At 41.6% G+C, this 61093-nt stretch overlaps 1 protein-coding gene and 2 long non-coding RNA genes across 12 annotated transcripts; 1 reads left to right on the plus strand and 2 right to left on the minus strand.

Moving 5' to 3' along the window:
• Nucleotides 1–1774: 1774 nt before the first annotated feature.
• On the minus strand, nucleotides 1775–7760 carry LOC148125564 (uncharacterized). 2 transcript variants are annotated; one of them, XR_015743799.1, is made up of 2 exons: nucleotides 7556–7760; nucleotides 1775–3302 (listed from the first exon to the last, which is right to left on the minus strand). It is a non-coding gene; the product is annotated as an uncharacterized LOC148125564 (long non-coding RNA). The 2 variants fall into 2 exon arrangements; XR_015743798.1 differs by having other exon boundaries at nucleotides 1775–3824.
• On the plus strand, nucleotides 1822–58561 carry LOC113436599 (platelet glycoprotein 4-like). Of its 9 annotated transcripts, none has more exons than XM_087934381.1 (16): nucleotides 1877–2241; nucleotides 2465–2492; nucleotides 15453–15552; nucleotides 17141–17374; nucleotides 30636–30796; nucleotides 33650–33794; nucleotides 36538–36720; nucleotides 40656–40747; nucleotides 42029–42075; nucleotides 43313–43382; nucleotides 45940–46127; nucleotides 51072–51190; nucleotides 52044–52117; nucleotides 54836–54890; nucleotides 56462–56626; nucleotides 57992–58561. In XM_087934381.1, exons 4-15 carry the CDS (start codon nucleotides 17255–17257, stop codon nucleotides 56624–56626), a joined length of 1419 nt encoding a protein of 472 aa, XP_087790507.1. In that variant the 5' UTR covers nucleotides 1877–2241; nucleotides 2465–2492; nucleotides 15453–15552; nucleotides 17141–17254; the 3' UTR covers nucleotides 57992–58561. The 9 variants fall into 9 exon arrangements, with proteins under 9 accessions (XP_087790506.1, XP_087790507.1, XP_026556873.2 ...); XM_026701088.2 differs by lacking the exons at nucleotides 1877–2241; nucleotides 2465–2492 and adding exons at nucleotides 8591–8687; nucleotides 8915–9021; XM_087934379.1 differs by lacking the exons at nucleotides 1877–2241; nucleotides 2465–2492 and adding exons at nucleotides 8598–8687; nucleotides 8912–9021.
• On the minus strand, nucleotides 12923–13727 carry LOC148125565 (uncharacterized). The gene is made up of 2 exons (XR_015743800.1): nucleotides 13587–13727; nucleotides 12923–13250 (listed from the first exon to the last, which is right to left on the minus strand). It is a non-coding gene; the product is annotated as an uncharacterized LOC148125565 (long non-coding RNA).
• Nucleotides 58562–61093: the final 2532 nt, after the last annotated feature.

Consider the following 61093-nt stretch of genomic DNA (forward strand, 5'->3'; position numbering starts at 1 on the left):
TCATGTGCTCAGTGTGAACCTGCTTTCATCTATGAAGAGCACAGGGCAAATTTGCCAGTCTTGGTGTTCTCTGGCAAATGCCAAATGTCCTGCATGGTGTTGGGCTGTAAGCTCAACTCCCACCTGTGGATGTTGGGCCCTCATAACACCCTCATGGAATCTGTTTCTGACCGTTTGAGCAGCCCACATGCACATTTGTGGCCTGCTGAAGGTCATTTTGCAGGGCTCTAGCAGGGCTCCTCCTGTCCCTCCTTGCACAAAGGCGGAAGTAGCAGTCCTGATGCTGGGTTGTTGCCCTCCTATGGCCTCCTCTACATCTCCTGCTGTACTGGCCTGTCTCCTGGTAGCGCCTCCATGCTCTGGACACTACGCTGACAGACACAGCAAACCTTCTTGCCACAGCTCGCATTGATGTGCCATCCTGGATGAGCTGCACTACCTGAGCCATGTGTGGGTTGTAGACTCCGTCTCATGCTACCACTAGAGTGAAAGCACCGCCAGCATTCAAAAGTGTCCAAACCATCAGCCAGAAAGCATAGGAACTGAGAAGTGGTCTGTGGCCACCACCTGCAGAACCACTCCGTTTTTGGGGATGTCTTGCTAACTGCCTCTGCTTTCCACCTGTTGTATATTCCATTTGCACAACAGCAGGTGAAATTGATTGTCAATCAGTGTTGCTACCTAAGTGGACTGTTTGATTTCACAGAAGTGTGATTAACTTGGAGTTACATTGTGTTGTTTAAGTGTTCCCTTTATTTTTTTGAGCAGTGTTATTTGTTACTTATTTAAACCATGTATACAGCGGCTTTTATAACAAACTCTTGGGTGGCAGCCAACCAGGAATTAAAGCAACATAAAAACTCCATTTAAAACTATGAAAACCACAAACAATGAAAACAAAAATTTGCATTTTGAATTGGACGGATTAGGATTATCGGAAGCCAAAGTTGCATAGCCTGGAAGAATGAAGTAATTTGTTTCTGTTAGTAAGTGGATGTAAATTATCCCCAGAAAACTTTAAAGGTGCTATCAAGGCCACTCCTTGCTTCCCTCTCTCCCCCGCCCCCATCATGGTAGTTTAATGAAAAGGAATAGAAGCGAATGTGAAAAGCACACTGGGATGGCCTATGCAAATATGAAGGTGGCATACTTATCAAATCTTTCTCAGGAAGTGAGACTGGGGCCTATAGGTTTGCCTCGAGGGATCTGGAGTTCCTGTTGTTACTTTTTCCTTTCCCTTTCTCTTCTTTCTTCCCTCCCTCCCCCTCCCTTTCTCTTCCCTTTCTCATTCTTCTTCCTCCCGCCACCTTCGCTTCCTCATCCCCTTCTTCCCTTTTGTTCCTCATTCTGTCTTCCTTCCTTCCGCCTTACTTCTCCTTCCCTTCACCTTCCTCAATCTCCTTTCTTCTTCTCTTCCCCATCCCCTTCTTCCCTCCTCTTCCTCGATCTCTTCTTCTTCCCTCCCTTCCTCCACCTTTCCTTCCTCATTCCCTCCTTCCCTTTCCTTCCTCATTCTGGCTTCCTTCCTTCCACCTTACCTCTCCTTTACCTCCCCTTCCTCAATCTCCTTTTTTCTTCCCTTCCCCTTCCCTTCCTCATCCCCTCCTTCCCTCCTCTTCCTCAATCTCTTCTTCTTCCCTCCCTCCACCTTTCCTTCCTCATTCTGTCTTCCTTCCTTCCTTCCACCTTACCTCTTCCTTCCCCTTCCCTTCTTTTCCCTTCCCTTCCCTTCCCTTCCCCTTCCCTTCCCTTCAGAAGCCACCGAAGCCTAACAAAGATTAACAGAAAGTTTATTGGGTAAAAAGTTCCTGGATTTGCCTTGGCAAACGTCCCTCCTGTCTCGAAGCTTCAGAGCTACCGGCAGCCAGCTTGTTCTCTTCACTCTTCCGCCTTGACTTCCTACCTGTAATCAGTGGCTGCCGTTTGATGTTCTGTTGTCACACCTGCCAAGGGCCTTCTCTTTTGGTTAGCCTCCCACATATAGGCGGAAAATTGCCAATGTGCGTGGGAGGCTTGCATACAGTGAGCTTAATTAGATGGGATTGGCTAACTTCTTCCCGTATTCAAACCTGTTTCCCTGGAATGACCGATATATGGTCAGGAGCGTCTATTCAGAAGTTCAGAAGAGCTACAGCGCACACCTAATGCAGAGCAACCTTGCAGCTTCCCAACTTTGAAAGTTAAGGGAGAAACTTAGGAGTTCTTCCTAATCTCCCGAGACAGTTTACTATAGTCACTGAGGTAATTTAAAAAAAAAAAAATCTCTGCTGAGACTGATGAAAGAGCAACGGACTCTTGAACCACTGGGCAGTCTTAATGTTATCCTGAGCTTCTGCAGAGTTGCTACAGCAACCTCTTCTCTCTGTGAGTAAGGATTCAACCGAAGCTAATTTTTTCTTCTTCTTTTCTTTCTTTTTATTTTTTGCTTATTTGGCTTTAACCATCCTGCGAATCCCGTTGGCAGAAGTTATCGAGTCCCTCCCTCCATTCAGGTTGGTTTGCATCTTCTTCGGAGCACATAGTCGGTGCAGGGGAACTGTGGAAACTCTGTAGGTTTGGTGCTTGTCCTAAACTGGGATGCAAAGCGATTCGCTAAAGCGAATCCTGCTTGTAACGTAAACGTGCCTTCCCTTTTCGCCATAACCTGATGGTACCTGGGGTTGCATCCAAACAAGAACAGTGTAGATGAGCAGAGTTCTAAAACTGAGCTTATTGCTTACAAAGGTAAGGGAGGCTCGTATTGTAGCTAAGTGAGGAGAGAAGCAACCTAGAACTAAGGTGAAATCTCTTAAAAGTGAGAACCAGTGGAACAGCTTGCTACCAGAGGTTGTGGATGCTCCAATCACCAGAGGCTTTTAAGAAGAGCCATTTGTCAGAAACAGTGTAGGGTCTCCTGCTTGGGCTGGAGGGGGTTGGACTACATGACCTACAAGTCCCTTCCAACTCTGCCAATCTGTAAAAAAAAAGAAAAAAGTGAACCGGCATAGTTGTAATATGATCATAACATTATGGCAGGAGTTTGATAAGGACTGGAGAGTCCTTTATTCCTTAAATACATGATTTCACATTTCAGTGAAATCATGTAGGTCCTCCTGCAGGAGCAGGAGGGGGTTGGGCTAGATGACCTCCGAAGGTCCTTTCCAACTCTGTTAATCTGTATCTGAACAGCTTGCTTTCACAAGGTGTGGGAGGCTTTCAAGAAGAGGCTGGACTGCCACCTGTCAGCAATGGTGTAGGATCTCCTGCTTGGGTGGAGGGGGTTAGACTGGACGACCTACAAGGTCCCTTCCAACTCTGTTAATCTGAAAAAAGCAAAAGTGAGTCAGCTTTTGTTGTAATTGTAATTGTTGCAGTTGTAATATGAGCATAACATTGTGGCAGGATTTTGATAAGGACCGGGAAGCCCTTTATTCCATCAATACATTAGTTCTTATTCGGTGCGTGTTTCAGTGAAATAATGTAGGCCCTCCTGCAGGAGCGGGGGTGGACTAGATGCCCTCTGACGGTCCCTTTCCAGCTCGGTTACTGCGATTTTCACCTATTGACTGTATTTCAGGTCTGCCTTTGACTTCTCAAATGCCTTGAGAACAGGGAACGCTGCCCTCAGCTTGGTTTGTTTAAAAATAAATAAATTGGAAAGCGAAGCATGCATAGTAACAGTTGGGATGATTGCTTTCATGTGTCTTTTTAAGTGGAAGTGTGCAGAATCCATGGCAGGCCTTGGGGAGTGGCAGAAAACTAGGCGCAAACCCTTCTCAAAATGTAACATGAGTAACAGGAATGGGATTTCACCAGGCTAGAGGCTTTTTTTGATTCTTTTGTACCTGAGATAGGCAATAAATAAAAACAGAGACAATTAGCCCTCGAGCATAGGAACCCATGTAGACGGAATAGAAGCATTTTAATTGGTGCCTGCCTCTTGAATTTGCATCCGTTGATTTCCTGCATTGTTTGAAGAAAGTAAAAGTGACTCTCTATTTTCTTGTCTGCTTGTCTGTTTGTTTGTCTGTCTATGTCTGTCTGCCTGCCTGCCTGCTTGCCTTTCTTTCTCTCTCTCCCTCCCTCCCTCCCTCTCTCTCTGTCTCTCCCTCTCTTCCTCTCCTCTTTCTCTCTGTCTCTCCCCCATCTCTCGCTAGAAGATTTTTTTAAATTAAAGTGTTTTGAGAAAGTTAGACAATCCAATGCACCACAGAAAATAGTTTTTGCCAGGGCCGCATTAATGCAAAAATACTTCAAATAGACTAATATCTATATTTGATTCCTATTAAGCAACTTCAGGTTGTGCAAGTTTAAAAGACTTTCCAGTAAACTGAAACCAGCAATGAAAGCATTTTATAGATAGAGAGATAGAGAGACAGAGACAGAGACAGAGAGAGAGAGAGAGACAGAGAAACATAGAGAGAGAAAGAGAGAGAGACAGACACACACAGAGAGACAGAGAGATAAAGAGGCAAAGACAGACAGAGACAGAGGAAGATAGATAGATAGATAGATAGATAGATAGATAGATAGATAGATAGATAGATAGATAGACAGACAGACAGACAGACAGACAGACAGACAGACACATACGCTCGTGGTTGCTGCTTTGGCTTACTTGAAAGTCTTTTAAAGTCGTATGTATGTATGTATGTATGTATGGTATTCAGTTAAGAAGACATATATATATATATATATATATATATATATATATATATATATATATATATATATATATATATATATATATTTTCTTAAGTTTTCGTGGGTACTTACATGTATGGCATTCAGCTTTGTTTGGGTATTTTGCCACATCATTGTAGTTGTGCTTTTAAAGTTGTAGCAACGTTTCGGCAGAATCTCATCTGCCATCATCAGGCTTCTGTATAGATGAACAGACAAACACAATACAGAAGCCTGATGATGGCAGATGAGATTCTGCCAAAACGTTGCTACAACTTTAAAAGCACAACTATAATGACATGGGAAAATACCCAAACAAAGCTGAATATATGTATATGTATATGTATATGTATATTTAATAATGTGAATAAGAATGTTCACATATGTGTGTGTGTGTGTGTGTATTCATATTGTGGTTACGTTATCAGTCCTTCTGTAAGAGTGAAGGATATTTTCAAACAAGCAGGTGGTAAAACATCGAAGGCTATGTTGGGAAAGCAAACTTGAAACTGAAGCGTTTCTGATAAACAGGATCAAAAAAACCAAAAATATTTCCAGGTGGCTGAAAATATCAGTTTTTATGACCAGCTGGTATCTTGGGTGGGAGAAAAAAAAAATTGCGACCTTGTGAATCGTTACCACAGATGTGACAAGCCGAGGCAGTTTACCAACCTTGAGAAAGGAAAATAACCTGAGGCTTTCTTGCCTCTTTTTTTTTTTGCTCTATCTGACGTCTTCCAGTGATGATTGCCTGGATTTGAGATCTGTCCACTTTCTCTTGATTTCAAAATCCACTTTCCCCCAATCATAATCCAATAAGTCTAATTCTTCTAAGGCAGCCAGTCCTTAGAATGCACAATAGTTCTTTTAGCAACCGAAAAAGGGACTCATACGACTGGGTTTCACATGTGTGATCATTCCCCCGTGAATGCCATTCGGGATGCTTGACAAAGGACTCATATTTATGATGGTTGCGGCATCCCTGGAGACCACGGGATCTCCTTTGCCTACCTTCTGATGGGTGTGGGGAAGCCGGATTCACTTAATGACCATGTTGCTAATTGAAGAAACCACAGCGATTCCCTTCCCCAATGGGGCAAGAAAAGTGGTAAAATGGGGCGAAACTCAGTTAACAAAGGTCTCACTTAGCAACATACACTCTGGGCTCAATTGTGGTCATCTGTGATCACCCAGGGTGGGATACAAAACAAACACCGTCACAGAAAACAAGTGAATCTCCTTTTACTCCTTCACTTTGCTTCCAAACTCTGAAGATTCTTGACGGAAGACAAAAAACTCCCACACAAACAGTTACAAGAAGGAGGAAAAAAGCAACACAAACCAGGCAAGAAAGGCTGGAGGACGTCCACAGATAACACACACTGGGAAGGACACCAAACTCAGAGAGGAACCATAAAGTAGAGATATTTCCATGCTTTGTTTCCAGCGTTCACTCGTACGCATTTCCATTCTCTTATTCAGTTTTTACATCTGCAGCCCATGAAGAGGACCAAGGCCCACTCCGCCCCAGTAGAGCACATCTCTCCCTTATCCTCTCCTCCCTGCATGCCCTAGGATGGAGAGGGGATGGGCCTGGGTCCTCCTCTGACTGCCCAGCTGGCCCTTCCCCAGCCGCCTCCACAACCTTCGGAGCCACACTTCTACTCCCTGTCAGCTGTTCCTCTTCTCCCTCGGAGTCAGTCTCCACCAGGGGCCTGACATCATCAGTTGAGGACTACTTGTTGTCAAGTCATAAAACATTCCTATGCCTGTTTTAGTAGTTGCCATTAAAAAAAAAGTAGGTGGAAGGAAGGATATCTGGAAGAGCAGTGCAGCAGTTTGAAAGCGAAAGTACATTCCAAGTCTTATCTTTAAAAGATTGTAACTAAACTACCAGAGCTTTTGCCCATGACTTTATTTAATTGGAGAATCTGATTTATGAGACACCCAGGGGGAAGCGGAGGAAACAGGGTTACAGGTGACTGTAAATTACGTATGCCAGAGTTGGCTTCATCCGGGGCAGTGCCAGTATGTCGCCTCTAATAAATCCTTTGAAGTTTTTTGACGTTTGACTTGAGGATCATGATTTAATTAGGGCGATGGCTGGAATCCTGACACCTGTAATCTTACATTTTTTTAATGCAAACCTCTATGTAAATTATGCCTATTAACTACTCTTAACTCTTCTTCCCTTAACGACCAAGGAGCAAACTGTCTTCGTGAAAAACTATGCAAAATTGTTTCCCAACTCAGATTCCCTTCCTGGATTAAGTTACAGGTGATCCTCAACTTAAACAACAGTTCATTTAGTGACTGCTCAAAGTCACTGTGTCACTGGAAAAAAAAAGATGACTTACAACCGTGTTTCACTCTTATGACCATGGCAGCCTGCCCACCTGGGCACACGATCCTAGTTCAGATGCTTGATAGCCAACTCATCTTTATGATAGTTGCAGTGTCCCGGGGGAGTCACACGACCCCCGTTTGGGTGATCTTCCCATGAAGCAAAGTCAACGATGAAGCCAGATTCACTTAACGACCATGTTAGTCACTTATAACGACTGCAGTGATTCAGTTCAGGATCAGTTTATTTTATCGATTCACCGGGGGCCATATATCAAAGGGCAAAGTTCTAGACATGAATTATTACTAAAATATGATTAAAAAAAAATATAAAATGGAATTGGAATAAAATATATGATTTGAAATGAAATTGGAATAAAACACAGTTTAAAATGAAATTGAATTTTTTTTAAAAAGCAATAATTTAATATATAGATAAAGTAGGATAAAATGATACTTCGGTATCAAACTGCAGTAATTCTACTTAACAGCTGTGGCCAGAAAGTTCACCAAATGGGTCAAAAGGTCACTTAACCAATGACTCACTTACCTAGGGAGATTCGGGGCTTGACTGTGGTCGTAAGTTCAAGGACTGCAAGTAAGTTGCATCTTCCCCCTTAAATTTTTGCATCCATCTGAAGCGGGACCAAAAGGGCATATAAAATAATAGCACTGTTAATCATATCATCACCCTATATATGTCATAAGTCATAACCAAAGGAAGGTTAGAGTGCCTCTGCTTTAGCTTGCTCAGATATTAAGCAATCTATAACTTTAAGGAACTAACAACGTACCTGTCACTATAAATGAGAGTGGGCATGGAAAGTATCCGGTGGTGTAAGATAACAAAGTAAGCAAAATATGTTTATCATATCCTCTTTCTAGTCCTTTCTTGGAAAAAGATGTTTTGCAAGTTTTCTGTATTATCTTGTAAGCACAGTTATGTCAAAGATGAACGCCCAGACTTCGGCTGAAGTCACAATAGGTATAAAGGAACTGCCCTGAATGGGAGACGGGAGTTCAGAATTTGTCATGCTAATGCTCTGAACGCTTTGCGCAAATAAACCTGTGTTCTTCTACCTTTCGTGGTCTCGTGTCCTGTTTTGGAAACACGATTTGCTGCTACGCATCAAACATTTTATCAAAGCCAAGGCTTCCCTTTTATGAATGAAATCTTATCTTTGCTTGTTGGACAAAAGCCTATTTTTTAAAAAGATAGAGAGAGGAGAGAGAGAGAATGAGAGAGAGAGAATGAGAGAGAGGATGAGAGAGGAGAGAGAGAAAAAGAGAGAGAAAGAGAGAGAGAAAGAATGTGTGAAAGAAAATGAGAGAGAGAGAGAATGTGAGAGAGAAGGAGAGAGAGAGAAAGAATGAGAGAGAGAATGAGAGAGGAATGAGAGAGGATGAGAGAGAATGAGAGAGAAAGAGAATGAGGGATTTTTTTTTTCCTTTTCCCTTTCTGAAAGCTTTTCAACTTTGACTCTATTTGCACAGTGAGCCAGGCAAACATTTGAGTCACCTTGGGCAGGACCCAAACAGTGTCCTGACTGCTTGAGTGTTTTATGTGTAAGCAATTCGTCTGGGAGCCTTTCTGTTGTGAGAATGAAGGCTGATTCAACATGCAGGAGAGGGCTGGATAACAGGATCCTTCCCTACTAGCTGGGATGGCCCTTGACACAGTTGTAAGGCAACCTCTTCTCGTCCTATTCTCCCCCCCAAAGCAGTTGTGAATCAGAAAGGGAGTGTGTGTGTGTGTGTGTGTGTGTGTGTGTGTGTGAAAGCAGAAGGTTATAAATTGTTATAAATAGCTATGCAATGTGTGTTTGGGTCATGTTCTGGCAAAGCGAGTGGGAAGTTCAATTGAAGAAGTAACTGACCCGTCCCATGACTTTGGGATTTATTAAAGCAGGAGGATACACACTTGAGTTGCAGAAGGAAACTTTGGATCAGAGTGACAAGCAATCTCATTTTTTAAAACGCCTGGGGCGTAGAGATCCTTCATGGGCTTTTGGAAAGGTAAGCTCTTGTTTTTGTATTTAGAAGCAGTCCAGTAATGAGTGTTAAGTCATGTGAAATGAAAACCCATTTTTTTGTCCCCCTCTCCTCCACTGGTATTCTAAACAAAGTGGATGGCTTTAGAGATGGATTAGGGAGTGAGAATTTTTTTTAATTGCTCTTTTTTATTTTTTTATTTAGAATTCTGGCAGTTGGAAAAAGAATAACATGTTGCCTTCTGCATTTGGCTTGTTGCACAGAATATATATATATATATATATATATATATATATATATATATATATATATATATATATATATATATATATATATATATTCTCCATCTGTAATATTTTGTGATATTGAGAATCTGTATTGAATAATGGATGGATGGATGGATAGATGGATATGTGTGTGTGTGTGTGTATGCATATGCATATATATGCATGTGCATATGTATATGCATACGTGTACGTATACACACATACACATACATGCTTACATACATACATACATACTATGTGGTATACATCCATATTGTATCCGGTAAAGATATATAGTACAGATATACTATACATCCATCAACCATGAAAGACTGTTGAAGGAACTGGGCATGGCTAGTCTAGAGAAGAGAAGGACTAGGGATTATGTGATAGCATTCCAGTATTTGGGATTGCCACAAAGAAGAAGCTAAGACAAAAAAAAACCCCAATGGTTGGAAACTAATCAAGGAGAGAAGCAACCTAAAATTAAGGAGAAACTTCCTAACAATTAAGCAGTGGAACAACTTGCCACCAGAAGTTGTGGCTGCTCCAACACTGGAGGATTTTAAGAAGATACTGGACAAAGTATCTTCAGAATGGAATGGAATTAGAATTAGAATTAGAAATAGAATAGAATAGAATAGAATGTAGAGTAGAGAGAATAGAATAGAATAGAATAGAATAGAATAGAATAGAATAGAATAGAATAGAATAGAATAGAAAACGGAACGGAACAGAACAGAACAGAACAGAACAGAAATTCTTTATTGGCCAAGTGTGATTGGACACATGAGGAATTTGTCTTGGTGCATGTGCTCTCAGTGTACATAAAAGAAATAGTATAGGGTCTCTTTCTTGAGCTAGGGGGGTTGGACTAGAAGACCTCCAAGGTCCCTTCCAGCTCTATTCTGCTTAAACTATTCAGTACAAATATACTTGATAATATATATTCAACAACTATTCAGCACAGCTATACTGTGTAGTGCAAGTCCATAAACTACTCAGCACAGATCTCAATATCGTGAAATGCCGCAGTTCAATAATTTTTGGAAAATCTTTTATTTGGGCAGACAATATATGCAGTGTATATTGTCTGTCTGGCTATTAGGTGCTTCTAAATCTAGAACATTTGAAATGCTTCATTCAAAATGGGAATGGCACAATTAGATTGCTTTTTGTTTTTGTAACGGTCTTCTTCTTGTCATTTCACTGAGAAAGTAGGGCTCTAAAATGCCCAGGCCTTAATTCTCCATAAATAGAACACCCCCAAAATCGTTCATAGGCATGACTGCTACCATCTTCTGTGGAATACAGGTGAACTTTTGTGATACAGTGAAAGACAAGGTAGGTCTACTGAGGTGCTCCCTATTTTAGTGCTAAAGAATGTAAAGAGAGCCTCCCAAGATCACATAGGAAGGTTCTTCATGATCAACATTCTGTTCTCATGGAGAGCACATCAACATCAAAGGAATAGCTTGCTCATGTTTTCCAGTCTGATTCTGCCTTTGGTGCTGAAGGTAATATATAGCTCTCTTGATCAGGAGCTATTGATAGATTTATCCTGCGTGAATTTTGCAATCTTCTTCTGAAAACTTTAGAAGAGCGATTAATAGAATAGAATACAGAATAGAATTCTTTATTGGCCAAGTATGATCAGACACAAAAGGAATTTGTCTTGGTGCAAATGCTCTCAGTGTACATAAAAGAAAAGATACAGTCGAGAGTCGAAAATCATAAGGTGCAACACTTAATGGTAGTCATAGGGTACAATAAGCAATCAAATCATAAGAGGAAATCAATAAAAATTGTTAGGGTACAAACAACAAGGTTACAGTCATATAGTCATAAAGTGGGAGGGGATGGGCAATAAGGAGTGATGAGTGGATTAACAGTAATAGTTGTGCAGATTTTGTAAATAGTTGGACAGTGTTGAGGGAATTAGTTGTTTAGCAGAGTGATGGCCTTTGGGGTAAAAATGTCCTTGTGTCTAGTTGTTCTGGTGTGCAATGCTCTATAGTATTGTTTTGAGGGTAGGAGTTGAAGCAGTTTATGTCCAGGATGTGAGGGGTCTGTAGATATTTTCACAGCCCTCTTTTGGACTCAGAGTGCAGTATACAGGTCCTCCATGGAAGACAAGTTGGTAGTAATTGTTTTTTTCTGCGGTCCTAATTACTCTCTGATGTCTGTGTCCGTCCTGTTCAGCTGCAGAACCAAACCAGACAGTTATAGAGGTGCAGATGACAATTCAGATCTTATTAGGGCTTTTTCTTGAGGAAGGAGACTTCCCCAAAGGTGTATTAATTTCCTTCTGAAATTAAACCATTTCTAATTTATTTTCCGTTCATCTCCGAGTCAGTATTTTTGGGGAATTCTCAACAGTAGAACAGTGAGTCTTGATTTCCCAATATATATATTTAATAGTGGAAGTTGAAATAACTGGCATGTGTTACTGGGAGCAAAGTATCCTGGAGCTGTCCCCTTGAACAGTGTTGATGATATAATACTTTAAAAGCTTTTGGAAACTCATTCCAGAGAAACTGCCTGGCTTGTTCAGAGTTGGGACTTGAAAAGGAGCGGTTCTACTTTAGAGGTGTGTCCTCCAAAATTTTCTGGGATCATATTTTGAAGAAGAACTATGGACCTGAAATACTCTTATTTTCAGGGGTGTTAAACTCAAGGCTGGCAGGCTGGATCCATGGGGTATTTACATCTGGCCCATGGTTCCAGTCTGGAAATAGCAAAGGACTGGCCCCCAGTGCCTCTTCTAGCAAAAACTGGGCACGAGAGAGCCGTGGGTGGCCCTTACACACCCTGTTTTCAGCCTGGACAGCCTCCTGCAGCACTCTGCCAACAGAAACAGGGTGTGGGGGTGTGTGCGTGACCCCTGTGCCCCATTTTGGCTGTCAGGTTGCTGCAGGAGGCCTTCCGTCCCATCTCCTCCCCCCCCCAAACCCTTGTCCGCCCCATGGAGGACAACTAAAATGCTGATACGCCCCTCCAAGAAATCCATTTTGACATTCCTGCTCTGTTTGCATGTCAAAGCAAATTTTCAACAATATTTTTGGAGGGGAAAAAGGCATCCTTCAGGGAGAAGAAGAATTGCTGCTATGTTTCCCCCCAAAATAAGATCCTGTCTTATATTTTTTGCCACCAAAAAGGGCACCAGGTCTTATTTTCAGGGGATGTCATCCACTGACTAACCTCACTTGTGCGCATTGCCCCTGGCTTCCTTTTTGTTGTCAGAAGCCTTTGGGAACTTCTTCTGCAGACAGCAAGGCTTTCCTGAAGGCCTCTGCAGCCAATAAGGGAGCTCTGGATTGATCTGGAACTTTCTTATCAGCTACAGAGGCCTCCAGGAAAGCCTTGCCAGCCTTGCCAGCTGCAGAAGAAATGGGCTGGCCAGGCAGATGTCGGGATGTGTGAGGCCTGGCTACAACTGTCCACAGGTAAGTAGTAGGGCAGTTCCACCACCCACCCTAGCTTAACTTTTACTTGTTTACTCTGGAGTGGTGGGATCTTAATTAGGGCTTATTTTGGGTGGATGTGTAAAAATCAAGTTAGGACTTACTTTCAGGATAGGTCATATTTTCAGGGAAACGGGGTAGTCTAGAACCAGGATTATTCAAGCACCTCAAACATAAGGAGATCCACAGCCTTATGCAATTATAGACTTATTCAGACTCAGGGCGGACCTTACAAACAAACCCAGATGCTCTTGATGGAAAGATAAGAGATAGAGCAAGGATTTATTATCCCGTCAGGGGCCTTTTTCTTAAGGCTTAAATAGAACAACTGGAAATGTAGGCATCCTGTGGAGCAATCAACCCATGGAATAGAAGTTGCCTTCGGAAGTTGTGGAAGCTTCATCACTGGAAGCTTTCAAGAAGAAACTGTACTTCCATCTGTCAGAAATGGTGTAGGATCTCCTGCTTGGGCAGGAGGGGGTTAAACTAGATGACCGACAAGGTCCCTTCCAAGTCTGCAAATCTGAAAGAAAAGAAAAAAAAAAACCAAAGTGAGCCGGCTTAGTTGTAATATGATCATAAAATTATCGCAGGATTTTGATAAGGAGTGTGAAGTGCTTCAGTCCATAAATACATTAGTTTTTATCAGGTGCACATTTTTGTTTAAAAAAATAAATAAATTGGAAATCAAAGCATGCATAATAAAGTTGGGATGATTGCTTTCATGTGTCCTTTTAAGTGGAAGTGCACGGAATCCATGGCAGGCCTTGGGGAGTGGCAGAAAACTATGTGAAAACCCTTCTCAAAATGTAATGGCATAGCAGGAACAGGAAGGAGAAGGGAATTCTGACCTTCCTACCTGTTTCCCTGGAGTTTTTGGAATGCAATCGGGTAACGATGCCAATTCAGCCCAGATTGCAGAATGGTTGAAGCAATAGGTGCGGCATGACACAAGGTCAGCTTTCCCGTTGCTTTGCAGAGCTGCACGGTTTGCAAATGTGGTGACTGGTTTGCAAACCCGCTTTTGCATTCCTGCTGCTGCTGCAAAGGGTTGCTAAACAAGGCAGTTGCTGGCTGGTCTACAGTGGGGAAGGGGGAAATCGAGCCTCCTAGCTGGAATAATAATACATTTGGTAGGTGTCTGTCTGTAAGGTAAGAAGAAGAGGTTTTTCTGCTAAAAGGGACTGGAGGAGGGGTGGGATTTGAGATGAAAATTGAAGAAACCAGGGAAAAGTTAACAATGGAGCAGTTAGGAAGGGGGAAGGGAAGGGCAAAGGGGGAAGGGGAAGGGGGAAGGGAAGGGAAGGAGAGGAGAGGAGAAGAGGAAGGGAAGGAAAATAAAGGGGAAGTGAAGGAGAGGTGAAGGAGAGGAGAGAAAAGAAAGGACAGGTGAAGAGAAGGAGGGGTGAAGAGAAGAAAAGGAGAGGAAAAAAGGAAACGGAAGAGAAAGAGAAGGTGAAGAGAAGGAAAGGAAAGAAGAAAAGGAGAGGAAAGAAGAGAAGGAGAGGTGAAGAGAAGGGGAGAGAGAGAAAGGAAAGGTGAAGAGAAGAAAGGAGAGAGGAAAGGTGAAGAGAAAGGAGAGGAGGAGAGGAGAAGAAAGGAGATGGGAAAAATGACGGGAAGGGAAAAGAAAAAGGAAAGGAAAGGAAAAAGGAAAACACACAACCAAGTAATGCTGAACAGAATAACAGAGTTGGAAGGGATCTTGAAGGTCTTCTCATCCAAGCTTAACAGATAACAAATAATCAGAGTTGGAAGGGACCTTGTAGGTCATCTAGTCCACTACCCACCACCCAAGCAGGAGACTCTATATCATTTTTGACCGATGGCAGTCCAATCTCTTTTTTAAAGTCTCAAGTGATGGCGCTCCATTGTTCCATTGTTTGGTTGTTTTCACTGTCAGAAAGTTTCTCCTTATTTCCAGGTTGAATCTCTCCTTGATCAGTTTCCATCCATTATTCCTTGTCTGGCCTACAAGCGCTTTAGAAAATAGCTTGACCTCTTCCTCCACTCTGTAGCAGCCCCTCAAATACTGGAAGACTGCCATCATGTCTCCCCTGGTCCTTCTCTTCCCTAGACTAGCTAGGGCCAGTTCCTGTAACCGTTCTTCATATGTTTTAGCCTCCAGTCCCCTTATCATCCTGGTTGCTCTTCTCTGCACTTTTTCTAGAGTCTCAGTATCTTTTTTTATAATGTGGTAACCAAAACTGGACACAGTTTGACACCTCATGAAGTTTTTGACGTTTTTCTAGGATCATTCCTCCCTCCCAACTTAAGGGCCCAAGGATTTCATAGTGTTTTCCTTGGGGACCAACCTTGCTTAGCGTTCAAACTCCAGCCGGTCAGATGAGTCACCAGCCTGCTATTGTGATAGCAGTTGATGAGAAGCTTCCACTCTTCCCAGCCAGCCAAAGTGGAAGCTGCGAACTCCCATTGTTTTAGGAAAGGAAGAGAGCCCATTTTCCTAAAACAAACAAGGATCATTCATCTGCCTTTTGGGGTGTGGAGCCAACAACAACACTGTAGCCTTGTCCCATCCCCTTCTCTCTCCAAAGCGTCCTACATGCAATATTGAAATAGTGTAGCTGCTTGGATTTTGCTGGTTTTTCTTTCTTTTTCCCCCTAAAATAATATTTCTAATTCTCCGGCAGTTATAGTGACTTCCCCAAGACTTGCCTTAAATGATGCAATGGTTTCAATTCTTTTTTTTTTTTCTCTTCTGCAGCTTAGGAAAGAGAGGTTAGCAAGACACACCTCTCAGATGTTTTTGGAGTCCTAACCCTTGACACTATTCCTACTGTTGCTGCTCTTCTAGCATGTTGCATGTAAGTATATATGTACCAGGTCTATCAAGGCTCGTTTGTCTTTGTAGGGGTCTAGGGTGTCCTACATGGAAATTTGGAAGACGGAGGAGAAACCCTAGATTTTCATCAGAGGTGGCGTTCAACAGGTTCTGACCGGTTCTACAGAACCGGTAGCGGAAATTTTGAGTAGTTTGGAAAACTGGCAAATCCCACCTCTGACTGGCCCCACCAACCCCATTTCTCCTCTGCCTCCCATCGAGTCCCAGCTGGGTCTGGTTTGGTTGCCCTGCACAGGAGAACGGAGCTGGAAAGTAGGTTGGTGGGATGGGGAGAGAATGGGGATTTTGCAGTATCCTTCCCCTGCCTTGCCCACCAAGCCACACCCACAGAACCGGGAGTAAACAATTTTGAATTCCACCACTGATTTTCGTATCCCAAAAGTACTTTTCAAAAGGCCACTGGACTTTCTTGCTATTTTTTACCCCCTTGAAAAAGTTTTGTTTCTCATCCAAGAAGCTTCTTCAGTTCTGAAGAAAACATCTGAAACATTTGGAGAAAGTGTTTGAAATGTTTCCTTGAAAATGTTTCACTGCTCTTCTAAGAAGCTTCTTAGGTTCTGTTTGTACCTTTTTTTTTGCCTAGACTACCTTAAAATCATAAAGCCAGTTTGGTGGGGGTGGTGAAAGCACCAAGCAAGACACCAGGAGACTGTGAGTTCTTGTCCCACCTTAAAGGTGATACCAACTGGGTGACTTTGGCCAGTATTGGCCCTAAGAAGGAGCCAAGGCCAAACCTCTACCAAACACACTCAAACACCTTGCCGCTATATGCTTCTTCTATGGAAGAATAAAGTAACAACTAAGGAAAAGCATTTGTAAACATACATTTGAAACCATGTAGCTCAGTCCTTTCTCTTTAGTGGAGTGGGAGGTTCATATGCTTGGCTGGGAACCAAGTTTAGAATCTGCCAAACAACGAATGCAATCAAGCTTTCCTAGCTAAAGGATGCAATTAATTTCCTCCCCTCTGACATGTCTTGACCAAATGTGGATTTATTTCATGAAGAAAGAAACCATTCAGCCTGAAATTACATACATACACACACATATATACAAGAATCCACTTAATGACCATAGTACTACATTCTAACCAGAACTGTGGTGGCACAGTGGTTAGAGTTCAGTACTACAGGCTACATCTGCTGACTGCCAGCTGACTGCAATTTGGCAGTTTGAATCTCACCAGGTTCAAGGTTGACTCAGCCTTCCGTCCTTCCAAGGTGGGTAAAATGAGGACCCAGATTGTTGGGGGCAACAGGCTGACTCTGTAAACCCTTAGAGAGGGCTGTAAAGCACTGGGAAGTAGTATATAAGTCTAAGGGCTATTGCTATTTTGCTCTGTGCTGAAAGTTCCGGTCCCAATTATGTTTGTAATTCAAGGACTATCTACAAACCATTTAGCCAGGTTTCAGTTGTGTTGACTCTGTGTGTTTGCTATTCTAAACCTCCTTGCCTTTTTTTTTTAATTGCTTGTTTCTATTGGCACAAAATGATGTTTTTTGCAATGGAATTCTTGATGCTTTATTCGGTGCTTTGATCTCTTTTGAAAGCCTGCTTAGGTCTCCCCAATACGTATTTTGAGGGAACTTCAGAAGAAGAGAAGTGTAAGAGATCAGAGTAGCAGGAGGAATAGCTGCAAACGCCTTGCGACTGGGTGAAGAAGCATGGGGTGTAATCAACGTTGTGGCTTGCTGACTGTGGCAATCATTGGGGCAGTGCTAGCCATCCTTGGAGGAGTTTTAATCCCAGTTGGAAATCATTTTGTTCAGAAGACAATAAAAAGGGTAAGAGATATTCACCATTCCTTCTATTTCTGCATATATTCATCCCTTTCTTCTCAACACTGAATTGAATTGAACTGAATGATGAAGTATGGTTAGATAGTAAAGGAATTTGTCTCTGGTCAGAAGCTCTCATGCAAGGCAACTGAGTAATGATATCCATCGTAATAATACCAAAGTAAGAAAGATGATAAGAAGGATCAACAATAATAGCAATACTATAGCCATGCTACATGGGAAATACATATAGACAATAGACAGCACTGTGGCAATTAGTCTTTCAGCAGGGTGATGGTCTAAAGGGATGGGAAACGGTCCTTGGGTCTAGTTGTTTTGGCCTGCAATGCTCTGTAGTGCCATCTTGACGGGATAAGTTGAAACAATTTATGTCCGGGATAGGAGGGATCTACAGAGTCTATGGATATTCTCAGTCATCCAGGTCATGGTTGTCCCAAAGGTGCTTTTTCAAGAGGCAACTGGTTTTTCTTTGAAGACGTTTCGCTTCTCATCCAAGAAGCTTCTTCAGCTCTGACTGGTTCTTCCCTACCGTCTAGTCAATGTTGAAGAAGCTTCTTGGATGAGAAGTGAAACGTCTTCAAAGAAAAACCATAAAGTCCAGTTGCCTCTTGAAAAATCACCTTTAGGATGAGGGGTCTACAGTTACCTTCTTTGTCCTTTTGACCCACACAATATGCAGGTCTTCTACAGAAGTCCACCTGATTGCAATTGTTCTTTCTGCAGTCTTGACTATCCATTGGAAATTTGTACCTCTTCTGTTTGGTTGCTGTACCAAACCAAGCAGATGGTGTGATGTAAGCCAACACTATCACAACTTAAGTTGCCACAATTGCATCTAACCTGTTTGTAGAATTTCATCTCACCATTCAGATGTTCTGACAAAGAAACCTTCAACCTAGGCAGAGCCCTTTCTATAAAGAAATAGAAAGAGAAGGAAGGGAGGAAGGAAGGAAGGAAGGAAGGAAGGAAGGGAGGGAGGGAGGGAGGGAGGGAGGAAAGAAGGAAGGAGACATTCTGTATCTATTCTGTAGACATCCTTGATTTCCTCCCTTCCCACATGGTCCAAACTGGAGCATATGGAGGCAATGACCAAGAAGGTCATCTTCACCAACAGCACTTCCATCTAGTGTGGATTCAGTCTGAGTCTGTTTCATATTTTCATTCTCTCCTCCTTGTCCTCCTCCTCCTCCTTCCTCCTTCCTTCCTTCCTTCCTTCCTTCCTTCCTTCCTTCCTTCCTTCCTTCCTTCCTTCCTTCCTTCCTTCCTTCTTTTTCTTCCCCCTCCTCCTCCCTTCTCCTCCTCCTTCTCCTCCTTCTGTGGTAGATAAAATACTGATGATACCAAATCAATCAATGACCACCCATGGTGGTTGGAGCATTTGGAGGGCCCTTAAACACTCCCAATAATTTGAATGGTAACATCTGCTCAAGGAAGGAGCAGAATCCCTTTTAAGTAGATTGTTATTATTATTTTAGCAGTTGCCTGGACAAAATCCAGCACTGAATCATACAGTCATTTTAGCCACTGATCATCTTTTAAGATCTAATGTTTCGTGTTTTGAGTTTATCACCGATACCGATCAGGAGCTTCATCTCAAAGTAAATTAAAATGCTTCTGGTTTCATTTCTTCTCCTTTCTGTCTCACCGGAGTTAGACCTCATGAATGTCGTGTTACCATGCAAGCATTTTTGCTTACGTGGCCAACCCTGTTGATATGTGCTTCTTCTCCACGAGGCTTCTGATTCCACACAGATATTTGTTCCTGCCACAATTTCCTCTTTAAGGACTTTGACATAAACAAGCAATTGAAATTTCTCAATTTCAAAGAGCTGCAAATGTCAGACTGGAACTGCTCTAAACTTTTCTCATAACAACGGTATAATCTTATAATCAGATTCACTGTTTAAATAGTAGCTTTCACAGTCTGGTACAACCTCAGTCAACCAGCCAGTTGGGTTTCCTGAAATGTTGTCATTTAAAGGAAACCTAGAGAATCTCCGGAAGTGCTTTCCTATTTTCTTTGTCGAGTGATGAGAGCTAACAATTTTCATCTTCTTCAGATAATGCATGAGCTCCAAGAAGATCCTTTCCAACTCTGTTATTCCATTGTGTTATCCTGTAATTGTTTGTAAGACATGCACCAACAAGGAAAGGAAAATACAAATCTTGGGTGGCTTCAAACCACCCAAGATTTTGTGGCAGATGGTGGCACTCCCCTTCTACCATCATGTCATGCCGTCGCCTTGCAAATAGGACAAGCGCCTTAATTTCCTCGTCCATATCATTCAAGCTGGAACATTAAACAACATTCAAAGGACAGCCTCTGCGTAGTGTAATTTAAAACTACACGTCGAAGTCATAGATCCAGTATAACAGCCTTTTGGAAAAATCTAGCTTGCCAAAACCACAAACACTTGTTTGTGGTTTGACCAGGTGTAAACTTGGCTTCTGTGTTCTCATTTAGCAATTGCCCTGGTTCTCCTTTTGAAAAGCACATTGCTGAGTCAGCACAGTTTTTCTCCGTCCACATGTGGTTGCTTCACTTGTAAATGTGAGCCGGTGAGAAATATATAATCCCTTAGTTCAATTTTTCCAATCTCAGAGGCCCAGCCCAGCTTTGGAAGAAACCAATGAACTACCATAGCAATTTCCTTCCTTTAACAGGAAGGAATTTCCTTCCTTTAACAAGAAGGAATTTCCTTCCTTTAACAGGAAGAAAATATTGACAACCACCCCCATTGTTAAAACTGTTTTAAACTATTTTTAAAAAAATTCAAGTTTGCCCTTGGCTAGAAGAAATAAAACAAATGTAATTTCTTAAATGAGGAAGTGTGCAAACAATACACAGAGCTCTTTGGTTAGGTTAAAAGATAAAAAAAAAAAAAGTCAACAGCTGACATAGCCTTGGCATGATTGTGACTGGGGTCATTTCGTATCTGTTGCGAAATGCAAATATACTTTCTGCCTGTCACAAACAGCCCTCACAGCAGGATCCAGGTTAAGGAAATGTTTGCGTGGCATGGCGAGTTCTTAAATTTGACTTTTGCAAAGATCCCTTCTTTTTAGTGCAATTGTCCTTCCTTATCATTTCTGTATGCCTACATCCGACAATCAATTTGTTGCAGGCTGTGCTAGAATATAACATTTCTCCTTAGTTCAAGGTTGTTTCTCTTTTAGTTTCTATCCGTTGTTCTTGTCCTGCCTTTGGAAAATAATTTGAGCCCCTCGTCTTTTTAGGAGCCCCTTCAAATATTGGAACACTACTATCATGTCTTCCCTAGTCCCTCTTTTCATGTTGAAAATTATCTTTGATTTTTAAATCAAAGGCTAGAAATTTGGCTGGGTGAAGGATGGAAATCGTTTCTACTAGACCCACTGGGTCTCCGTATCTTCTTTTCATGCTCATTTCTAATCTCTGAACTCATCGGAGGAGTTATTCCATCCACATTTGCCTACTCTACAAGTCTGTCATGCTACAGAATGAATTATCTTCAACCACTGAGGTACAGAACAACTTGCCCTGGAGTAGGCGTTTGATGATGTAGGCGAATGAAAAGATTAAAGAAGTCCAGACTAAATGAGTCAGTGATTGTAGCACTGCTAAAATATTTGCATAACATCCAGGTAAACAGATCTCAGCCTTGTTGCATATTCTGGAGGGAAGCAGAGGTGCCTACAGTATTTGGATCATCAGAAGAGGTGATGGCCCCTGGTCACCCTTTAACCTTTGACTTGAAAAAGCTCAGCAAGGGCTGGGCCTGATTGTCATTGAAAAGAGGGACAACAGACAATTGCAAAAATGGCAACTTTGATTGGTTGCAGCCTCCCCTCCAAAAAAGAGCAATGCAAATCACTGACTGAAGATAGAATAACAGAGTTGGAAGGGACCTTGGAGGTCTTCTAGTGCAACCCCTTGCTCAAGCAGGAGACCCTAACCTTTTGGGGCTCCTGTGCCAAAAATTGTGTGCGCTTGCATGCTCGCACTCACCCAGAAAGCAATGTGCGCCCCTCCCACACCCCCTACGCATGTATGCGCAATCCTTCCACCCACACATCCACTCCCCAGCTCCTTACCTGCACTGCGCCTCACAGCTGATTTTCAGCCAGTTTGAAGCCTTTTTCGGCCTCCCAAAGGCTGAAGGCTTCTGCAGGCTTTGTAGGCCGAGAACTAGACCTGTTTAGTCACTTCCTGTTTTTCTGAAAATACCGGAAGTAGCAAAATGGGGCTAGTTTTCAGCCTGCAAAGCCTGCAGAAGCCTTCCCCAAGCCTTTGGGAGGCCGAAAAAGGCCTCAAACCAGCCGAAAATCAGCTGTGAGGCATGCACATGCGCAGTGAGGTAAGTTTGCCTGCAGCTCACGTGCTCTTACAAATGGCTCTGCGTGTCACTGGTGGCACGTGTGCCATAGGTTCCCCATCATGGCCCTATACCATTCCAGAAAATAGCTGCCCGGTCTCTTCTTAAAAGCCTCAAGGGATGAAGCACCCATAATTTCTGAAGGTGAACCATTCCACAGATGAATTGTTCTCACTATCATGAAATTTCTTCTTAATTTCTTCTTAATCTCTCTTTGATAAGCTTCCATCCCTTCTTAGAACAGAGCTGAAAGGGACCTTGGAGGTCTTCTAGTCTAGCCCCCTGCTCAAGCAGGAGACCCTATACCATCTCAGGCAAGAGACTGTCCAGTCTCTTCTTCAAAACCTGTTACTTCTTGTCCTGCCCTCAGGTGGTTTGAAAAACAGGTTGACCCCCTTCTTCTGTGTGAGACCCCCTCAAATATTGGAACAGTGCTATCATGCCAGTTCCTTATCTTGCAATCTATATAGCAATAGCCCTTAGACTTATATGCCGCTTCACAGTGCTTTCCAGCCCTCTCTAAGCGGTTTTACAGAGTCAGGTTCTTGCCCCTAACATTCTGGGTCCTCATTTTATGGATGGAAGGCTGAGTCAAACTTGAGCCTGGTGAGATTCGTCATGCCAAATTGCAGTCAGCCAGCAGTCAGCAAAAGAAACCTGCAGTACTGCACTCTAACCACTGCGCCACCATGGCGCATAATATATAAGATATGTTTTATTATACTATCAGTCACTTCCTTATATTGCTTCCAGAAGATTTCAGAAATGTGTACATAGAGCCATTAACCAAGTTCAACTCAGCAGGAGACTTTATTATCTATATATATAAAAGCATCATGCATCATCACAAAATCTCCAGAACTGTACAAATTTGAAGTTTGCCACATACGTTCCACTTAGCTTCTAGGTGCTAAGAAAGGATTTTTCCAAATGACCATCAGAGTATTAGTATTTATTATTATTATTAACATGCTCTGATGTTAAGGAGTTCTACTCCCCCGCTCCCCACCTGAAAAGAAATCTCTTCCAAATGCCAAACAGGAGCAGGGGAGAGGAGTTTTGGTTTCAGTTTTACTTTCACAGTAGCAACCAACTTTAGTACAGAACAGTTGAGCTAAACCACGCCCAGGCTCCTTGTTGTGTCTTTCTTTCTCACACAGCAAATACTTTTTCAGTTTCCAAACAGCCCTCAACTCTCCCACACACTGACTGGATGCTAGCCAGATGAATACCGATGGATGCTGGTAGGCAGAGACACAATTTCTGCCCCCCACCTTATTTTCCTCCTCCAAAATTAAGCCCAACCACATAGCTTCGTAGTGAAGCACAGGTATCCAGCTAGTTTTTAATATAAGTGGATGGACTGCAAGACCAGAGAGATGGACACACAGAGAGAAGGGCCCACCAGTCGCCAGAAGGAAGCCCACGGTAGGAACTGGGGCCAATAGTACCTCCCCCCACATAGAAGACCAAGAATGTCCCTTCGGTAATGGAGCTACTGCAGAACAAGATCTTCTATAAGCCTTTAGTTAATCCTCTTTTAAAGCCGCACAGATTGTGCAACACGACACACTGACATGTGGTTGCACCCGTTGCCTCCTCCACATTCCATAGATTAGCAAGACTTTGTTTTCCTCGTCCTGACTGTCCCATTATTATTCTCCTTCTGTAGGACCATATTCATGTATCACCGTAATGGCCCGTCTTTGTTTTCCCTCTTCCCAAACTGGAAATTTCCATCTATTGTGATCCCTTCTCCTAGGAGAGTTATTTATTTCAAGCCCTTTGATCATCTTATCTACCCTTTGTTTAATATTCAGTTGAGGTTGCAGAACATCAGATCTGTCTCCCATGCTACAGGTGTGGTTGCTGAAAAGGTTCTGTTTTATGATATTTGTCCAGGTCTTAGGGTTTTTCCAAAGGACTTGCATGGAATTTTCTTTCATTCTTTCATCTCCTGCAATATTGCGGTAATGGGTCTAATTTTATATTACCTTTGCCCCACAATCCTTTCCTTTCCTTTCCTTTCCTTTCCTTTCCTTTCCTTTCCTTTCCCTTTCTTTCTTTCTTTCTTTCTTTCTTTCTTTCTTTCTTTCTTTCTTTCTTTCTTTCTTTCTTCCTTCCTTCCTTCCTTCCTTCTTTCCTTTCTTTCCTCTCTCTCCCCTCTCATTCTTTTCCTCCCTCCCTCTTCCTTCCTTCTTTCTTTTTTCTCCCTCTCTTCCTCTCATTATTTTCTCCCCTCCCTCTTCCTTCCTTCCTTCCTTCCTTTCTTCTTCCTTCTTTCTTTTCTCTCTCCCTCCCCCTCTCATTTTCTTTTCTTTTTTTCATTCATTCCTTCCTTCCTCTCCCTCCCTCCTTCCTTTTCTTTCTTTCTTTCTTCCTTCCTTCCTTCCTTCCTTCCTTCCTTCCTTCCTTCCTTCCTTCCTTCTTTCCTCTCTCTCCTCTCATTTTTCTTTCCTTCCTTCCTTACTCTCTCTCCCTCCCTCTTCCCTCCCTCTCCCTCTCATTCTTTACTTCCCTCCCTCCTTCCCTCTTCTTTCTTTCTTTCTTTCTTTCTTTCTTTCTTTCTTTCTTTCTTTCTTTCTTTCTTTCTTTCTTTCTTTCCCCTTAAGCAGAATCTATCTGTCATAATGGAAGGTGACTCAGGCTCTGTAATTCAGTCATTCGAATTACAATCTTTTGGGAAGAAGGAGTTGTGGGTGTGGATAGAGGCAGAGTTTCATTTTCCAGAAAGTTCTCGACTAACAAGTCCATTTAGTGGCCATTCAAAGTTACAACGGTAACGGAAAGAGTGACTTATGACATTTTTTCACACTTAAGGACCCTTGTAGTATCTTCATGGCCACGTGATCAAAATTCATTTGATCTACTTGCCTCATATTTATGATGGTTGCCATGTCCCTGGGGTCACGTGATCCCCCTTTGAGACCTTCTGACTAGCCAAGTCCACGGGGTCATCACTTCATGACCGTGTTTCTCACTTAACAACTGCCATTAAAGCGGTGGGAAAATCACACATAAAGCACTTTGGTATTTGGCAGGGGTCCCCCAGTTCCCCAAGGCTTTGCTTAGTACAATATTGTGTAAAACCTCAAGGATACTGAACCAAGGAACTAACCATATTACAGTAAATGAGGGTAGATATGGAAAATAACAGATGGTGTAAGATAAAATGAGTAATTTTATGTACTTCTCTTTTCTTGGTATATATGTTATTCTCCTTTGTTGGTATAGTTTAATAAAAGTAATGCCCCGGGCTAAGCTGAGGTCATGACATGTATAAAAGTGACGCCTCAGGAAGAGCCAGGGGTTCAGAATTTGCCATTCTAATGCTCTGAACCTTGTGCACAAATAAAAACCTGTATTCTCCAACCTTTCCTGGTCTTGTGTCCTGATTTGGAAACAGGATTTGCTGCAACACCATGATTTACTTAAGACGTGTGGCAAGGAAGGCCACAACACAGGGCAAAATTCACATAACAACTAGCTGTCAGTGCTCTCGTGTCATGCCCTTGTTAGAGTCGGACTCTGAGGGAGAGGAGGAAAAGCCGACAGGGAGTGGAAGTGTGGCTCCGGAGGTTGTGGAGGAGGCTGGGGAAGGGCAGAGACCAACTGGGCAGTCAGAGGAAGAACCAGGCCCATCCCCTCTTCATCCTAGGGCACACAGGGAGGAACGGAAAAGGAAACAACTTGGCTTATGAGAGAGGAAGTGGCCGTGATCCCCTCATTGGTTGCAACTGGGGTGAATAGTATATAAGAGAGATGGTTAAAACACAATGTTGCCAGAAGCAAAGCATGTTTTATTTTGGACTGAAGTTATCTTGGTTGGCGTCCTTCCAACAGACTGTGCCTTGTTATCTCCTTGAAGTTGGTAATTACTTATCCTGATCTGTTGTGGGATTTTCTTCATTGTAGTTTGTTTGTTTGGTTTTTTTATTTCACCTCTATCTACTCATTAAGTTCGGACTGTATTGCTTTCTTTTGAAGACTATTTTTGAGTCAGTTTTATCTCCAACTGAGAATTATTGAACAGTGGGGCCAAGTTGGAGGCATTAAAGGACATTTATTTATGCTTTGGATGTTGTTACGTTTGTGTTACACTCCGGGTCACCGTATCCAGCATCCACTCCCATTTAAACCATGAGTCTCTAGCCGTATCTCTCTGAGTTTTTTTTTAAAAAAACAAGATTTATTAGGAGTGAACATGTAGACGACTCTGAGACACATCACACATTTCACCCTTGACCCTGGTCTTTCCCCCACAACCCCTGGATGTATGTTATCCAATGGGACACATCCATAACCAAGAGTCATCAATCATGCTCTCCAGTAATAATCTTGTGCACCAGAATCTCTGGTGGCCTAGCAATTATCTATGAAAGCATTTAAGGTATGCACTGCTTCCCCTTTCTGCTGGCAACTCTAAAACACCAGAGAAATATTTTTGAGTTGACACTAGCAACATGAATTTTGGAGTCAATTGTGGTCATAACTCCAGGGCTACTTTGTACAACCATGCCACTAATGGAATAACTGCAATGATTCATTTAACAACAGTGGCAGGAGAGGTTATAAAATGGGGCAAAGCTCCGCTTAGCAGAGGTCTCACTTAGCAGTATAAATTTTGGGCTCAATAATGCTCCTAAATTGGGAACACTCTGTGTTGAACTGTGTTCTATAGGGTAATATTTAAATGCACCAGAAGGCAACATTGTTTTGTGAAGTAACTCTACAATATATATATATATATTTAAAAATACACTTTGTGATCCAGCATTAACTCAAAATCCTATAGAGCATTTGCACAGATCCTCATTCTCTTTTGCATGCCAATAGCCCTTAGACTTATGCACTGCTTCACAGTGCTTGACAGCCCTCTCTAAGCAGTGTACAGAGTCAGTCTCTTGTCCTCCAACAATCTGGGTCCTCATTTTACCCACCTCAGAAGGAGGGAAAGCTGAGTCAACCTTGAGCCTGGTGGGATTTGAACCGCCAAACTGCAGGCAGCTGGCTGCAGCAGAAGTAGCTTGCAGTACTGGACTCTAGCCATGGAAGGCTGAGTCAACTTTGAACCTGGTGAGAATTGAACTGCTGGCAGTGAGCATAAATTACCCTGCAATACTGCATTCTAACCACTGCGCCAGCAGGAACAAGAATGAGAAAGGGAACAAGGGAGGGAGGGGGGAAGGAAGGAAGGAAGGAATAGCAACAGCACGTAGACTTATATACTGCTTTACAACTGTCTCTAAGCAGTTTACAATGTTAGCCCGTTAAAAAAAAAAAGAGAGAGAAATGTCTCCCATAAATATATTTTTCTATATGTTTGGTCTGATTTAGACATCTGTTGACAGGAATCTCCCTGTTTGCTTTTTTTCCAAATTAGTTGGAAATTAGTTTGGTTCCTTTTTCCTGTTCTTTCACCTAGATAGTTTTCAAGTGGAACCATTTATCTTCCTTCCCATATTTTGTTCCATATAAATTCCCCCGAGTGAGCATTTTTTTTAAAAAAAAAAGCCATCCCTTTTTATTTTCAGGCAACTTGCAGAGAAAAGCACTTTTTGTTTTTTGTTTTTGTTTTAAAAAGAAGATTCTACAAAAATGTTTCACAGAATCAGATGGGAACAAGAGAAATCTAAAAAAGTAATAATAATGGAAAAATGGTGATTTACTACCATAGATGTTTTACACTGGTGTGGCTGTGGGGGTTGTCACATTGCTGCCAAATCTGGGAGATGGGAACTGTCCAAATTGATTTCCAACATAATTGTGACACAATAATTCTTTTACGTGTTTCATTCTGGGATAAAGTTTAGAATAGAATAGAGCTGTAAGGGACCTTAGAAGTCTTCTAGTCTAGCCCCAGGCTAGAAATCAGGATACAGTGCGTTCTAGTCCTGCCTTTAACCTTGAAAGCCAGCTGGGTGACCTTGGGCCAATCACCAGGACAGTGAGTTCTAGTCCTGCCTTAACCATAACCAAGTCATCTCCTCCTCCTCCTCCTCCTCCTCCTCCTCCTTTCCAGTATTGATGATGTCACCTACTTTGGTAATGAAAGGCCTGCAAGAAAACAACCCACCAAGGACCCCACAGTCAGAGACCACCAAGGACCCCACAGTTCCTCCTCTTCCTCCTCCTCCCCCTCCCCACTTCGTTGTAGCATTGATGATGTCACCTTCTTCGCTAATAAAATGTCTACAAGAAAACACTCCATTTTGGAGAATTCCACAGTCATTTTTGTTCTCCTTCTCCCAAAATTCTTGTATTCTTATGCTGAGAAGCACACCAACGTTGCTATTGGTAAATGGAGAGTGAAGCCCTGGTTGAGCTGGCTTTTTTTCTTGCCAATCCCTAGAGTTATATTCATTGTCATAAAACAAAACTGAGCCTTCTTTGTATCTTTCATGGTCCTTGTCCCCAACACAATTAGAAATAAAGCCAGATCGTTCATTCTGTATGCCAGGCCCTCTTTCCCTCAACCACCTGTCCTGCTTCTTACATCTGGCAATAATTAATGAAAATTTAGAAATCCATCTTAGCAAACACCAGATTCTTTGTGATCTCTAAAAGGGCAGCCAGGTCACTGTAACATTGAGAAGTCAATCAAATATTTTTACAAGCTTTTTTAAAAAAGATTCTTGTCCAATACCACTGCTGCTAATCTGGAACTTCGTGAGTCACGATGTTGCTTTATAAGCAAATCCAGATATTCCTAAAATTCCTAGTTGGGAAAAAAGCATGCATGCCCAGGAAAGTTGAAAATAACAAAACCACTCTGGTTGACTTGTACACCAGCCTTTCTTGGGAAAATCAACAGACTATATGATATGTTCCATGGTTATCAATTATACTCTAGGAAAAGAACAAGCAGAGCCTGGGTTTGGGTGGGTTGGTGGGTGGGTGGGTGGAGTCAAGAGAGGAACCAGCCTAGAATCATTACGTTCCCACAAATTGTCTAAATCTGACCTCTCATCAAATTCTTATCTTAGCCATAACTTAGTGCTGAGTGTTACTTGACTAGATTCTTGTATTATGGGCCTGAGCAATAAATCAGCTTAATTGGAACTTAACACATAATCTTCTCATCTGAGATAATGCACCCTTTATCCGCACTCCAGAGTTCAGTGAAATGAGAACCTCTGATGACATTAGATCTGCTCTCAGTTGGTCTCCTGGTCAATTCCCTAGTCAATTATCCTACTCTCCTGGTCAATTCCCAATTACAACTCCATTGTAGAATTGGGGAATACCTAAGTATTGGTTGCTGTCTCCCCTCCTGAGCTTTATAGCTCCTGCTAGGCTTAAAAAAGTTCAAAACATCCTTAAGAATCCATCTCATCCTGAGCACCCCTTTTTATGAACTATTACCACCGGGTAGATGGTACAGGATAATAATAAAAACAAGGGCAAATAGGCTGAAAAACAGCTTCTATCCCAAGGCAATAACTATACTGAATTCTACTGTAAAGAGTAATACTAATGCAGTATCAGGGGTTTTCAATTCAATTGTATAAAATGTGAAGGATGTGTGTTTGTGTTTTATTTTTATAGTTATAATGTACACTGAAGATGGCATTTAATTTCATTGTGCAAGGTGCAATGCCAATAAAGTAAACTAAACTGAGTAGCTTAGACCCAATCAAACACAGGAACAAGTAGATAGATACCTAAACTCTCCGAAACACCATTAAAAAACAAACAAACAAACAAACCCAGCTACTTAAACTTTTCTATTTTGGCCTACATATTCATTATTAAAACCAAAGTGAGCTTGGTGCACACCCTACTGTTCAGAACTCAACATTCACGGTTGCAGGATTTTTGTAGACTTCATTTGGCTATAACTCACTAAAGAACAATGCAGCCAGCCTAGCTGAAGTCGAAGAACTGCATAGAAATTAGTTGTGGTTGATTATTTCCTTAGAAGCGTGCTTAGGTTTTTTGGGAAAAAAAATCAATCAATCAGAATAGATCTGGAAGGGACCCTGGATGTCTTCTAATCCAATCCTCTGCCCATGAAAGAGACTTTATACCATTTCAAACAGGTAGCTTCTTACAAGCCTCCAGTGATGGAGCATCCACAGCTTCTGAAGGCAATTTGTTCCATTGGTTAATTGTCTTCAGTGTCAGGAAGTTTCTCCTTAATTCCACGCTGCTCCTCTCCTTGATTAGTTTCCATTCATTGCTGCCTTCTCCTCTTCCTGCACCTAAATATTGCTGTGAAATAAAAGCAATTTATCAGTTTGAGCTTCACCAATCCATAATAACCAAGAGGGTTTTCCAGAGGAAATGTTTTCTAGGCCAGTCTCGCTTTGAGAAAATAATGTCTGCTCTATTCTGATAAACCAAAGGTGTTTTTTTTTTGAAGAGGCAACTGGGCTTTCTTCCAAGAAGCTTCTTCAGCTCTGATTGGATGGTGGGGAATGGAAGGATTTAAACTCCTTTCAGACAGCTGGTCATTTGCATCCTTTTAGAACAAGGATCTTCAAACTTGAGAGCTTTAAGACTTGTGGACTTCAACTCCCAAAATTCCTGAGCTAACATGACTGGAGGAGGAATTCTGGGAGTTGAAGTCCACAAGTCTTAAAGCTCTCAAGTTTGAAGACCCCTGATGTAGAAAGTCATTGAGACCACTCAGAGGTTTGCCAAGGTGACCAGCTGTCTGCAAGGAATAGAAATGCTTCCACTCTCCACCATTCAGTCAGAGCCAAAGAAGCTTCTTGGATGAGAAGCAAAACATCTTCAAAATAAAAAGCAGAAAGTCCAGTTGCCTCTTGTAAAAAGCACCTTTGGGACAACCACAACCTGGATGAATGAGAATCTCCATAGACTCTATTCTGATAGACTTAGAAAAACAAAACATATTAAAATATTCTTGTTATTTTCCTTTCCAGGAAGCTGTCATTGAAAAGGGTACAATTGCCTATCAGAACTGGGTCATTCCAGGGAGTCCCATCTACCGACAGTTTTGGCTCTTTGATGTACAGAACCCAGAGGAGGTGATGCAGAATGGGTCTGCTCCAATCCTTAAGCAGAAAGGTCCTTACACCTACAGGTAAGTCAAGACCTGTGGATCAGAATGTCTTGGGGACATGGAAGAGGGATTAGAGAATCAACAGAGATAGTTCATTGAATTGGGACAGGAGATTGAGTCCAACTTCCTACGCAGTTGTTGTTAGTTGCAAAGTCATGTCTGACCCATCACGACCCCATGGACATCATTCCTCCAGGCCTTCCTGTCCTCTACCATCTTCCGGAGTCCATTTAAGCTCACGCCGACTGCTTCATGACTCCATCCAGCCACCTCCTTCTCTGTCATCCCCTTCTTCTTCTTTTGCCCTCAATCGTTCCCAGCATTGGGCTCTTCACCAGGGAGTCCTTCCTTCTCATGAGTTTCCTCTTCAGGATCTGGCCTTCTAAAGAGCAGTTCAGGGTTGATCTCCTCTAGGACTGACCAGTTGGATGGCCTTGCAGTCCAAGGGACTTGCAGGAATCTTCTCCTCCAGCCCCAGAGTTCAAAGGCCTCCATTCTTTGGCGCTCAGCCTTCCTTATGGTCCAACTTTCAAAGCCATGCATTGCAACTGGGAAAACCACAGCCTTGACTCTACGCACTTTTGTTGGCAGGGGGATCTCTCTGCTTTTTGGTATGCTGTCTAGAATCCCTAACCTTAACTCCTACACAGTGCTAGAATCCATAATAGAATGGTCATAATGGAGGAAGGTCCATAATTGCTTTGACACATCCAGTGAAGGAGGTTTGTCTCCTCTCTGAGTTCAACCTTTGAATTACTTTTGAAGATTTTCTAGGGGTTCAACCAGAACCCACCTTTCATAACAGAAGACCCATTTTTTAATTTTTTTTTACTATAACAGAGAACAAATAATTTGGCTCTCTTTGGTTCTGTCTATGTAGGGGTTACCTAATGTTAGGACCCATTGATTCATCCTTGTCCAGAATTGATTTTGGTAGATCAGTAATGGATGGCTGAAATGAATCATGGCGGTGTCAGATTGATATGTGTATGTCTATAAATTTCGAGAGTTTTTTTTTTCTTTTTTCTACAATTTTTGATTTTCTCAATTTTTGTGTGTAAAATAAGTACCTATTTTATTCCTCCTCCTCTTCTTCCACTCCACCAGCACCCCACTCTCTCCCAGCACTGGGGATGTTACCTAATTGGGTCATGAAATGTCTGCAAGAAACAATCAAGCTCAGAAAGCACCAAGGATCCACAATCCTCCTTCTCCTCCCCCTTTTCTTCCTGCTCCTCTCCCCCTCCCCCTCCCCTCCTTGTGTTTCTCTTCCTCCTCTTTCCCCTGCTTCTTCTCCTCCCTGCCTGCTTCTTCTCCTTTTCCTTCTCCTTCTCCCCCTGCTTCTCTTCCTTCTCCTTCTCCCTCTCCCCCTCCCCTCCTCCTGCTTCTCTTCCTCCTCTTCCTCCTGCTTCTTCTCCTTCTCCCCCTGCTTCTTTTCCTTCTCCTTCTGCTCCTGCTCCTCCTCTTCCCCCACCCCTTACACAAGAAACAGCCTGCAGCTCACAGATTCCCTATACTTTAGCCTTTATACACTTAGCAAATGGCTGGAAAGTCTTAATAACTGGTTATTACCCAATATATTTTTCTTCCCCATTGTTTGTCCTTCCATCATAGTGATGATTTCTGTTCCCGCCCACCTAAAATCAAATAGAATTAGTTGTTCAGATGTGCTTTTGATAGGTGGTATTCTTGGGAAACAATGAGAGGAAATATTTCCCTGGCTTTGAAATCAAATTAGAAGGGAACACAAATGGATAACTTGATCAAGAGGCAGTAAACCCACACGGTGCCTTTTTAAGGGAAGGGGAATTATGGGAGGGGTAGTTCCATGCCTAACATCTGGAGAGGGAAGGTTTAGCACATCTTAGATTGCACACCAAAAAGTCATGTTTTAAATGGTTTGTTGTTGTCCATGAACACAACTCTCTAGAGCAAGTTGACCAGTGGGGTTGTTGTTGTTTTTTCATTCCGGCTTCTACAAGGCAGCTTTGTTTTGCTTTGATCTCCATGGGGATATTATATAGGAGTCCTTCTGGCTTGGCCCAAGGTAAACTGTTTGCCTTGGGTTGAACTGTGTCCTTGGGCTAATAACAACCGAAAGCTTCTTTCAAGCGTGTGTGTGTGTGTGTGTGTGGTTGTGTGTGGTTTGCTGTTCCTGGTGGCTATCTGAACAGCCATCAAAATGAAACGATATCTGAACCGTCCACTTTGGGCTGGGAGGCAGAAGGATTATGGCTTTTCATTAGGATTCATAAAGTAATGCAAAACATATTGAAAGAGACTTCAAATGTGCATATATGTGTGTGTTAAGGAAAGAAAAGGAAAGGAAGGGGAAATGGAAGAGAAGGAAAGGGAAGGAAGTAAATAAATGGGGAAGCGAAGGAAGAAAATAGATAGGGAAGGGAAGGAAAAAAGGAAAGGAAGCGAAGTAAATAAATGGGGAAGGGAAGGAAAAGAAAGGAAAGGAAGTAAATAGATGGGGGAGGGAAGGGAAGGAAGTAAATAGATGGGAGAGGGAAGGGAAGGAAACAAAAGGAAGTAAATAGATGGGGAAGGAAAGGAAGTAAATAGATGGGGAAGGGAAGGGGAGAGGAGAGGAGAGGAGGAGAGGAGAGGAGAGGAAAGGAAAGGAAAAGGGAAAGGGAAAGGGAAAGGAAAGGAGTGCAAGCTTTAGAACATAGAATAACAGAGTTGGAAGGGACCTTGGAGGTCTTCTAGTCCAGCCTCCTGCTCAAGCAGACAAATTGGTTGTCCAATCCCTTCTGGAAAACCTCCCACATGGAGCACCCACAACCTCCAAAGAGAAGCCCTTTCCACCGATTCCATTGTTTGACCCTTAACAAGTGGTGTCGTCTTCTCCTTTTTCCCTCAAAGGATGCGCTATAAGCCCAAAGAAAACATCACCGAATATTTCGACAACACCCTCTCATACTTCCAGCCGAACATCATCCGTTTTGAACCCGATCTGTCCATCGGCTCAGAAAATGACACTGTCACCACTGTCAACCTTGCCGTTGTGGTAAGCGAGCCCTCCCATCAATATTTCCCTCCTCTGAAGATGAAATTGGAATAGTCGGTCAATAAAAAATGGGGTTTGGGGATTCTCAGGACTGTGGGATGAGGTTCTGTTTTAGTCTCTTCATGGATGAATGAAATGGATTTTTTTCAGATGATTCACCTGAAAGTTTCCTAAAATTAGTCCCATTTGACTCCCACGCATTTCCTGCCTCTTTCCCACAAACATGTTGTGGTTGTGTTACCCTGGCCATAGATGTTCTTCAGCTTCAGCTTCTTTTCCATTTAAACCTTTGGAGACTGAGGAAGCTTCTCAGATCCCCTTGTCCGCTCTATTTTTGGCTACTTTGATGAGATGGCAAACAAAGGTACCAATTACTATGGCTTGGTAGCGTCTCTGGAGGAGCCATACAGACCTCCAGAGATTGTGAAGTTCTCAGTAAAACATATTGCTCGAACCTCTAGGGCCCGTGTGTGCTGAACAATTTAGTCCTTGTTTGTATCCCATTTTTGAAATAAGACTATTTAAATACACATCTAAATCTATATCTATCTATCTATCTATCTATCTATCTATCTATCTATCTATCTATCTATCTATCTATCTATCATATCTCTGTCTCTATCTCTCCCATCTTTCTCTCTCTCATCTATGTATCCATCTATCTACACTATATATCTTTATCTACAGTATCTATCTATCTATCTATCTATCTATCTGTCTGTCTGTCTGTCTGTCTGTCTGTCTGTCTGTCTGTCTGTCTGTCCGTCCGTCCGTCTGTCTGTCTGTCTGTCTGTCTGTCTGTCTATCTGTCTATCTGTCTATCTGTCTATCTGTCTTTCGATATATCTCTGTCTGTCTATCTATCATCTATCTATCTATCTATCTATCTATCTATCTATCTATCTCTGTCTCTATCTCTCCCATCTTTCTCTCTCTCATCTATGTATCCATCTATCTACACTATATATCTTTATCTACAGTATCTATCTATCTATCTATCTATCTATCTATCTATCTGTCTGTCTGTCTGTCTGTCTGTCTGTCTGTCTGTCTGTCCGTCCATCCGTCCGTCCGTCTGTCTGTCTGTCTGTCTATCTGTCTATCTGTCTATCTGTCTATCTGTCTATCTATCTATTATCTATCTATCTATCTATCTATTTATCATATCTCTGTCTGTGTCTGTCTGTCTCTCTCTCTCCCTCTCTCTCTCTTTCACTCTCTCTATATATACACACACACATACATACACATATACAGACACACATACACACACACACATATATAATATATCTGTCTCTCTCTCATCTCTATCTCTTTTTCTCTCAATCTATCTATCTATCATCTCCCTCTCGCTCTTTCTATCTATGTCATCTATCCATCTAGCTATCTATGCTATATATCTATTTATCTGCACTATCTATCTATCTATCTATCTATCTATCTATCTATCTATCTATCTATCTATCTATCTATCTATCTATCTATCTATCTATCTATCTATCTATCATATCTGTCTGTCTGTGTCTGTTTATGTGTCTCTCTCTACACTATACACACACATATATAATATCTCTGTCTCTCTCTCACACACACCCCTTTCTTGATCTATCTATTGTGTGTGTGTGTGAGTTGATGGATTCTGCATAGGGCTGTAGTTGTTTGGCGAGAAATTTGGCTAGGTTTTGTAGAGGTGAGCCTATGGAGCTGATTGACTTAACAATCATGGCAAGAAAGGTTGTAAAGTAAGACAAAACTCAACTTAACAATTGCCTCACTTAGCAACAGAAAATGTGGTCTCAGTTGTGGTTGTAAGTCGAAGTATTTGTATTAATGATACCAATTAATGTTCAGCATATGCTCAGGTTCAAAACTTTTAAGACATTTTGTGATTTGATCACATATGGGACTTACGTCAAGGCTCTTTATGTCGATTTGCATTCCAGTATCCAAAATTTAAGTCTTAGACTTAGACTTAGATTAACAGAATTGGAAGATACCTTGTTAGGTCATCTAGTCCAGAGGTGGTGTTCAGCAGATTCTGACCAGTTCTGGAGTACCGGTAGCAGAAATTTTGAGTAGTTGGGAGAACCAGCAAATCCCACCTCCGACTGGAGATTTTACAGCATCCTTCCCCTGCCACGCCCACCAAGCCATGCCCACAAAACCGATTGTAAAAAAAATGAATCCCACCATTGATCTAGTCTAACCCCCATTTCCTACACCATTTCTGACAGATGGCAGTCCAATCTCATCTTGAAAGCCTCCAGTGATGAAGCACCCACAACTTCTGAAGGCAACTTCTGTTCCGTGGGTTGATGGTTTTCACTGTCAGAAAATTTCTCTATTTCCAGGTTGAATCTCTCATTCAGTTTCCATCCATTATTCCTTGTCTGGCCTTTGGGTGCCTTGGAGAATAGCTTGACCCCTTCCTCTCTGTGGCAGCCCCTCAAATATTGGAAGACTGCTCTCCTGTCTCTCCTGGTCCTTCTCTTCACTAGACTAGCCAGGCCCAATTCCTGCAACCATTCTTTGTATGTTTTAACCTCCAATCCCCTAAATCATCCTGGTTGTTCTTCTCTGCACTCTTTCCAGAGTCTCAACATCTTTTTTATAGTGTGGTGACCAAAACTGGATGCAGTACTCTAGGTGTGGTCTCACTAAGGCTTTCTAGAGTGGTATTAGTACCTCCCTTGATCTTGATTGTATCCCTCTGTTAATGCAATCATCTTGGTATTTGTCACAGGCTGCACCAGCTTTGTTTAAAGCTGGACTTATTCAAGCTTTGATGGACATCTGGATGAAATCTTCCAAATCATATTTCCTCCAAACAAGAAGCGTGAAAGAATTACTTTGGGGCTATGAAGATCCCTTCTTGAAGAAAATCCCAATGTCAAAAGTTCCCAAGGTTGTAGGAGTATTCTACCCTGTAAGTATAAACTCAAAGGGAAAATTATTTACTTACAATGTGATTGTAAGAAAAGCATCTGTGCTGGTATATAATAACAATAGCACTTAGACTTATATAACACTTTATAGTGCTTTACAGCCCCCCTCTAAGCAGTTTACAGAGTCAGCCTCTTGCCCCCAACAATCTGGGTCCTCATTTTACTGAACTCAGAAAGATGGAAGGCTGAATCAACCTGGAGCCTGGTGAGAATCAAACTGTTGGCAGTCGGCAGAGTTTGTTTGCAAACCTGCATTCTAACCACTGCACCAGCAGGAAGAAGAATGAAAAAGGGAATAAGAGAGGAAAATGAAGGAAGGAAGGAAGGAAGGAAGGAAGGAAGGAAGGAAGGAAGGAAGGAAGGAAGGAAGGAAGGAAGGAAGGAAGGAAGGAAGGAGGGAGGAATAGCAACAGCACTTGGACTTATATACCACTTCATAGTGTTTTACAGCCCCCATAGTGCTTTACAGCCCTTTACAGACATGAGTGGTTTACAAATGTTAGCATCTTGCCCTTAACAATCTCGGTCCTCATTTTACTGACCTCAGAAAGACGGAAGGCTGAGTCAACCTTGAACCTGGTGAGAATCAATCTGCTGGCAATGAGCACAAATTAGCCTGCAATACTGCATTCCAACCACTGCACCAACAGAAAGAAGAATGAGCAAAAGAACAAGGGAGGGAGGGAGGGAGGAAGGAAGAAAGGAAGGAATAGCAACAGCACGTAGACTTATATACTGCTTTAAAACTGTCTCTAAGCAATTTACAATGTTAGCACATTGCCCCCAATAATCTGGCTCCTCATTTTGTCAACCCCTCTTTAAAATCCCGAATATTCAGAACATTGAAATTAGAATAATGATTTCTGTGTTAGCATGGCTGATTGAAAGTCAATAGGTTCTTTTATTCTCAATACAAAAGCATTGCTGGTATCAATCTACTTCATTGCATCTTAGAAATAAAGCAACAAATATGATTTTGATAGGGGTATCAAATAATTTTCTTATCTTGTTTCCTTTCATCAAGTGATAGCACCAATCTGACTGTGGCTTGTCTAGAAAGCTAAGCAGGGTTAGTCCTGGATCATAGTTGGAGGTGGGAAACAAATGTGAAAATCTACTTTTTTTTGCCACTTTGGGGGAACTTGGATATCTGAATATGCTATCCTTATTTCAGAAGTGAAAGGGTTGGTTTTTTAATTTTCAATATTTTTTTTGCAACTGATTATTTTCCTATTTATCTATGTAATAAGGCATCTTACTCCATTAGTAATTAGTCATTATATCAATGACTGTGTTGTAAACACATTGACAGTTTTACGACTGTGATTGCATCATAATTTTAACATTATTTTTGACACTGCGTGAAAAATGGGAAGGTGGATAAAAGTTGAAAGCCACGGCAATTTTTTGATGATCAACATTCAGAATGCAACATTAGCAATTCTAATTAATTAAAAAAAGGACATAGCTAATTCTAAGGCAGGAGGGGGGAAATGGGATAATCAAAATGGGATGATCAAGGAAGTGGAAATATTAGCATTAATGTCCATAAACAACTTGCATCTTTGTCATACAAGAGAGGTTAAAATATTTGTCAATTCCATATCACCAAGTTGAGGTTCCTGGGAGTTTGCTTTTAAAGTTGTAGCAATGTTTCGGCAGAATCTCATCTGCCATCATGAGGCTTCTGTATAGTGTTCATCTGAGTCAGACTTTTACAGTGGTTTCAGATTTAAATTTGGGGCACAAACAGATCCCCCCTGATACCTCCAGCTCAAACACACCCCAACCAGGCACCCAGATGAAACCTAGCTTCCTAACTAATGATAGCCGTCCATTTACCCGGAGCCAAGCTGCACTAAAGGCCTCCAATAAAGCAACACAATGTTGCCAGCCAATCAAGATACAAAAAGAGCCACAAAACAGACAGAAGATATTAGAAACACCAATCAAGCAGAACACAGCAAACTCCAAGACCAATAAACACAGACCAAGACTCCCAACCAATCAGGATGAAGAAAAAAACCATTCTGGCACAGCAGTAGGCTTGCCCCAAATTTAAAACTGAGACAGCTCTGACGAACACAGTACAGAAGCCTGATGATGGCAGATGAGATTCTGCCGAAACCTTGCTACAACTTTAAAAGCACAACTATAATGACATGGGAAAATACCCGAATAAGGCTGAATACCAATCACACAAAAATTATCAATGGAAATCAAATTTAGTAACCCATGGAGGTCTGGATTTGGAATTACACTCAAAATTAAAGTGGAAAAAAAAATACAGGCTGATCCAACTTTGATTTAATGTCCTTAAATCAAGTCAAAATGAGTCTCAGTAGTGTGTGTGGCTTCCACGTGCCTGTATGACCTCCCTACAATGCCTGGGCATGCTCCTGATGAGGTGACGGATGGTCTCCTGAGGGATCTCCCCCCACACCTGGACTAAAGCATCCCCCAATTCCTGGACAGTCTGTGGTGCAATGTGGAGTTGGTGGATGGAGCGAGACATGATGTCCCAGATGTTCTCAATTGGATTCAGGTCTGAGGAACGGGCGGGCCAGTCCACAGCATCAATGCCTTCATCTTGCAGGAACTGCTGACACACTCCAGCCACATGAGGTCTAGCATTGTCATGCATTAGGAGGAACCCAGGGCCAACCGCACCAGCATATAGTCTTACAAGGGGTCTGAGGATCTCATCTCGGTACTTAATGGCAGTCAGGCTACCTCTGGCAAGCACATGGAGGGCTGTGCAGCCCCCTAAAGAAATGCTACCCTACACCATTACTGACCCACTGCCAAACCGGTCATTCTGGAGGATGTTTCAGGGAGCAGAATGTTCTCCACGGTGTCTCCAGACCCTGTCATGTCTGTCACATGTGCTCAGTGTGAACCTACTTTCATCTGTGAAGAGCACAGGGCGCCAGTGGCGAATTTGCCAGTCTCGATGTTCTCTGGCAAATGACAAACGTCGTGCACGGTGTTGGGCTGTAAGCACAACCCCACCTGTGGATGTCAGCCCACTCATGGAGTCTGTTTCTAACCGTTTGAGCAGCCACATGAACATTTGTGGCCCGCTGGAGGTCATTTTGCAGGGCTCTGGCAGTGCTCCTCCTGTCCCTCAGAGGTAGCGGTCCTGATGCTGGGTTGTTGCCCTCCTATGGCCTCCTCCATGTCTCCTGATGTACTGGCCTGTCTCCTGGTAGTGCCTCCATGCTCTGGACACTACGCTGACAGACACAGCAAACCTTGCCACAGCTTGCATTGATGTGCCATCCTGGATGAGCTGCACTACCTGAGCCGCTTGTGTGGGTTGTAGACTCTGTCTCATGCTACCTCTAGAGTGACAGCACCGCCAACATTCAAACGTGACCAAACCATTAGCCAGAAAGCATAGGAACTGAGAAGTGGTCTGTGGTCACCACCTGCAGAACCACTCCTTTATTGGGGATGCCTTGCTAATTGCCTATGCTTTCTACCTGTTGTCTATTCCATTTGCACAACAGCAGGTGAAATTGATTGTCAATCAGTGTTGCTACCTAAGTGAGCAGTTTGATTTCACAGAAGTGTGATTGACTTGGAGTTACATTGTGTTGTTTAAGTGTTCCCTTTATTTTTTTGAGCAGTGAATACATACATACATACATACATACATACATACATACACACACACACCTGAATTGTGACTATTTCCAGTATGAATTTTTAGCCCCAAATTTAGCCTACTTCAAAAATTAAGATCTCCATGTCCTAGGTACAGAGGAGAAAAAACACCAGTTTCCTACTAAAAACAGAAAATGAAAAATGTTGTAGAGCAGATTTTTAAATGCTAGCCAGTTTTATCTTGATGATGGAGCCTGTTTGTATCAAAAATTAATTTTCTGTTCTCTCTCTCTTTCTCTCATTCAAGTACAATGAAACATCTGATGGTCCTTACCAAATTTACAGTGGAAAAGGTGATTTAACCAAGAAAGGATCTATCCTCACTTATAATAATAGCAGGTATAATATATTTGGGGAAAACATCGCTTTTTAAAAAAAAATTACAACAGTTTAGTATCCGTTCTGTTTTGTGAACTTCAGATGATATAGACAGACAGACGGACGGACAGACAGACAGACAGACAGACAGATAGATAGTCTGGGCAACTGAATGGAGCTAGTGGAGTGTTTTAATGGCCGGATGCCCTTCCTGTCACCACTGAGGAGTTTTGATCAACAGATATATTCTCAATGTACTCAGAGAGAGAAATATCTGCCTCATATATTCTCAAGGACAATTGTTAGGTTCTTGCATAAAATGACTTTCTAATGTCATCATAGGGTCAGTCCTAACTAGAAAGTCTTTCACTTGAGCCTTAAGTGTCAAGTCCTTAACATAAATAAGTGAATATTGCATTTGTAGTAGCACTCATTTGCCATCCCAAACGCAGAGGTGTGAGCAGATTAATGATGATTAAAAATGTGCAGTGATGCCACCAGGGTTGAGACTCTTTTGGGCAGAGCTGCTGAACTACTGCTAACCTTATTTATTCATTAAATTTCCTCTCTGTGGCGGGAAGAAAGGAAAAATAAGAAGACAAGGACCTCCATTTTTCTAAAAACCCTTTTTAGATCTTCATTGGGTGCAACATAGTTCATAAGAGGAAATTAATTTAGCCTGAAACAGTTTTGTGGTCAGGTCTGCCATCAAACCACTTCAACACTGCTTTACTTCACTTTCCTGCCATAAATTTCGGAGGGAGGGTATGAAAGGGAGAGGATGATATCCAGAGACGATGGTTGAGTAATCCAAGGACACAACCTCGAGAATGAAATGCAAACAACCATCAAAGAGGCACCAAAAAGTGTTATCAAAACACCAAGTTTGAACCTTACTGGGCCCCACCAAGTTGATCATAGTGGGAGGACCTGAGAGGAGGGGAAAATTCCAAGTTTGGAAACCCTTAGACCTAGCTTTGCTACACTATAACCAACTAGCTCAGTAAAAGTATACCTTGAACCACCAAAATGGAATCAAGAGTCTTTCTTTCCTGAATGCTCAGGTTGGGACAGGTCTGACACTTATTAACTATACATACCCTCTTATCCTATCCTAAATTCTTCCACCTTTTTCAATTCCTTCTTATGAAGAATCTGATTATAAGAGGCTTTGAGATTAGAATATCTATCCTGTCCCTGTAATTATTTAATTTTCACACTTTTCTTAGATTCAGAAGACAATTGTTTAACTAAGAACTACCTGGCATCTAAGCTATGTGTTATTTTTTTTCTTTTTCAAAGGACCGTTCAATACTGGCAAAGTTATTGCGGTATGGTGAATGGCACGGGTAAGTGTGTCAATGGAACAGTATTGAATGTTCATTTTTGCATAGAACATACAATATACATTTTAGCTTACATTAAAATAGGCAAAGTTGGAGCTGAAGTCCAGGTGCAAAGCTGCTAAAGGTCCTTCTTCAACCCATACAATAAAATAATAAAGCAAAATAAAAGAGTTCCCTTGCTTTTGTTTTTGCCCTATCAAAATTAAGTAGAAACATCAAAGTTTATGAAAACAGGAAGATAGACAACAAGGCCAAGTTCCCCAAAGTTAGAAATTAAAGACCATAGATTAGGGGGGTGGGGAATTTGATTGCAATTGCTACACTAAAAAATGGATTGGCATATTTGAAGGGAAAGGGTTGAAGGTCTTTTTCAGAAAGCAAGATTAATTTCAGGGTCCTGTTTAAACTTATTCCTCCAAGCATGACATTTAAATTTGAGATCATGAGTTCTATATTCTATATTCTCTGTTCTATTCTATGCCATTCATTTTCTTCTATTCTGCATTCTATACTCTATATTCTGTATTCGATTCTATGCCATTCATTTTCTTCTATTCTATTGTATTCTATTGTATTCCATTCCATTCCATTCCATTCTATTCTTATTCCTATTCCTATTCTATATTTTATATTCTATATTCTATTCTATGCCATTCATTTTCTTCTATTCTATTCTATTCTATTCCATTCTGTTCTTTGTCCTATTCTATTCTATTCTATTCTATTCTATTCTATTCTATTCTATTCTATTCTATTCTGTTCCGTTCGATTCCATTCCATTCCATTCCATTAAATTTTTTGTCCTATTCTATTCCTATTCTATATTCTATATTCTATTCTATTCTATTTTCTATTCTACTCCTCTCTCTTCTCTTCCATATTTCTGTTCTGTTCTATTCTATTTTTGGGCACCTATTGTTCAATAAACGGCTTTCCAGGTTGTAAGTCCCAATTTCCCTTGAGGTCCTACGTCAGTAAACTCCAGAAAAATGTTATTGCTGCATGTTGCTGCATGTTGTCAAAAAGGAGAAGATATTCTTTATTTCTTTAGTTGTGGAAGGCCTGCCTTGGCCTCTGATAACCCCAACAGTTAGAGTTGAGCAGCTGAGTTGGATGAACAGGGAATGAGGCTCAGCTGTAAAGTCGTGCTTTGCATTCAGATGCAGGATCTGGTGTTTTTTTTTTTTTGTACGCGCTGTGAGGCTCGCGATTCACAAGATATTTTGATTGTAACTCACAGATGCAGCTTCATTCCACCCTTTTGTGAATAAGAGTGAAGAGCTGCGTTTCTTTTCCTCTGACATTTGCAGGTAAAGTATTTTGAATAAGTGGGGCCCTTCCTTTCATTCCCAAATACAAGTAAACCACAATTTATGATTGTAACAGGGTATTTCTGATTCTCAGCAAGGGGGTTGTTAAGTGCCCGATTTTATAGAATAGAATAGAATTTGTGATGACCCAGTGTGGGATACAAAAACAACAAAGTCACAAAAACTAGTGAAGTCCCTTTAGTTCCTTCAACTTGGCTTCAAAGGTCCAATTATCATTGACTGGAGAAAAAACTCCCCCACAAACAGTTGCGACAACAGTTGTGACAACAGTTGTTCAAACTCAAAATACATATAAATTATAAATAGGAAAAAAACAACATAAACCACACTGAAGCAATTAATGAGACAAGGCAAGATAAGGGCTTGAAGACATCTACAGATATCAAAATACACACATTAGGAAGGACGCTAGACTCAGATAAGAACTGAAAGACTAGAATTATTTCACGCTTTGCTTCCAGTACTGGGCCATGCACAGTTTGTCATTTTAAACAGTCCTAACAGCTGCAGCCCATGAAGGGGATCAGGGCCCCTTCCTCCCCCATAGACCACACTATTCACATTTCTCCCTTATCCACTCCTCCCTGCGTGCCCTAGGATGAAGAGGGGATGGGCCTGGGTCCTCCTCTGAATGCTCAGCAGGCCTGTGTCCTTCTTCAGTTTCCTCCACAACCTCCGAAGCCACACTCCCACTCCCTGTTGGCTGTTCCTCCTCTCCCCCAGAGTCAAATTCTAACAGGGGCATGACAGAATTCTTTTATTGGCCAAGTGTGATTGGACACACAAGGAATTGCTTTGGTGCAATTGCTTTCAGTGTACATAAAAGAAAAGATAAATTCATCAAGAGTCACGAATCATCAGATACAATGCTTAATAATAGTCATAAGCAAATCATACTAGGAAACAGTCAATAGAAATCATAAGGATACAAGCGACAAAGTTACAGTCATGCAGTCACAAGTGGGAGGGGATGGGTCATAAGGAGTGATGAGAAAGTTAATAGTGATAGTAGTGCAGACTTTGTAAATGGTTGGACAGTGTTGAGGGAATTATTTGCTTAGCAGGGTGATGGCATTCGGGAAAAAACTCCTTGTGTCTAGTTGTTCTGGTGTGCAGATGCTAGAGTACTGCACACCAGAATAACTAGGCACAAGAACAGTTTTTATGAATTATTATTATTTTTTGCCATGTTGGTTAAGCGACTGACTGCAGTTGGTTAAGTCAATCATGCAATCATTAAATGAATCTCACTTCCCATAGGGATTTTGCTTGTTGGAAGCTGGCTGGGTAGGTTTCAGATAGGGTTAGGTTAAATACATGATTGTGGGAATGCTGGGATAGTCATAAGTAGAAGGACTGGTCATAAATCACTTTTTTCAGGGCCTTTGAAACATTGACTGCTTGCTCAATGAATGGTTATAAATCAAGGACTATCTGTAATATAATTTTTAGGTGAGGAAAGTAACATTCAACCAAAGGGACTTCTGTACTGAGTTACTGAATTTCACTCTAAGCAGATTCTCTATTTTTATAGAATAGAAGAATAGAATAGAATAACTTTATTGTCACTTTGAATGTGCACTAATTGGCATACATTAAAATGAAATTTTGTTGCATATAGCAATAGCCCTTAGACTTATATACCACTTCACAGTGCTTTACAGCTCTCTCTAAGCAGTTTACAGAGTCAGCCTCTTGCCACCAACAATCTGAGTCCTCATTTTCCCACCCACAGAGACGGGACAAGCCACTGGAATATAAATTGAGAGTGAACTCCACTCCTTACCAGCACTGATGATGTTACCTAGTTAGGTCATGAAACGCCTGCAAGAAAACAAGCAAGCTCAGAGAGCACCAAAGGACCCCTTAGCTTCTCTATTTAAATTGTACCTCAAAATCCACTTTCTTCCAAGCTGTTAACAGGCAGAGACCTTAACCATTTCATTCCCACCCCCATTATTTTGGAAAGTAATTGTGGCTCTTTGCAAAACTCTACATTTCAAAGCCATCTGAGAAGATGCATTGAATTGCTTTGCTTTCATATGGCTTTTTAGAACTTCTGCCCTCCCCCAAAATAATGATGGACTCTGTTTCCATTATGGTGAGAGGCCATTGATGCTAATCACCCCATTGCCATGATGGACAGTAATCTTGATTGAAGATTCTCTCATTTTGATCAAGGAATGAGATCCAAGATGTTAGATGATCAACTGATTCTCTGAGAAATGATGATTGATGACTACAAGATTGGTGGACATCCCAAAGTGCTTTTTCCAAAGGCAAGTGGACTTTGTTTTTTGAAGATGTTTTGATTCTCATCCGGGAAGCTTCTTCCGTTCCGACTAAAGAACCAAAGAAGCTTCTAGGATGAGAAGTGAAACATCTTCAAAAAACAAAGTCCAGTTTCCTTTGGGAAAAAGCACTTTGGGAGAACCGTGACCTGGATGCCTGAGAATTCTCCATAGACAAGATGGATGGATCTCTTTTTTTAAAAAAATCATCATCGTGCTGCTTTTATCTTATTTTTACAAAACAGGTCAATCTCCGCAAAATTTGAAAGCGAGCAGATAGTGAAAGACATTCCCCTTTACCGCTTCGTTATCCCTCCATCGGCTTTTGCATCGCCCATTACTAATCCTGACAACGTTTGCTTCTGCACCGATATCAGCATAAGCGAGAACTGTACATTAGGTGGAATGTTGGATATCAGCTCCTGCAAAGCAGGTAACGGAGTGAAAATACACTTAGTCAAAAACCTTTTTTAATAATAGAGATGTCTAGAATGTTATGCCTCGGTAAACGTTCCTCACCCTGTCTGTCTTTGCGTCAAAGCTTGTGTTTTTCATGACAATCCAGAGGGAGAGGCTGAATAAAAATGGCAACAGGTTTAAACATCAGAGAGGCCCGTGGGCTGGATCCAGACTGCAGGGAGTTTAGATCTGGCCTGCAGGACCACTCTGGAAACAGTGAAGGACCGGCCTGCAATGCTTCTGCCAGCAAAAACAGAGCTTGGAAAGGTCCCACATGGGTCTCCCGGGCTCCTTTTTCAGCTGTAACAGCCTCCTGCAGCCTTCTGCCAGTGAAAACGGAGCTCGGGGGGGGCTATGTGCAACCCTCCTGGGCTCTATTTTCACTCACAAAGGGGTGCAGGCAGTGGCGGGGTTCAAATTTTTTTTACTACTGGTTCTGTGGGCATGGCTTGGTGGACATGGTATGGCTTGGTGGGTGTGGCTTGGTGGGCATGGCAGGGGAAGAATACTGCAAGATCCCCATTCCCTCCCCACCCCACTAACCTGCTTTCCAGCTCCGTTCTCCTGTGCAGGGCAACTAAAGGAGACCCAGCCAATCATCTGGGACTCAGGAGGCAGAGAATAGATGGGGGTGGGGCCAGTCAGAGGTGGCATCTACCAGTTCTCCAAACTACTCAAAATTTCTGCTACCGGTTCTCCAGAACTGGTCAGAACCTGCTGAAGACCACCGCTGGGTGCAGGCGGCCATAATGGCCAAAAATGGAACCTCGATGAATGACATTGAGCTGGCCATGCTCCCCCACAACACCTTGAGGTCAAACACAACCCTGATGCAGCCTTCAATGAAATCAAGTTTGACACCCCAGCAATAAACAACCACTTATGAATAGTTTGAAAAGGCCAAATTAAGGGGAGAATCCTTTAGCTGCACACTTTGATAGCATCTCCCTTCTAAAAGAAGGATAGTCGCCTGCAGGGGATGGACAAACAAGTCAAGATTGCCATTCCATCAAAATAATCAAAGTTCCATCTATGTGTGTTTGTTTAAGCATGCAGTAGATGAGGTACACATAAACAGAGGGAGACACAGTCACAAAATTGTGTCTGTCATCTTGATGTTGATGACCATGGCCTTGGTCCTGGATTCTGCCAATGAGGAGTTAGACCAGGGGTGTCAAACACAAGGCCAATGGGATGGATACGGTGTGGTTGGATCCGGTCTATGGGGCCATCCTGGAAAATGTAAGGGGCCATCCTGCATTGCTTTGGCTCAGCCTACCCATATCGCTTCAGCCCAGTCTACCCAGTGTGAACGGGAAACATGCCAGAAGTTTGGGAAGTGGCATCAATCTGGCCACACCCACCCAGCTGGCCATGCCCAGTGAGTGCCATCAATCTGGCCACACCCACCAAGTTGGCCACACCCACCCAGTCGTCCAGCCTTCAATTAAATTGAGTTTGACACCCCTGAGTTAGATTATCCCAAAGTTGCTTTATCAAGAGGCAACTGGACTTCCTTTATTGTTTCTTTTTTTTTTAAACAAATTTTATTCAATTTTTCACATTAAAAACAAAAATCTCTTTTTAGCGGACAACATATTTCCGGGTCATCACCTTTACATACAAATACGACAGCAATTATACATTCATATATGCATACTTCATTCTATTATTACCTTTTCCATTCCAAATTTTCAGTAAGGAGAGAAACAAACACATTAATTCTAGCCTCTTTCATTAATTTCAATCGAAACATCTTTTTGTTTCATTTCAATTATTTCAAATATAATCCTTTAATATTTATTTTAAAAATAAAGATAAACAATATGTGTTTGCTTAATAATAATGATGATAATAATAAAAAAAATTACCAATGTCTCTCCTTGCTTTTAATAGTCTATATTAACTTATTAATTTAGTTGGTTCTTTAGTCTGTCATATTCCCTTTCCATTACACATTCTTTTTATAAATTCTAGATTAATACAAATGTTAACACTAAAAAAAAAACAAGTATAGGTTTCCCCACTTTTACTGCTTTGAGTGTGACACCTCAATGATTAAAATATACCTTTATTCCCTCATCTTGATTCCCAGTAGACCATTATTTTTAAGAAGTTACAATAATAATCATTACATCTTTTCATTTGGATTCCGCAGCATATTTCCCCCCCTTGATTTTTAATAAGAGTTATCAATATCTACATTACCCTATTTTCTAAATATTTTTAATTGCAGAAATATTCTTATGACCCCTTACCCCCCTGCAGAATCCCCTTTTTAATTCATCAACCATTATCTCTAAAAAAACAATTTCTTTTCAATATTTTACTATTTCTGTATTTCTTTATTTCATGCACCTGTTTCTTACTGCTTCTCCCCCCCCCCTCTTTTCCCCATATCTTTTCTCATTCTAGTTTATATCCCTCTCTTTCTTAATATCTTCCTTTCCCCTTTTCTGCTGGATCTTTCTGCCTTTCCCGACTTCACAGGTATTCCCCCTTTTGATTGCCTTCTTAAATCCCAACTTTTTAACCTTCCTTCTTTCCCCACTTCTTTGTAGTGTTCTTTCTGTTAATTGTCTATTTAAATGTCTTCTCCTTAAATCGACTCCTCCTCCTCTGAAGCTCTTTCTTCTTGTTCTTCAATCGCCATTTCCATTTTTTCTAACACAGAGCAAAGTGGTTCATCTCTTTCCTGTAGTAGTTCTCTCATATTTTTAAGTTCTATTTTTAATTCCCAAGAGCTATCATCATTACACACTCTTATATTTTATGATCGTTAAAGTCCACCAAAAAAAACCAGTAACACTTTTACTTTCCTTCTTTCTTCTTTCAATTTTCTAAAGTTCTCAGTTATTCCAGCCCAGGGTCTATACCAAAAACATCAATCAATCCCACAGTCAGTCTTTCCTTGCTTTTTTCTTTATTCTGGTTCTGCTTTCACTTTCTAAGATTCTTACTTTGTTTCAATACTTCTTTAATGTAATATCCACACAAGTTCATTCAGAAACAGGATGCTTTCCCTTTTGTTTGAGCTCAAGTTTTTGTCAATAGGTGGCACTCTCCATTATACAAAGTCTTCACCTTTTCCCCCTATTTTTTTATTTAGGGTTTTTCAAACCTCAATATTCCAGCACACTCCAATCTCCAATTTGTAAACTTTATTATCATTATTTTTTGACAATCTTAAATCCAGCTTTATTTTATGCCTGTTTATTCCCAAAATATTTTAGTCCAATTTAGTTAAATATTTAGTTCCAGCTTCTTCCTTTCCTGGTTCAAAGCCCCACTTAGCTGTCAAAAATATTTTCTTTTCTTTTTCCTGTCCCTTTTTAATTTCTCTGCTCACTTTTCTTTTCTTAAAAATTCCATTTTACCTTAATCCCAGGGTACTTTTGTTTAGTTGTATTGCCCAGTTGTCCCAGTTCAGATGTTATCCACCTCTTTCTTCCCTCCTGCACAAATCTTAATCCAACTGAGTCCTCCTCTTGGGGGTGCCATTTTAAACCACCACTGCAGTTGTCTTTGGGGGGGGGGAAAGACCAAGCCCGGGGGGGAGATATGGCTCCCCTCAACCTGGCTTGTGGCTTCCCTTTACTCCACGCCCCCAGACAGCTTCAGCCCCTAATCATAATGATCAGGGCTCTCCAACGAAAGAGCACAGACCATAGCTGCAGAGAGTCATGATCTACGGTCCATCAGCAAGAAAGCTCCGCCTTCTTCCTCTTTGTTGTTTCTTGAAGACATTTCACTTCTCATCCAAGACACTTCTTCAGTTCTGACAGTCCAGACAATCAGAACTGAAGATGCTTCTTGAATGAGAAGCAAAATATTTGCAAGGAAAAACCATGAAAGTCCATTTGCCTCTTGAAAAAGCACCTTTGGCACAACCATGACTTGGATGTCTGAGAATCTGCATGGAAGAATTAGACTAGATTAGCACCTAAACTTGGATGAAGGTAGGGGCTCTCAAATGAAACTTTCAACCCCTTAGCTTAAATTACTATAGAATATTTAAGATGAGAACCAATTTGGTTTCATTGATACTCATTAACCCTGGTAGTTCTAAGTTTTTAATTTATCGGAACATTGGGCATCCCCGTTCTAAAGTCGCATCATAATTTTTCCTGAATTGAATTGGGTCGATCATGTCACATAATGGACCTACAAGGAATCCACAGAAGCAATTAGGAAAGGATAAATTTGGACAGTTTCCCCCAAAAAAAATTTGATAAAAAGTTTTTTATTTATTTTGACAACAAACATTTGACAAATACAACTGTAAAAGATCAAATAAAACAATTTTTCCATTTTACAGTGTGTCGGTTGGTACATATCTTTTGTGCACAATATCAACAGTCTTTCCCTTCTAAATTTAAATCAAAATTCATATTATATAGATCAACTACGCATATTATATTATTATTAACTCTTTATTAGACTTTAATTATACATTCATGTCATCCTTTTCAGGAAAATCTCAACTTTTACAAAACCTAGTTCATAATACCATTCATTTCATTGTAATCAGTTATAACATATCATTACATTCTTATCTTTACTATTATGTTGCATTTATATTATAGTATATTTTATTTCCCTATTTTCTTATCTAGCCATTAATAAAATACATCCCAAATTTTATAATATTCTTTATCTTCTTGCTCTCTAATTGCTAATATCAATTTACTCATTTCCGTACATTTCATTATTCCAAATTCTTTTTGGAATGTTGGGTTTCAATCGTGTCTAATTGGCCAAGCTTCCCAGGAGTTGTACTTGGTGAATAAGCTCCCCAAGTGGTTTGCAGCTCTCTGAAAGATAGAAGCATCTCCATTCTTTTGTTCAGTTTCACTAGTAGAATGGAACTTGATGATACAGCTTGTACATTGTCTTCATTTCCCTTTTCTTTCCATAGGTAAACCAGTCTACATCTCGTTGCCCCATTTCCTGCATGCGAGTAAGGAATTTTTTCAGTTTGTTAAGGGATTGAAGCCAGATAAGGAAGAACACAAAACCTTTCTGGATGTAGAACCAGTAAGTGAATTCCTTCTCTGTCACAGAATTTGTCCCCTGGAGTTAATTTTGGGGTTTGTTCACTGAAGTGGAAAGTTTTCTCTAGTTCATTTGGTCCACAAATGGGATGTAGATGTCAACTTGTAAAACATTCCTATTCCTGTTTTCAAGTTGCCATAAACAAGAGGGGAGAAAAATCTGAAGGAGCAGTACAGCAGTTTAAAACCAGAAGTACATTCCACCCCTTAGCTTAAAAAGATTGTAGCTAGGCTACCGGATCTTCTGACCATGAAAATCCTCCATTGGAGAGCATGATTGATGACAACCAGCCTGTGAACGGACTTCATTGTAGTATCTGATTTATGATACACCCAGTTGGAAGAGGGAAACAGGGGACTGTAAATTACGTATGTCAGAGTTGGCTTCATTTAGGTTAATGCCAACATGTTGCTCCTAATAAATCTTTTGAATTTTTTTGAAGCTTGGCCTGAGACTCATGATTTAATTAGGGCAATGAAACACCTGACAGTAATTTTTTCAAGAGCTCACCAGCCTCTACTTCAATAAGGTTTTGGGGTTGTTATTTTGCTGCTTATTCTAAGCACATTAAAAAGTGTCACACTGATCTTAAAAGCAAACCTCAATCACAAAATTGATGAATATTCAGTTTCAGTTAATTGCAATTGAAATCATTGAAACAAGTAAGGTAGCTATGGCTTCCTGGCTATTGAGAGTCCAATGCTTGTAAAATCTTTCCAAACTCAGCATCTGAATGCATTATTTTGAATGCATTTTTTTGTCTAATTAATGCTGCTAATATTTGAACAGTCCCACCCACAAAATTCACTATTTGTTTTTTTGTTTTGTTTTTTAGATCACAGGATTTACCTTGCACTTTGCCAAAAGGCTGCAGATTAATCTATTGGTGAAACCAAACCCAAAAATCACGTAAGTCTTGGATGTTGTTCTTTTCTATGGGAAAAAGGTGGATTTTCTGCATGTTTGCTTATTGGGAGAACTGGTTTATGAGCAACAGCATCTCAGGATAGGTCAAAATCTGCAAATTGGCAGGTGTGACATCCTCCCTGGAAGCTTCTTCTAAACAAATTCTGATTGGACAGATGGACAACGGTTGAGTGTAGGCTTCAAAAATCAACATTATAGCTAAGACCTTATCTGTTTTGTCCACTCTCCCCCAAAATATGTGTGCTTGGCCATCAAAAATAGAGCTTTCCTTGCTATTTTTTTTGCTTATTTTGAAAACACCATTAGCCTTTTGCTCAAAGGTAAAGATCAGGGGTGTCAAACTTGATTTCATTGAGGGCCGCATTAGCGTTGTGTTTGACCTCGTGGGGAGGGGGGCAGGGAGCATGGCTAAGGTGAGTATGGCCAGCTCAACGTCTCTCAACAGTTTTAAATTTCTGGGTGTTACCCTAAAAGAGGACCTGACCTGAGGTACTCACATTGCAGTCCTGGTCAAGAGGGCCCAGCAGAGATTATACTACCTGAGGCTTCTCAGAAAACAACAACTGAATGAAAAACTGCTGCTGACCTTCTACCACTGCACCATAGAGAGTATCTTAACTTACTGCACACCTGTGTAGGGTTTGTCAATTGCACCAGGGCAGATAGGACAGCACTCCAGAGGGTTAACGTCATTGCCCAGAGGATCATGGGTTGCCCTCTCCCCTCTTTGGAAGAGCTTCATAGCTCCCTCTGCCTCAAGAAAGTTCAAAACATTCCCAAAGATCCATCTCATCCTGGGAACCCCCTTTTTTTAACTATTACTGTCTGGCAGATGGTACAGGACAATGATAAAAACAAGGACAAACATGCTGAAAAACAGCTTCTAACCCAGGGCAGTAGCTCTGTTGAACTCTACTGTATAGTGCAATATTAATGCAATAGCAGGGGTTTTCAATTCAATGTGTGCAGTGTGAGGGATGTGTGTTTGTGTTTATTTTCATAGTCATAAATTGTACACTGAAGATGGTACTTAATTTCATTGTACAAGGTGCAATGACAATAAAGTAAACTAAACTCATCAAGGCTCCGTTTTTGGCTGTGATGACCTCCTGCAGCCTCCTGCCAGCAAAAACAGAGCTCGGGGAGGCAGTGCCTGGCTTAACCAGGCTCCGCTTTGGGCTGCAACGGCCTCCTGCAGCCCTCTGCCAGTGAAAGCGGAACTCACACGGCCATGCCAAGCTCCCTTTTCACTGGCAGAGGGTTGCAGGGAGCGATTGCAGCCAAAACCAGAGCCCGGAAGGCTCATGCATGGCTCTCCTGAGCTCCATTTTCACTGGCAGAGGCACTGTGGGCCCCTCCTTTGCTCTTACCTGGGCAGTTTCACAGGCCAGATCTAAGCACCTCACGGGCCTTGAGTTTGTACACCCCTGATCTAAACGAATGTAGCCATTTCCAACTGGTTGGAGGAAGCACCAAAGTAGAAGAGGCATTTTCTCCACAGGGCAATTTCAATCAGGCTCCAAGAAAAATAGTACAGAACTCAAAATAACATGGAGGCAAAAAGAAAAAAGAAAGAAAGATGGACAGACTAACTTTAGAAATCAAAGATAAGGGTGAGACAGAGGATTATGAAGTTTGGAGTAAAATGGCTAGAGTCAAGGAAAAAGAAAGAAAGGGTTGATGCTTTAGAGGAATGAAAGCTAAAGTTTTGTAAACCAAAGAGAATGGAATATAATGGACAAATACGAAATGATACAAATGCATGGGTATAAACGATGGTTGTAAATATGTATATAATTGTAGATAAATGTAGATAAATGTAAATAGAAATAATATGCAGTTAGCACTATACTAATGTGATGACCTGGGATGTGGCACAAAAGAAACAAAGTCACAAAAGTAGGTCAAGTCCCTTTAATTCCTCCAACTTGGCCTCCAATGTCCAGTTATCATAGGCTGGAGAAAAAACTCTCCCAAGAACATTCTTTAAAGGGAAGAAATTCAGTCTGAACCAAAACTACATATAAATTATAAATAAAAACCAACACAAACCAGGGCAGGATAAGGAATTGCAGACTTCAAAAGGTAATGAAAAACACAGTTGAGAGGATGCCAGAACTCAGATAAGACTTGACAAACAAAGATAATTCACGCTTTATTTCCAGCAAGATTTTGTGTGTAAACGCCCTTTTTAAATCCTGCTTTCCCAGCTGCAGCTAATGAAGGGAATCAGGGCCCTTTTCTCCCCCGTAACCCCCGTAACTCATGTTGCTCCCTTCTCTGTTCCACCCTGCATGCCCTAGGATGAAGAGGGGGTGGGCCTGGGTATCCTCTGAATGCCCAGCCAGACTGTGCCCTTCCCCAGTTTCCTCCACAGCCACCACAGCCACATTCCCTCTCCCTGTCAGCTGCTCAACCTCCCCCTTGGAATCAGACTCCAACAGGTGCATGACAACTAATAACATAAGGGAAAAAGGAAATTAACTGTTATGTGTATCTCTATACTATAGTTTATATGGCCAAAATAATGGCCAAGAAAGTCGCGCTGTGTTCAATTGTTTTTAATGTTTATTCAATAATTTTTTTAAAAAATAAAATAACGTGGAGGCCATTTCTTGTATTCTCAGAAGACAGCTGACTCAAACTCAGTTGTTCTAATGTTGCTGCTTTTTCTCTCTCTCTCATTTTTGTTTCCCGCAGAGCACTAAGAAAAATTAAGCATCACTTCATCTTTCCTATTTTGTGGCTGAACGAGGTGAGTAAGTTTTCTTTTTCAATTGTTGCCAACCTTCCTTTTAGTTTGACCAGTCTGGGATCACTGTTGATTGAACCAACTAAAAAACAGAGTTGGGGGGGGGGGTGGAATCCCCAGAAAAATCTGCTTCTACATGATCATCTACTAACCATGGAGTTTGTGTCAGTTCTCCCATCTGGGAGAAGATCCAGGGATCCTGCCCTTAACTGGTTCTGCCTTCCTATGAAATGAAACCAGTAGAAATCAACTTCCAGGATCACTCGTTCTCTCCTTTTCCAGTCTTTGCTGCTCCCCTCCCCCATGTAAACTTCTCAAACCCATTATGCAGAAGGAAGCACGAAAATTCTGGGTGGTTTCCTTTTGGATGACACGAAGTCATCTTGGCCATCAATCAGATGTTGCTTTGCTACCTTCTTGCCTTTGTGCTACAGTATTTTGACTGCAGGAATGAAAATTCAGTACTTGGCCATTCTGGTTAGGGGTTTTCCTCTCATTGCTAACTGGGGAAGGAGCAAATCTGTCAAAAACCCAGGGCTGTAGAAGTGTATCCCTGTGGCTGCCCACCTCCCCTGCAGCCATCCATTTTTGGTACAACAGAAGAGGGACATTATTAAACACACAGGGACTAATAGCATTCATAACCCTTGCATTTTTTTGGTATTAAGTCACATGTCTGTGGAGATTCTCAGCCATCCAGATCAGAATTGTCCTGAAGATGCTTTATTAAAAGGCAACTGGACTTACATCTGGTTTAATAGCTCCATTACATCTGGTTTAATAGCTCCCAAGGTGTTTGTTTTTTCCAAAAGGCAATTGGACTTCGCTTTTCCTTTCAAGACATTTCACTTCCTACCCAAGAGGCTTCTTCAGTTCTGACTGAAGTCAGAGTCAGAAATGAGTCAGAACTGAAGAAGCTTCTTGGATGAGAAGTGAAACATCTTTCAGGAAAAACAAAGTCCAGTTGCCCTTTGGGAAAAAAAACAACACCTTTGGGGCTATTAAAGTAGATGTAAGTATTCTTCAGAGTTCAGTTCCTTGCTATGTTCAGTTCCACGCTCGGTTCCTTCCTCTTTCTGTTGATTTACCATCTGATCGCAGAGAATCTGTTTGCTACTTGCAATTGTCATCTTCTTCCCTACTGCAAGCTGGATACTTTATTTTATGCAAAATTGTGCAAATTGCAAAATAACGCTTATTTGGGAAGAGCATTCTGCTGCTGCATGAGTGGGAGGGTGGCCTAGAGGTGAAGCTCTCGCCTCACAATCAGGAGACTGTGAGTTCAATCCTAAGTAGAGGCAAATATTTCTCTCTCTGAGGACAATGAGAATATATCTGCTGAACAAAACTCCTCATTGGCAACAGGAAGGGCATCCAGCCAGTAAACGCTCAGCATTCAGACTCCACCCCCCCAGACTCCACCCCCAAAAGGGATTATGGGGTCATTAAAGGAAGATAATGATTCCTCTGCTGCTGCATATTCAGATTGTATTCTTCTGCTGGAAGGATGCTGAAAAATGCTTTCTTTCTGTCTCTGTCTGTCTGTCTGTCTCTCTCTCTATATATATTTCCAGACCGCTATTATTGGTGATGAGAAAGCAGACATTTTCCGATCCAAAGTGACCAACAAGATCAAACTGCTGAACTTCCTTCAGCTGACACTAATGATCATCGGATCTGTGATCTTTCTGGGATTCCTAGTTGCTTTCTTCCTATGCAAAGGAAAGAGCCCCAAATAAGTAAGTGACGTTTGGAATTAAGACCTGCAATCCATTAATTCAGAAGGGCTCTTGGCTCCACCAGATCCTATGTGGCCTAGGACATTATTTATTTATTTATTTAGAAAATTTGCATTGCCACCTACTCGCACATGGAAACTCAAGGCGGCTTACCAGGATATAAAAACACTATATAAAAGAAATAAAAAGAAGCATAATGAAATAAAGCCCTAACCCATCCAGGTGACAACACACATTCATAACAGGCATTTAATGGGACTCCATCCCGCTCTGGGTTCCCCAGGCCTGCTGGCAGAACCAGGTCTTCAGTGCCTTTCAGAAGAATATTATAGAATATAGAACAACAGAGTTGGAAGGGACCTTGGAGGTCTTCTAGTCCAGCCCCCTGCCTAAGTAGGAAACACTACACCACTTCAGACAAATGGTTATCCAACATCTTTTTAAAAACTTCCAGCGTTTGCAGCATTTACAACTTCTGGAGGCAAGTTGTTCCACTGGTTAATTGTTCTAACTGTCAGGAAATTTCTCCTTAGTTCTAAGTTGCTTCTCTCCTTGATTAGTTTCCACCCATTGCTTCTTGTCCTATCCTGAGGTGCTTTGGAGAACAGCTTGACTCCCTCTTCTTTGTGGCAACCCCTAAGATTTTGAAACACTATTATCATGTCCTTCTTTTCCTCAGACTAGACATACCCAGTTCCTGCAACCGTTCTTCATATGTTTTAGCCTCCAGTCCCCTAATCCTCTTGGTTGCTATTCTCTGCATTCTTTCTAGAGTCTAGGTTTGCCTAGCCTAATGAAAAGAAGGACTAGGAGTGACGTGGTAGCAGTCTTCCAATCTTGGAAGGTTTCCTACAAAGACGAGGAGATCAAACTAATTTCCAAAAGGCAGGACAAGAAGCAATGGTTGGAAAGTAACCAAGGAGAGAAGCAACCTAGAACTGAGGAGAAATTCCCTGACAGTGAGAACAATTCATCAGTGGAACAACTTGCCTCCAGAAGTTGGGGTGCTTCAACACTAGACGTTTCCAAGAAGAGATTGGGCACCAATTTGTCTGGAATGGTATAGGGTCTCCTGCTTGAACAAGGGGTTGGACTAGAAGACCTCCAAAGCCCCATCTCTTGTTCTGTTATGTAGGACTTTCAGTTATTGATCCTTACCAGCAGCAGGAAAATATAGTGATGGACACTGATATGTTTTAACTAAGGCTATGGACCCATAGCTTGAGGAAAAGATGAAATAATAATATGAATCTTAGCATCTTGGCTCCAAGATGCATTCAAATAGACATTAAGTCCCAGTCAATCATCTTAACATTTCTGGATTTATCAGACTCATTTGTGTTATTTTCTTTTCTCGGCCTGCAGAAAGATGCTGCTGGTGAAAGCATCCATTTCTTCCAATTCCCAGCGGAAAGTAGACTTGCCTTCCTGGTGTTGGTGTTGGTTGTGCTCTGTATATGTAAATATCCTGGGGAAGATGCCTGCAATACAGCGGTGACAGATAAAGTCACTTTTTCTAACCAGAACTCCACTGACATTCAGATGCCCTATTTTCACCTCATCAGAAAGACTGGCATGAAACCTGAACTTCTGGGTCTCTCTGAAGAAAATCCCATTTTCGCCCACTTCAGAATGAAACTCCAATTTGGACTGAAGTTTGTTCTGCCAATTCTGCAGCTTGACTGCCGTTTCCTCTGGGTTTGTTTGTTTTTTTACACCTTGGGCGTTGAAGAACGAGAACTGAAGTTACAAAGTTACACAACTGAGTGGCTGGGCTGGAAAAGGATGATGATTATTTTTTGCCTCCCAGCCCTCTGAAGAAAAGAGCCCTGTTGTGTTTGTCTTCAAAAGCTGTGACTTCTTTTTTTGAAGAAGAAGAGGAAGAAAGACCAACAATTGTAGAATATTAATTGCTAGTAAAAGACTTACTGAAAAGTCCTGTTTGATTATTTGGGTTTCTGTCCTCCTCACCCCAAGCTCCCCTAACCTTCCCGCTCTGCCTTTTGCAAACTTGCAAAAGTGGTTTTGGGGTACACTGTTGTGGAAAGATCTTGGGAATAACCTAGCAATAAGCATCTTAAAATAGGCAGCCTTAATATATATATATATATATTCTGAGGTTCTCGCGGGTATTTGTATGTGGATCTTTGGTTGTTCGGGTTTTCTCCTGCGTAAGATTCGAAGTATCTAGGCAACGTTTCGATGAAGTCTCATTCATCATCTTCAGGCTTCTGTCTTCGGCTCTCTGCTTCTCAGAGTGATGTGAGCTCGCAGGTGCTTCTTCCTTTTAACTGCTAGTGGGGGTGTGACTTGATTGGGTGGGGGCTTGGCTGTGTTCTGATTGGGTGTGTGTGTGTTCTCATTGGTAGGGGGTTTGGCTGTGTTGTGATTGGTTGGGGGCTTGGCCATGTTCTGATTGGCTGGAGGCATGTTCTGTTCAGGTGGGGGCTTGGTTGTGCTCAGGTTAGTCTTAGTTGCTGGGGGATTTGAGCTGGTGAACTGTGATCCTGCTGTTTGGCTTCAAGTTCGTGGTCGTGCTGCATCTTCATAGTGGGTGTCGGTTTGCTTCATGCATGGATCGGAGGGGTTTGAAGTGGGTAGTGGTGCAGCTTCTGGTCCGTGGTTGTGTCTCGTCTTCTGAGTGGGTGTGAGTCTGTTTTCTACGTGGAAGTGTGGTGGTGGCATCTTGTGTGGCTCTTATGGGTGTGGGCCTGGTGTCATTCTTCATGTTAGATAGAAAAACGCCCACACAGCATGAATAAACGAGATGACACCTCCCGCCTACCAGCCATTTGGAAACCCGCCCTCATGAACAGATGAGTACCTAACATGAAGAAGGACACCAGACCCATACCCATGAGAGCCACACAAGATGCCACCACCACACTTCCATGTAGAAAACAGACTCACACCCACTCAGAAGATGAGACACGACCACGGACCAGAAGCCGCACTGCAGCTGCATCACTACCCACTTCAAACCTCTCCGAACCATACATGAAGCAAACCGACACCCACTATGAAGATGCAGCATGACCACGAACTCGAAGCCAAACAGCAGGATCACAGTTCACCAGCTCAAATCCCCCAGCAACTAAGACTAACCTGAGCACAACCAAGCCCCCACCTGAACAGAACACGCCTCCAGCCAATCAGAACATGGCCAAGCCCCCAACCAATCACAACACAGCCAAACCCCCTACCAATGAGAACACACACCCACCCAATCAGAACACAGCCAAGCCCCCACCCAATCAAGTCACACCCCCACTAGCAGTTAAAAGGAAGCAGCAGCTGCAATCTCACATCACTCTGAGAAGCACAGAGCCGAAGACAGAAGCCTGAAGATGATGAATGAGACTTCATCGAACGCGTTGCCTAGATACTTTGAATCTTACGCTGGGAGAAAACCCGAACAACCAAAGATCACATATATATATATATATATGTTTTCTGAGGTTCTCATGGGTATTTGTATGTGGATCTTTGGTTGTTCGGGTTTTCTCCTCGTAAGATTTGAAGTATCTAGGCAACGTTTCGATGAAGTCTCATTCATCATCTTCAGGCTTCTGTCTCCAGCTCTGTGCTTCTCAGAGTAATGTGAGATTGCAGCTGCTTCCTCCTTTTAACTGCCATTGGGGTGGGACTTGATTGGGTGGGGGCTTGGCTGTGTTCTGATTGGGTGGGGGTGTGTTCTCATTGGTAGGGGGTTTGGCTGTGTTCTGATTGGTTGGGGGTTAGCCGTGTTCTGATTGGTTGGAGGCGTGTTCTGTTCAGGTGGGGGCTTGGTTGTGCTCAGGTTAGTCTTAGTTGCTGGGGATTTGAGCTGGGGATTTTACAACCAAAGATCCATATATATATATATATATATATACACACATACATACATATATATATATATACACACATACATACATATATATATATATATACACATACATACACATACATATATATATATATATATATATATATATATATATATATATATATATATATATATATATATATATATATTTATGGGGGGCTCCAAGCATCTTGAAAGGCAGTATTTTTGGCTCTGCCAAAGGTAGGTGAGGTTCTGTGTCACATATGGGCGGTACTCATTTGGGAGATGAAATATGAGCTTGTTTCAGCTTGTGACATGTGGCTTCCCAGTTTCAGAAGGAATGAGAAACTATGCACTTTGGCAGTCCAGTAACAGCAACATAGAAAGCCAGGGTTGAACCACAATGGAGAGGAATCCAGTTTCTAATCCTTTCTCAGCCACAGAGTTTCCATGAGTGACTTTGGGTGAGTCACATTCTCTTAAACCCAGCCTATTTTGTAATTATGTAAAAAAAAAAAATAATGGTAGGAGTGCTATTATGTCACCCTGATTTTCTAAATTAGAAGTGTGGTATGCAATTAGTACATCAGTGTAAATATGAGCCAGATGGAGTTTAATAGACTTGTGTTTTGGTATCT

Source organism: Pseudonaja textilis, chromosome 5, assembly GCF_049901715.1.
Source record: "Pseudonaja textilis isolate UNSWEBS1 chromosome 5, rPseTex1.2, whole genome shotgun sequence".
Lineage (NCBI taxonomy): Eukaryota > Metazoa > Chordata > Lepidosauria > Squamata > Elapidae > Pseudonaja > Pseudonaja textilis.

Excerpts from the sequence above, each read along its gene's own strand:
- LOC113436599 (XM_087934380.1), top strand. The coding sequence starts at position 17,255 with ATGGGGTGTAATCAACGTTGTGGCTTGCTGACTGTGGCAATCATTGGG. Across the intron at positions 43,383-45,939 it reads TTTTCCTCTGACATTTGCAG|GTCAATCTCCGCAAAATTTG; the intron begins GTAAAGTATTTT and ends TTTACAAAACAG. Across the intron at positions 52,118-54,835 it reads AAACCAAACCCAAAAATCAC|AGCACTAAGAAAAATTAAGC; the intron begins GTAAGTCTTGGA and ends TGTTTCCCGCAG.